The following is a 52,904-nucleotide window of genomic DNA, read 5'->3' on the forward strand; positions in this document are numbered from 1 at the left end:
ATAGGTCGAAACCCATGAGGTTAGTTCACTGGACAAATGCGCTAAGCTGGATTGTCCGAGCATTTAACTAGGCCTCCGACCAAGTAGGTTTATTTGGAGAGATTGGGTGGCATACTAGTTGTGTGATATAGTATCACCTAGTCTGAAGCTACTGATTATGTTGAATATTTGATTAATTGACTCAACAAATAATATTATATCAAGATGATATTGAGAAGAATACTTGTCTCATTGATCGCTCTACTAGAAAGGTTCTTGTTAATTATGTTGATTAGTTGTTACAGCGAAACTTTAAAATTGATTAAATAGTAAGATTGTGTTTATCTTACCGGCTTCATGTACTACTACATGCCAGGAGGACACTCAATTGTGCAATAAAATGCAAGATAGAAATGATGATAAACATAGTTTTATATGAACAATAATGTTAGATGTAAGTAGTTATATAAGAAGTTCGAAATATCAGACATAGATTTCATGACTAGAAGCTCAAAGACGAAAACGCCATTTTTTTTGGGCGTATAATCTGAATTTGCTATCGTAAATGGTTAAGAACTCTCGCCTTTTACGGGATGCACGGGGATATGGTCACTAGTGTAACGCAGGAAGGTGGGCTGCATTTAACACGTAATTCATCAGGCTTCAGCGCATGTTTTCAGTTCAGGCCAATACATCAAGATTATATAGTGATTATTCATTGATATGACTGCCTTGAAGTGAGGGAGGTCTAACATTAAGTAACCCTATTTTGAGATGTGAGGTATCACGTTCTTTCAATGATGGCAGGAATGGAGAGGTCTTTATCTAATAAGATTGCTAAGGCGAACAGCCGCCATGTTTGTTCCCAACTGTCAGGCGCACAGACACAGTCTTCATGGGTATGGCTGAGCTGGCTACACTGTACTGTGCTATTGGCAAGCTCCACTAAGTGGCTCTGGCAAGGTTGGCTAACAGTCCTGCTGCCTGGCGGCTGCACCTATTTCATTGTGGGGCTAGAGAGTTAGAGCCTGTCTTGTTGGTAAGATAGATGAGGCACCTGCCAGCTAGGATTGGAGTCCGTCCTGCTGCAGCAGGTCAGGCTTGGTCTGTTTGTGGTGAGTCCCGATCAGAGGGCCAATTTCTCATTCTTAATGTTTTGGAGGGGCAGAAAACAGTTTTCATCAACCAGGCGATTGAGTGTGAGACTCTGGCTGTAGAGCTCGTCATCCCTAACTGGGAGGGGGCCAGAGACAATTAACTCCGATGCCGACACTCTTTCTAGCTGTTTACTCACGCTGAAGCTATGTTGGCAGCTTGGTGACGCTCTTGACTGTTTTCATCTAACATTCGTTGGTGCGACGTGGATAACAATATCTCTATACTCTCTACTCGCTCAGATTTTAGCTTTAGCCAGCCACCATTCCTTTAGATTGCCTTTACTCGCGGTAGCCCTGCACCTGGTAAACCAGTGTATGATCGGCTGCGGTGATTCGCTTTAAGTTCTAATACTGCGGGTATGGAATCGGCGCCAATGACTTTAGGGTTTTCATTTTGTCAGAGCTAATGGTGGGAGTCCTTCGGGCGTTCAGACCGTAACGGGAGGAGTAGAGTACAAGAGAGACTCAGACTCAGACTCGCGACTCGCTACATTGGGGGGGGAAACCCGCGTTGAAAGTTTCTGTGGCTGAATAAGGCGTACACGGTTGAAGCATTCTACAGCGTTTCGCGCTCCAGAAGCCATGAGAAGTTGTGCCGGTGCGGGGACTGTGCGGGGGATTTATACTACTTCTTGTATCTACTGCGTGGCACAGACCGTCTGTTTCTTCCTTTCCTACACTGAAACTTACGCTTGCTGGTAGCTCTCTAGGAACAGGGTTAGAGTGAACACCTACAGGACGGTAGCTCTCCAGGAAGAAGGCCCTTCAGTAGATAATAAACAAGCCCCATCACTTATTAGGAGTTGTAGTTAATCGCTTATTCTAGGAATCGCAAGAGACAAAAAGTATCGTATAATCTGGTACAAAATCCTAGAATATTTCATGTTGATCTATTCAAGTGCTGAGAGTCAACAATACATGCAAAAATATACAGTCAACACTGATTCAGACTTCTCCATTAAAACATTGCTGTAACGATATTCGTCTTTGGATGAAGAGTAGTCATCGGACCAAAGTGCAGCGTGGTAAGTGTTCATGTTATTTTTATTAGAAAAACAGAACACTAAACAAAATAACAAAGAGAAGGAACGAAAACGAAACAGTCCTGTCTGGTACAGACACAAAGACAGAAAACAACTACCCACAAAACCAACATGGAAAATGGCAACCTAAATAGTCTCCCCAATCAGAGACAACGAGAAACAGCTGTCTCTGATTGGGAACCAATTCAGGCCATCCTAAACCTACATACCCCTAGACCATACAAAATCCCCATAGAAAAACAAAAACCCTAGACAAGACAAACCCCTAGACAATACAAAAACTAAACAAAACACCCTTGTCACACCCTGACCTAACCAAAAAATAAAGAAAACAAATATAACTAAAGTCAGGGCGTGACAGTACCCCCCCCCCAACGGTGCGGACTCCGGCCGCAAAACCTAAAGATATAGGGGAGGGTCTGGGTGGGCATCTATCCGCGGTGGCGGCGCGGGACGTGGACCCCGCTCCACCTTAGTCTTGGCCCACTTAGGTGGAGCCTCTGGAGCGGGGACCCTCGCCGCCGACCCCGGACTGGGGACCCTTGCAGCGGGCCCCGAACAGGAGGGCGACTCTGGCGGCTCCGGGCAGGAGGGCGACTCTGGCGGCTCCGGGCAGGAGGGCGACTCTGGCGGCTCCGGGCAGGAGGGGGCCGAACTAGGGCGCTTCTGGCGGGGGCTCCGGCAGGAGGCGAACTCTGGCGGCTTCGCGGAGCAGGAGGGCGATCCTGCGTCGGCGAGGCTTGGGCGCGGCAGGAGGGCACTCGCGGAGAGGGCGACGGCGGAGGGGGCGACTCTGGCGGCTCCGGACAGGAGGGCGATCTCGGCTCGAAGGTCTGGCGGCTCCGGGCTGGAGGGCGACTCTGGCGCTCCGGGCTGGGAGGGCCGACTCTGGCGGCTCCGGGCTGGAGGGCGACTCTGGCGCGCTCCGGACAGAAGGGCGACTCTGGCGGCTGCTCCGGACAGGAGGGCGACCCTGTTTGCGGCTCCGGACCAGGAGTGGCGACTCTGGCGGCTCCGGACAGGAGGCGAATCTGGCGGCTTTCCACAGGAAGGGCGAACTCTGGCGGCTCGGGCTTGGAGGGCGAACTCTGGGCTGGATGGCGCGACTCTGGCTGGATGGGCTCTGGGCTGGAGGGCGACTCTGGCGGCTCCGGGTTGGAGGGCGAACTTCTGGCGGCTCCGGGCTGGAGGGCCGTCGCTGGAGGTTCCGGAGCTGGAGGAAGACTCTGGAGGGAGGAGACGCAGAGACAGTCCTAGTGCGTGGGGCTGCCACAGGGCCCACCAGGCTGGGGAGACCTACAAGGAGGCCTGGTGCGCAGAGGAGGCACCGGATACCGGGGCTGTGGGGGGGAGCACTGGAAGCTCTGGTGCGTCAGCCTTGGCACCAACTTCTTTCCAGGCTGAAATGCCCACTTTAGCCCGGCCCCATCCAGGAGTGCAGGCCACAGGTCCGAACCGGGCTGTGGGGGAGCACTGGAGATCTGGTGGCTTACCGCTCGCACCTCTCCATTAGGCTCAATGCCCACTTCACCCTAGACAAGGACAAAACCATAGACCATACAAAAACAACAAACCAACCCTTGTCAACAACACCTGACGCTAAACCAAAAATATAGAAAACTAAATATAACTAAAGTCAGGGCGTGACAATTGCACAAACAATAATAGTTGAAACATTAAAACAAAGTCTCTGAAAAGAGCTGCCCATCCAAACACATAATAACGCCTCGGGAAAAAAGTGCACAGGGACAGTACCCGGTACCAGGGTATTATCTGGCCCACATATTGACCAAGTGGTGACATTACACTGACTGAGGTGCCCCTACCTGTACTGTAACAGCAAGACGCACTGCAAGACAACTGCAAGTACACAGTTCAAAAACAACCAATAAGAAAAAAAATACAGTAACTCCCACAAAGCTTATTAGAGTTAGTACTTCTGTCATAATTCAGAATCATGGATTATAAACAATAAATGTGAGTAAGTGGCATAAAGGTTCACCAAACGGAATTTTGAAATAATAAGCATTATAATCGGTATGAGGTAGAAATTTGCATCAGGAACCATCGCCAGCAGTGAACTCTCACACCACAGTGAGAATGAGCTTATAAGCAGAATAATGAGGAGTAAAATCCATGCCAGAAATCCACTCAGAGCGAGTGAGAGAAAGAGGAGGGAGAGAGCAGAGAAGAGTAAGAGAGTAAGAAGAGAGAGAGATGGAGGTGGAAGAGAGAGATGGAAAGAGAGAGGGGTGGAGGAGAGCGAGGGACGCAAGAGAGAGGAAGAGAGTCAGTGGACTAAATAAACATCTCCATGGTCTGTTAAATGCCACTCAGTCTATATTTAGAACGATGCCAAAGGAAAGTCTCGCTGTCCTCTAGTGATCTGGAATCACTGCCTTATGTTCTTACTGGACAAAATAGCTTTGCATTAAATATTAAATTATTTCACACATAACCTTAAATAGTATGTATCTTACAGTATACACAATCGCTATAACTAGGTATCTAATCACATCCTAGGACACAGAGTTTTTTTCTGGTCTGGTCACGTGGTCAAAAAACTCAAGGCCCCAGTCATAAGGTATCACTACCTACCTGATATACCAGTAAGTGATGCTGAGATGATTCAACTGCGTTCGTGGAACTACAATCCACACAATCCACGACATCCACCTTAATTACCTCTGTGTAGTTACTCCCTCGAGTAAAGAGAGGTTATGGTCAGATAATCAAAGCTGTGGTCTGGCTATAGCTCATTGGTAAAGTTTCCCCACTGTGGTAGACCCCAGCCAGATGAACACATGGTCAACGATCCCTCAGATGGATTCCTCATACCAACAATCCCTCAGATGGATGCTGTCACGCCCTGGCCTTAGTATTATTTGTTTCTTTATTATTTTAGTTAGGTCAGGGTGTGACATGGGGTATGTGTGTGTTTTGGGTGATTATATGGTATAGGGGGTGTTGGTTGTAGTGTATGGGTTTGTGTTGAGTGTATGTGTCTAGGTATGTCTATTGTTGAGTGTAGGTGTTTAGGAAAGTCTATGGTTGCCTGATTTGGTTCTCAATCAGAGACAGCTGGTTATTGTTGTCTCTGATTGGGAGCCATATTTAAGGTTTTAGGTTTAAGGTGTTTGTGGGTAATTGTCTATTTGAACGTAAGTAGCTTGTGTGTGCACTTTCGTTTGTAGCTTCACGGTCGTTTTTTTGTTTTGTATAGTTTTGTATAAGTGTTCGTTTCGTGTTCATCTTCGTCGTTCTAATAAAAGAAGATGTATTCATATCCCGCTGCGCCTTGGTCCGTCTCTCCTCCACACGATCGTAGACAGATGCCTCATACCAACCAATCCCATCAGATGGATTCCTCATACCAAACCAATCCATCAGATGGATTCCACATACCAACCAATCCAAGATGGATTCCCATACCAACCAATCCCTCAGATGGATTCCTCATACCAACCAATCCCTCAGATGGATTCCTCATACCAACCAATCCCTCAGATGGATTCATCATACCACCCAATCCCTCAGATGGAATTCCACATACGCAACCCAATCCCTCAGATGGATTCCTCATACCAACCAATCCCTCAGATGGATTCCTCATACCAACCAATCCCTCAGATGGATTCCGCATACCAACCAATCAGATTAAAGACTTTTAATTTCACATGACAGATGCCCATCTCCATCTCTAACTAACTCCCTTCGTAGGGTATGGAAGTAACAGTAATCTCCACACATCTAAAGGAAAAAGTGTACTTGGATTAAGGGTTTAGTGTACTTGGATTAAGAGTTTAGTGAGAGTCTTGTTACTCATTTTCACACACTGACATAAGATAAATTATTAAGCAAGTATTTCTTCATTGAAATGTCTGACAATATGAGTCTTCAGCCATAGTTGCCAGCATTCATTCTGAGTTCAGATGAGGTCACAAAGAAACAAATCTCAAGCAAAAAGGTAGAGACAGTAATGATTACAATACTGGCAGATCCTTGAGCTGATCTCAGACAAAAACAGTGCTAGCAAAATTTGAATACATCAGGTCGAATTTCAAACAGCCACACTAAAACTGGCTTTGCCTTGGTTGAGTTTAACTTCTGATCATCAGTGATTATTGTGAACACCGGCAAATCTTATCTGGCAGGTCTGTCACTAACCCATTTGATTTGGCTCAAGACTAGTCTCCATTTTGGCTCTGAGGCTATGCAGTTTCACTCAAACCCCTACCAGTTTGACCTAACAGGAGGGTCACTGTGGGTTTACCCTGAGCCCTGTCTGCAGCAGATGGCATCCACCTAAAGCACAGTGTGATAATGGTTGACACTAATTAAGACCCCCGTAATCCCTCCACCAGCAAAATGAGCAAAAGGAAAAGCCTGTTTAAACACTCATCACCCATCGCACAATAATCCCCACAGACTATTACTTTTCACTGGGACTCCGAAATGGGGATATTAGAAGGCTGCATCCCACCTGGGTTGTACGAGGATGTCTAAATGGGAATAAGGATTTAATGTACATCTCCGTGGGCCTGAGTGATGTTCAGAAGGGAGTACAGGTGGCAGGCTGCCTCCTCTATCTCAAGAACCTACACTGAACACAGTCTGGATGATACCCAGAGAGCAGAGACTCCGGTACCTAATGTTGCCGATGAGCGTCTGCTGCTCGTCAGTGGTGAGGATGTCTGGGAGGACAGAGGCCAGCCAATCAACCTTCTTCTCCGCAGCATACTGCTTCAGCACCGCAAACAGCCTCTCCTTCACCTCAGGCTCCTCCCCCAAAATCTGGTCAATCTGAAAGATATCAATAACAATTGTTGTTGAAGGGCGCATAGTTACACAGCCTCCCTAAAGAAGGATTGTATACATTTACAAAGAAGCTTCCAATTATCTGACTGAGGAAGTAAGCTCAGTAGGCTTGCATAATGCTTTTTGAACAGCAAAGTGTCTCTTTCAAACTGTTGTTTTCTCTGGACATCAATGTTCCCGTGTATAATCAATAACATCAATGTTCCCCTGTATAACTCATACAACAGTTAGTTTAAAAGAAAGCCTCACCTTCCTGTTGAACTCCAGGGCCTTGTGTTTGCGGTCCTTCCTCATCCCGTCTCCTCCAGGCTGTATCCCATCCATACTCCCACTGCTGCGTACTTTCTGTCTAGGCCCCAGACACAGCACTCCCAGCCTCAGCGTACGCCCCTGGGACGCCTTGATCAGCGCCGCCGCCATCTCGTGCTGCCTCACCGGGATCCCGTTGACCTCCATGACGTAGTCACCGGCCCGCAGGCCACCCCGTCCCGCCGGAGAGCAGGGGGAACAGTCCTCCACCAGGAGGGGGCAGTCTCCCACGATGGTGAAGCCGAAACGACCGTCAGGACCCGGGGTGATGTCCATCTGAGAGGCAGAGATTGAATTCTTATTTCACTTTCACTGTATTATGTCAAGATAGAGAGAAATCATTTTGACTAATGACTTGAAAAGTATGGCCTTGCCAATGAAATTAGCACGGCAAATTCAGCATTGCCACTACAGTTTCTGGGGTTACATGAGGTATCAGAAATACAGCGAGTCAGATTTTCAGTAGGCACAAGCAGTAATACCAAAACATTGACATAAAACCAATTAGAAGTATCAAACGTGCTACTACAGTATGATGGTGCCAGGTGAGTCCCAGTCAGAGCGAGTTCAGACCTGCTGGATGCGAGACACCACTCCGACGCTGGGAGGGATGTTCCTCTGGGTCTGAGCGATAGAGATGACAGCCTGGACTCCCAGTGTGGACACATTCTGGCCCTCGATCTCCAGCACCTGGTCAGAGAAAGACCGTTTAATGAAGACACCCAGAAACAGCTTTTCCAGTATAAATCCCTGATCATACTATTACACTATCATCATAATATTATCGAAGTCTTAACATAATACTATTAACTGCATATTTGTCAATTAACTTGCCTTGTTAAATAATGGTTAAACAAAGGATAAAAATAATTTCGGTTTAGTTTAGGACCTAGAATCTCTCTGACCTGGTCACCTGGCTGCAGCCCCGCCAGGTAGGCACTGCTCCCCTCCTCCACAGACAGGATGTAGCTAGGACCACTTCCTCGTAGATGGAAGCCAAACTCCTCTGGCCAGCCCTGATTGGATGTCGGCATCGCAATGACTACATGAGAGAAGAAGAAGAATGACGAAGAGGAGAGGAAGATGAAGAAACCCACAGGGAGTATAATGAGAAAGATGTTCTGGATTGAGATGCGAATGAGAGAAGCAGCATGGTGCTCTCAGCGGGGGGCTGAACCCCTGTCGAACCCTTGGGGTCGCTGACCTTGTTCACAACTCCAAAGGCTTCTCAGAGTATTTGACCTTGAGGAGCATGAAGTGCTCTCTTCCAAAGTTAATCCATCTTACTGTACATCAAAATTCACTGACTATCTGACGAAGGGCTCTGACGGAGGGCTCTGATGGAGGGCACTCTATTGCCTGCATGAGAGCGACTCAAGCATAAAATATCTGCCATAACCAAACACAGAAAACACATTTAAATCTAGGAGTGCAGGTTATCCTGCTTTTTGTGGTAATACACTCCAATCCCTAACGCTTAATTTGTGAACCTTTATAACATTCTATAAACTATTAAATTTATAGAGCATCAAAACAGGATCAGCATGTATTAACCTCACGAGTTTGCTTCCAAAAACGTCCCTGAAACGACAGGTCACACACAGAATTATACAAATATCTATTGTCTGAATATTTTACTTGAACCTTAAAACAGAGCCAGTGTCTGCTGTTCAACCTCCAAAGCCTTGAAACAGTAATGTGTTTCAATAAGTGAATGACATTCAAACAGACAGACTTACAGTCATCTTTAGATGGATAGCGAGGAACAGCAGGCTTGTTCTGGTTCCTGAAAGAGTATCTGCCTTTCTTGTTGTGTAGAAATTTCTTCATCTTGTATCAAACTGCAGGTGGCCTATCTGTGAGCTAGTATCCAACAAGGCTGTACAGTAAAAAAGCCCCCCTTGGACCATACCAACAGCCCCCATTCAAACAAGAGGGGTTGTCAATTCAAAATACCCCACCTTTAGAGTCCTCCACAGAGTCATCCACAGAGTCCTCCACAGAGTCATCCACACTGCCACCGCAACACAAGAAAAGGGTGACAGTACATGAAGACTTGTCACAGAGTTACTCCAGAATCTCCTCCCAGTGTGCCCTTGCAGTCCTGCAGCCCGTTTGCACAGTGTTAATGATAAAACTGGGACGCCCTCGCTCTACTCCGCTCCTTAATAAAATCTCTCTCCAAAAAGGGCCCCCATTTTCTTCTATAAATACTCCTCTGTCTTTTTTCCTGCTCTCTCTCACGGCTAGGTGACGTCCTCCAAGGGACGGAGACTGGCCCAGAATCACTGTGTGTGTCATACAGAAAGCGGTTGATGAACACTAATTGGAGCGTGTGCCTGGGCACTCTTATGAGTGTGGTAGTCTATGTGTGCTGGTCTATAAGTGTGTGTGTGTGTGTGTGTGTGTGTGTGTGTGTGTGTGTGTGTGTGTGTGTGTGTGTGTGTGTGTGTGTGTGTGTGTGTTGGGGGGTTTTTTGGGTGTTGGTGTGTGTGTGTGTGTGGGTGTGTGTGTGTGTGTGTGTGTGTGTGTGTGTGTGTGTGTGTGTGTGTGTGTGTGTGTGTGTGTGTGTTCCTCAATGCTCAGCCCCATTGAGAAGGAGCAGGGGCAATTTAAGACTTTGCTCTGGATTAGTGGGATTATGGGCTGATTTTTAAATCCCACTCCACCCCCTATCAGGACAGGGACAGAGGCACAGGGACACATGCCCCCCTTTATTAGGTTTAGGGTTGTGGAGATGTCACACAGACTCACTCACAGTGGTGCGTATGAATGCCTCTGATCTGGGTTACTTTAAAACAGTGCTGCAGCAACTTGTCCCTGAGGCAATTTACAGTAAAATAGAGTATTGGGCAACACAGAAGCAATCAGCAGGCTAGTTACTAGTCACATGGCCATCAGTCAATGGTAATTGAGAACTGCCAGTGAGTTGTGGTATATTTGTCAGTGTATGTGCAGAAAAAGGTTAATCACAGGTTAATCACACACACACTATGGATAATGGAATTACAGATCACAGGAGGACATAAAAATAAACCTACTAACAAAAGCAGGTGGTTAATGAGAAGGATTTATTGTAGAGAGAGACTTTTATCGGAGATTATTGAATTTATGGAGCATGGAACAGGACTACTGTGACAGTAGTTTAGCATTTTCTTCTTAAAGGAAATCAGTAATAATATTGTAATAACATAGTCATATCAAATGGATATAGTAACAGTAATAATATATGGTTTATAATGGCCTAAATACTGCAAGACAGCTAAGACATCTAAGACTGCTAAGACATCTAAGACTGCTAAGACATCTAAGACTGCTAAGACATCTAAGACTGCTAAGACATCTAAGACTGCTAAGACAGCTAAGACAGCTAAGACTGCTAAGACAGCTAAGACTGCTAAGACATCTAAGACTGCTAAGACATCTAAGACTGCTAAGACATCTAAGACTGCTAAGACAGCTAAGACAGCTAAGACAGCTAAGACTGCTAAGACAGCTAAGACTGCTAAGACAGCTAAGACTGCTAAGACATCTAAGACTGCTAAGACAGCTAAGACATCTAAGACTGCCAAGACAGCTATGTAAATTACTTATTTTCCAACACAGAAAACAGCAAAGGTGAAAAAAGTACCTCATAGTTGAGTAAAAGTAACAGCTCAGTCCTAGTTATACATACTGGGCCAGGTGAATTATTCAACAGCCATGCTTGTATCTCCAAACAAACACTGTTCCCTTCAATCAAACTCTCATCTTACACCTTGCCCAACCCAAGATGGCCACTTGACTTGTATATGGGAATATGGGAGAGCAAGAGAGACCGAGTGACATTATACAGGTCATTGAGCCTGAGGTAAAATGACTGAGCCTGGTCGGTGGGTACCTGACTGTTTAGGCAAGACATCAACCTGTTTAAAGCAGAGACAGACTAGAACAAAGTCTGAAATGAAAGCAATATTCATTCCCAGAGCCAAAAACAATCAAGTAATTTAGATACTGAAACAAATGACTAGAACTGCTAAAGCTGATAGGACCCATCATCATGTAACTACCGCCTGAATTGAAGCATGTGACTCAATGTGAAAGTGAATATAATGTGGAGTTTCCCAACAGTAAACAAACTGTGGTGTTTACATCTACAGCCAACAAATTCATGAATATTCAGTCTGCTGATGCTGGAAAAACTTCAATGCCATCCTATTGAATGAAGATACTTATTGTAACTGCCCAGAACGGTTTCAAAACGCATTCATTTGAGCTCCCATTATGATTTTATAAATAAGATGCAGTCTTACCTTTCAACACCCTGAGAAGATGAAGAAATACATAGCCTACAGAGCAAGTGCCTCTGAGGAACACTCCTCTCACTAGCTGTATGTGTAACATGAGAGCAGGGCCTGTTTGAAAATGCAGGCAAAACTCAGCAACCAGATCCAACCGTCTGTGTCATGATGCCTTTGGGTTGTGTGCAACTGAGGAGCAGGTGCACAATATTGAAATGGTGTAAAACTGTGAACATTTCTACTTATCCATTAATTTTCAATCTTTGCAAAAAGTTCATGTTAAGTCAAACAAATCTATAGCAATTTAGTCTGACTGACTGAATTTAATTTAGCTTGACTGTGAATGATTAACAACAAACCTTGTCATGCATGAGATAAAACATCAATAATCAATTACTTATAATGTATCCATTTATCCATGTTTACAATTTGTCGGTAACAGTCCATCATGATGTCGCCAAAGGAGCAGTGAAGTGATGCTATATTTTTTTGACGTCACACCAGCAACATCAGTGTTACAAAAACAAACAAAAAACATTTAGCAACAGGCTACGGATTTGTCAATGTGTTTTTTTAAATTGTTTTATTTTGGGTGAATTAAGTTAGTTTTCCCTATCACCTATGGGTTTTATTTTTACCTTGTTTGTTTCAACCCCGTCCACTTGGTGGCGGCAATACACCTTTTTAGGTTGTAGTCTGCCATAAAACACAGAAGAASAACAACAACAAAAAAGAAGAACAAGAACAACAAGAACAAAAAGAAGAACAAAAAGAAGAACAAMAACATGCTAACATCCAAAGAAGAAGAACCAAAAAAAAGAACAACAACAACAAGAACAAAAACAAGAAGAACAAAAACAAGAACAAAAACAACAAAAAGAAGAACAAGAAGAAGATGAACATGCAACAGAAGAGAAGCCACCCACACCATTATATACAGTGGGGCAAAAAAGTATTTAGTCAGCCACCAATTGTGCAAGTTCTCCCACTTAAAAAGATGAGAGAGGCCTGTAATTTTCATTATAGGTACACTTCAACTATGACAGACAAAATGAGAAAAAGAAATCCAGAAAATCACATTATAGGATTTTTTATGAATTTATTTGCAAATTATGGTGGAAAATAAGTATTTGGTCAATAACAAAAGTTTATCTCAATACTTTGTTATATACCCTTTGTTGGCAATGACAGAGGTCAAACGTTTTRTGTAAGTCTTCACAAGGTTTTCACACACTGTTGCTGGTATTTTGGCCKATTCCTCCATGCAGATCTCCTCTAGAGCAGTGATGTTTTGGGGCTGTTMCTGGGCAACACGGACTTTCAACTCCCTCCAAAGATTTTCTATGGGGTTGAGATCTGGAGACTGGCTAGGCCACTCCAGGACCTTGAAATGCTTCTTACGAAGCCACTCCTTCGTTGCCCGGGCGGTGTGTTTGGGATCATTGTCATGCTGAAYSACCCAGCCACGTTTCATCTTCAATGCCCTTGCTGATTGAAGGAGGTTTTCACTCAAAATCTCACGATACATGGCCCCATTCATTCTTTCCTTTACACGGATCAGTCGTCCTGGTCCCTTTGCAGAAAAACAGCCCCAAATTTCAATTGCGACCTGGCCAAGATAAAGCAAAGCAGTTCGACATATACAACAACACAGAGTTACACATGGAGTAAAACAAACATACAGTCAATAATACAGTAGAAAAATAAGTCTATATACAATGTGAGCAAATGAGGTGAGATACGGGAGGTAAAGGCAAAAGAAAAAGGCCATGGTGGTGAAGTAAATACAATATAGCATGAATGAAATCCTTTCTAGTTCCATTAACGTGCCACAGAAACCCCCACACAATTTGGCACAGCTTACAGATGGAATACTATTTATTTTTTATTCAGTTTTATATCCTAAGTTAAATGCACTTCACACATATATACAGTGCATTCGGAACAGTATTCAGATACAGTATTCAGACCCCTTGACTTTTTCCACATTATATTACGTTACAGCCTTATTCTAAAATGGATTAAATACTTTTCCCCCCTCATCAATCTACACACAATACCCCTTAATGACGAAGTGAAAAAAGGTTTTTAGAAATGTTTGCAAATGTATTAAAAATAAAAAACAGAAATACCTTATTTACATAAGTATACAGACCCTTTGCTATGAGACTCGAAATTGAGCTCAGGTGCATCCTGTTTCCATCGATGTTTCTACAACTTGATTGGAGACCTCCTGTGGAAAATGTAATTGTTTGGGCATACACCTGTCTATATAAGGTCTCTCAGTTGACAGTGTAAGTAAGAGCAAAAACCTAGCCATGAGGTTGAGGGAATTGTCTGTAGAGCTCAGAGACAGGATTGTGTCGAAGGCACAGATCTGGGGAAGGGTACCAAAACATGTCTGTAGCATAAGAAGGTCCCCAAGAACACAGTGGCTTCCATCATTCTTAATTAAGTTTTGAACCACCAAGACTCTTCATAGAGCTGGCTGCACGGCCAAACTGAGCAATCGGGGGAGAAGGGCCTTGGTCAGGGGGGTGACCAAGAATCCGATGGTCACTCTGACAGAGCTCCAGAGTTCCTCTGTGGAGATGGGAGAACGTTCCAGAAGAACAACCATCTCTGCAGCACTTCACCAATCAGGCCTTTATGGAAAAGTTGCCAGACGGAAGCAACTCCTCAGTAAAAGGCACATGGCAGCCCACTTGGTGTTTGCCAAAAGGCACCTAAAGGACTCTCAGACCATGAGACCATGCGTGGTAGGAGTAGGATTCATCTGTACCTCTCTCAGTGGTGCTTTAAATGATCTGTGGCAAAATTTGGATTTTTTTATTAGCCTCAACAAGTTTGTTTTTATTACATATTGCTCTTGGAAAGGTCATTTTCATAGAAACACAAAGATGTGATATTATTTGTGCTGTACTCAGAGTATAGGTGAGTCATTTCAACTGTAGAAAATGTGTTGTTGAAGTCAACAATATTGTTGAATCCATAAACAGACGCCCACCCAGACAAGAATGACTATGTAGATTGTGATAAGCTGTCGTTGTGAATGGTCTCATCCTCAGGACAACGGGCCAGCAGTGTCCTACTGGTTCCCACACAAGACATTCTGGGTGACCCTCAGTGCCACTCTCCTCCCTGTCATCATCGCCCTCAGCGTCACGGGGCATCTATGGCTCAGACAGCCGGACGAAGAGGTAGGAGAGACAACTCACATCTGATTCACCTGTCGGAACGCAGTGCTTTGTATCTGGCATTTAAACTATGAGTTGCTGTAGCCCAATCAAGCATAGAAGCACACATGACTGTAGTTGATGGACAAAATATTCACTCACACTTGTACAATCACAATGTTGATAGTGAGTTTACACTGAGTAAACCTATCCCTCTACTGTAGTCTTTACAGGTTGTTAGAATCACAGTTCCGGATCAGACTGGAACCCTGATCAATCGATCAGCATTGGTGGACAAGCACAACAACCTGGTGACCTATTCTGTGACCTCACAGGCCAACCACACGTCCACCGTGCTCTTTGATGTCAAACATGTAGGAAGASTTTTCTGAGTTGAAAGTATATTGAACTGAGACAAGCTCCGACCTTTCTATTGGTGTGGCTGTTTCTCAGTATTCAACAACACTTCACTGAACTGACTCATGTTTGTGCAGGGTTTGATATGTTACAAGCCTGAGAACCGGGATACTTGCTTCCTGCGTAAGATGGAGAGATCTGATTATGAAAATGTGCACTCCCTCCTCCAGCAATCAACACAACAGGTAAAGATGGTCACTCTTTCAATTTATAACAGCGTATGAAACATACTACTTTGGATTTCACATCATATGAGTCTCAGAGGAACTATGCCGTTTTGGGACTTAAATTGGCATGGCAACAACTAAAGGGTATGCAGAAACAGCTTACTGTACTTACAGCCACTCTCCAAACCAACCTTTGTTTTATTGGAGCTGAGGTGAGTCACACTGTTGCTGCTAATGTGTAAAGTGGCAGTAGGGGTGGATCATAGGAAGGGACTCATAGCTTAGTGCCACTTCTGCCTCCCTCTCCATACCCAGCCAGACCCTATTGGATTTAGGGGTGTTGATTTTGTAATCCCTTTCCTCTCCCAGTCCAGAGAGAAAGATGTAAGGCCTTGTTTGGTCTATAGAAAAATAGACCAAACAAGGCCTTACATGCTTATAGTGTAGTGAGTCTCTCCAGGACTGAATTCCTCAGGGCATCTGATCCTCCTAGCCCCCTCTCTCCCCTGGATCCCCTTACAGGTTGGGACAGCAGTGAGGCTCAGACCTGCACAATGGCCACTCTGTTTGGGGAGTACTGTGCTTGTTAAGGCTTCGCTGTACTGGAGAAAGAGGAGAAACTATGGTTGGTTAGCGAGGGAAGGGCCAGTCTGGCAGAGGACAACTTTTAATGAGGTATGCTTTTTGGTTATGTGTGGTCAATGTCAATGGTCATTACAGAATGGATGGGTTGCTTTTCTGCTGTGGAACTGTGAATCTACAGGGCCATGATGACATCCAGCTGTGTCCTTGCTGCCTATTCATTAGGTATTTTACTTCATGAGATGATTACTTGCTCATATCAAATTGAATAATGGTTATCTCATTTAGGCCTAGGCTAATTCATCTATTCACAAGAGCTCGGGTATGATGAAGCTACTCATGTCATTACCTCATAGTGAAGGGCCACTGTGCAGCTGGACTAAATCATTCATTGGTTGTATAGACTTTAGTTACTTACATAGAATAGCTCTCTCAAAAGATAAATATGCCAAAATCCTAAGTGTTTCATGCTTTTCTCATGCTATCTGAGTCGTTTGAGATGTGACTCGCATGGTATCAAGTATCTCATAAAACTAGACTTTAGCATCAGACCCACCGATTGTGGTCATTCAGTGTCTGATTTACTGGATAGACTTAATCTTTATAGAAATGCTGGGCCTTTCTGGGGTCAATCTCTCCGTTCTGCAGCACAATGCTCTTCAGAGTGGAGGGAAACAGATTGTTAGAAGGTTTGCTCAGGCGTAACAGCATGTTAAGTGGTCCCTATCGGACTCATCAATAGTGTACATGGTGCAATTACTAAATGGTCTTTGTGCCAAATGAGAGACACCAGAGCTGAGACAATAACCTGGCAGACCACTGAAGTGATCCAATAAAGACACTGCACTATAATTACAACTTGAGTTTGTCTGCAACAGCTATTTTGAACCATTCTGTTATACGTTAATTTACACCATTTTTATTTGTCGTTTGAAAAACCACTGAGTGCAATCATAACTCCTCTGGTGTACATGTTGCTTATTCTCATCATTCCTAATAATCCTGAAATAATGTGCTCCAACAATTACAAATGTGATCATCTCCTGCCAGGAGAGCCAGTTGGTGTTGTTGGGGAATGAGACCCAGAGACAGACAGAGTTTCTGGGGGTGATGGGGGGCAGTCAGGTGGACGTGCCCACCCTGGAGGATCCTCTACAGGCCCTGTGTCAAAAATGCTAAATACACATTCACTTGCCTTGACATTTACAATGACATAAGCATTAGAGATGAAACTGTGAAGCATTTTATTTTAAAGCGTGTCAAATGTTATATTCAATTCTGAGAAGTCAATAGTCATACAAAGCAAAGACCTGAGCCCTTTTGTTAAACAAGTTCCTTGCTCCCCGTCTGTGTGCTGGCAGATGTTTCCAGAATAGAGTAGCTCCCTGTCTGTGTGCTGGCAGATGTTTCCAGAATAGAGCAGCTCCCTGTCTGTGTGCTGGCAGATGTTTCCAGAATAGAGCAGCTCCACTGTCGTGTGTGCTGGCAGATCTTTCCAGAATAGAGCAGCTCCCTGTCTGTGTGCGGCAGATTTTCCAGATAGAGCAGCTCCTTGCTCCCTGTCTGTGTGCTGGCAGATGTTCCAGAATATAGAGCAGCTCCCTGTCTGTGTGCTGGCAGATCTTTCCAGAATAGAGCAGCTCCTTGCTCCCTGTCTGTGTGCTGGCAGATGTTTCCAGAATAGAGCAGCTCCTTGCTCCCTGTCTGTGTGCTGGCAGATCTTTCCAGAACAGCGTGAGAAACATAATCGTGAAAAACAGTGCTGTGTGACCTTTACAAAGTCACAGCAGTAAATAAGAAGAACAACCTTTAGGCTAAACTCACTGCTACCTAACTACAGCAGGTAGATGACCAATACAGTATCTAACTCTCTCTGTAGCAGAGAGCATTGATAGCCAACTATTTTAGAGGATGAATTTGCTACTCAATCACCAAGTGAGTAAAACTCAATGGAGATACGGTTCCATTAGCAGGCAGTAGTTATGACTTGCATACTTTGAGGTTTTGTTGGTCTTTTCTACCAAACTGCCTGTTAAGTAACAGACCTTCTCTCTCTCACTCTGTGACGGTCCAGGTAAACAGCATTTAGTCTACTTCTGCATAGACATCTGCTTCCCTAGTAACATCTGTGTGTCTGTCTGCTTCTACTCCCTGCCGGAGTGACCTGCCATCATCCAGTCTCAGGCAGCACATACCAGCGCTTATCAGGGAAACAAAGTGCTACTTCTCATCCCRGCTAAGAAACCGGAGTGTCGCCAGCTCCAAAAAACACTGAATACAACCGGGGAACAGGAGCTGGCTTTCACTCTCAATACTGCAGCCCCTGCCACCTTAGTCCCTCCTATGCCTCCGCTCCAGTCCTTTCCCTTCTGAGAGATAAGCGACGGTAACAAGCTGTGAAGTTTATCTGCAGACTACCCTCGTCACCTTTCCTTAATGTTTAATACGTTCCCTTGTGGCAGAGTTGTCCGTTATTTTTGTTCTTGTTATTTCCTGTACTGTAACCCACAGCAGATGAGTCATCATGTGTGTAACCATTCCTGTTTGCAGGAATCTCTTAAAATGACTTGATCCCTTCAATAAACCAAGTTGTGTATAGATTCTCTTTTTTAGGGTACTAAAAAGAAAGAAAATGGAAAGATGCTAACACTTCACACTAAAAAGTGTGTGTCAAGTGTGAGTGTCAAGACAAAAGCACCACAGAGTAAATGTTGCACACCAGTTAGTCTTGTTACTGGAATTCATCATATCCCGTACGATCACACATGGGATACAGCCCTCTTATATCCTGAACAGTCACTGGTGGGATGCAGCCCTCTTATATCCTGAACAGTCACTGGTGGGATGCAGCCCTGTTATATCCTGGACAGTCACTGGTGGGATGNACAGTCACTGGTGGGATGCAGCCCTGTTATATCCTGGACAGTCACTGGTGGGATGCAGCCCTGTTATATCCTGTACAGTCACTGGTGGGATGCAGTCCTCTTTCCAGATATCCATCAGATTTTTTAAAGACTTAACTTTTGAGACCTTTCACCTTTGATTAAGTTAGTGAATTTAAATACATTCATCTAGCTGTGGCCCATCACAATACTCCTTGCCCAAGCTATAAGACAAACAAGGCCATGACACACTCTCCCTGTATCCCCAGGCTGTTTCAATGTAGTCCTTTGGACAAATATAAAAAGAGCCTCTCCCCTCATAAATAAACTATTGTGCAAGCAGAAGCTGTGAGAGACATAGACAGGTGGATATTTATCTACAGTCAAAGAGCTTCGCTGTGAGACAAACAGCTGTGTGGATATTTATCTACAGTCACAGAGGTTCGCTATAGAGTAGCTCCTCATCAGCCAAGACACACCACAGCCTTCTGATGGCCGCTGTACTCCCTCTTAATCTCCCCGGTCTCCACACACCACTGCCATGCCAGGTTGTCAGAAGAGGCTGTAACACATACATCACACATTTATTGATCGTTACGTCAGAACTGCCCAAAGTCAGTTAAGTCAATCTAGCCACACTAGGATGGAAGTCAGTCACTTTCAACCGCAAAACAATCATTTACTCTAGTTCAGGTCTCTCCAACCCTGTCCCTAGTGAGCTACCCTGTAGGTTTTCACTTCAACCCTGTCCCTAGTGAGCTACCCTGTAAGTTTTCACTTCAACCCTGTCCCTAGTGAGCTACCCTGTAGGTTTACATTATAAACATTTACATTTAAAGGTCATTAGCAACCGTTCTTGGTATGTAGGAAGGAGAGTGTGGAGCTACTATTTGAAGGGACTGATATAGTTATTCACGCGGTGAATACGGGAGCGGGTCGATGCTAGGTTATGATATCGCATGGAGCAACCACTTTAACAATAGTGCATCTAACTTTTAAGGGGGGGGGGTTAGAAGGATTACTTTATCCTATCCTAGGTATTCCTTAAAGATGGTGGGGTTTCAGGTGCTCTCCGGAAGGTGGTGATTGACTCCGCTGACCTGGCGTCGTGCAGGGAGTTTGTTCCAACCATTTGGGGGTGCCAGAGCAGCGAACAGTTTTGACTGGGCTGGAGCGGGAACTGTACTTCCTCAGAGGTAGGGAGGCGAGCAGGCCAGAGGTGGATGAACGCAGTGCCTTGTTTGGGTGTAGGGGCGCTGATCAGAGCCTGAAGGTACGCGAGGTGCCGTTCCCCTCACAGCTCCGTTAGGAAAGCACCATGGTCTTGCTAGCGGATGCGAGCTTCAACTGGAGAGCCAGTGGAGAGAAGCGGAGGAGCCGCGGTGGACGTGGACGAGGAACTTGGAAGTTGACACCAGACGGGCTGCGGCGTTCTGGATGAGTTGTAGGATGCAGGGTTTAATGGCACGCAGGAGCCCAGCCAACAGCGAGTTGCAGTATCCAGAAGCCGGGAGATGCAAGTTGCCTGGATTAGACCTGCGCCGCTTCCCCTGCGTGAGGCAGGTCGTACTCTGCGAATGTTGTAGAGCATGACCTACAGGAACGGTCCAACGGCCGCTGATCGTTAGTTGAGAACGACAGCGGTGTTGTCAGGATCACCGCCAAGGTTCTTCAGCACTCTGGGAAGGAGGACACATGGAGTTGTCAGACCGTTGAGGCGAGATCATGAGCGGGCAGTCTTCCCGGGAAAGACAGCTCCGTCTTGGCGAGGTTCAGCTTTGAGGATTGATCCGTCATCCGCAACTGATACATGGTCTGCCAGACATGAGAGATGCGATTCCACCTGATTATCAGAGGGGGGGAACGGAGAAGAATTAATCTGTGTGTCGTCTGCATTAGCATGATAGGAAACCATGTGGAGATAGACAGACCAAGTGAACTTGGTGTATGCGAGAATAGGAGGGGCCTAGAACAGAGCCCTGGGGACACAAGTGGTGAGAGCACGTGGTCGGAGACCATATTCTCACCACGCCACCTGGTAGGAGCGACGCTGTCAAGGTAGGACGCAATCCAAGCGTGGCCGCGCCGGAGATCGGCCCAGCTCGGAGAGGGTGTGAGAGGGGATCTGATGGTTCACCAGTATCAAAAGGCAGCCGAATAGGTCTAGAGGCATGAAGAGCAGAGACGAGAGAGAGTTAGCATTTAGCGTGCGGAGCGCCTCCGTGACACAGGAGAGCAGTTCTCAGTGATGACTAGTCTTGAAACCTGACTGATTTGGATCAAGAAGGTCATCTGAGAGAATGCGGTAGAGGGCTGGCCAAGGACGGCACGTTCAAAAAAAAAAGTGAAAAGAAGTTTTCATACTGCTTCAACCCTGTCCCTAAAGAGCCTACCGCTCCTGTATGTTTTCACTTCAAACCCTGTCCCTGCAGAGAGCTGACCTCGCTGTAAGTTTCACTTCAACCCTGGTCCTGGAGAGCTACCCTCCTGTAATTTTCACTTCAACCTGTCCCTGAAGAGCTACCTCCTGTAAGTTTCAACTTCAACCCTGTCCCTGAAGAGCCTACCCTCCTGTAGTTTTCACTTCAACCCTGTCCCTGGAGGCTACCTCTGTAAGTTCACTTAAACCTGTCCTGAAGAGCCTACCCTCCTGTAAGTTTTCACTTCAAACCTGTTTCCCTGGAGAGCTACCCTCCTGTAAGTGTTTTGCATTCAACTGTCCCTGAAAGAGATACCCTCCTGTAAGTTTTTCACTTTCAACCCTGTCCCTGGAGAGCTACCCTGCCTGTAAAGTTTTCAACTTCAACCCTGTCCCTAGTGAGTTCCCTCTGTAAGTTCACTTCAACCCTGTCCCTGAAGAGCTACCGCTCCCTGTAAGTTTTCACTTCAACCCTGTCCCTGAAGAAGCTACCTCTCCTGTAAGTATTTTCATTCAAACGCCTAGTCCTGGAGAGCTACCCTCCTGTAGTTTCACTATCAACCCTTCCGTAGTGGAGCTTCCTCTCTGTAAGTTCTATTTCTTCAACACTGTCCTGAAGAGCTGACTCCTGTAAGTTTTTTCACTTCAACCTGTCCTGAAGAGCTACCTCCTGTACATTTTCACTTCAACCCTGTCCTGAGTGGAGCTTTCCCTCCTGTAGGTTCACCTAACTCTCCTGTCCCCTGGAGAGCTACCTCCTGTAAGTTTTCACTGTCAACCCTGTCCTGCAGGCTACTCCTGTAATTTTCACTTCAACCGTCCCTGAGAGTACCCTCTGGTAAGTTTTCAACTTCAACCCTGCCCTATGAGCAATACCCTCCTGTAGGTGTGCACCTTCAACCTGTTCCCTGAAGAGCCTACCTCCTGTACTTTTCACTTCAACCCTGTCCCTGAAGAGCTACCTCTCCTGTGACATTTTTCTACTTCAAACTCGCTGTTCCTGAAGAGGCTACCCTCCTGTACGTTCTCTATTTCAAAAAACAACCTTGTCCTGGATGAGCTAACCTTCTGTACATTTTTCACTTAACCCATGTCTGTAACTAATCTGATTAAGTTTATCAACTAGCTAATAATTAGAATCAGATGCGCTAGATTAGGGTTGGAGTGAAAACCTCCAGGATGGTAGCTTTCCAGGAACAGAGCTAGATGAAGTGTCAATACACAACTCATATTAGTAATGATCGTAGTATTACCATCATACAACTTAGCACTGACCTGTCACAAACGTACTGGTGATGTCTCCAGAGAGGCACAGTCGCCCACATCCCAGCCTCGAGAGACGTCTTCTCGCCAGGGTTGTTACTCCATGCTCAACTCGTCATCAGAGAGTAGTTAGACATCCTCCTCTTACACGTCTGGTCTGCCGAGCAGGTTGCCAGCAGCCTGTTGGGAAAACACAGTTAAGTCACATAAAAACTTACTATACAAGACGTGCAATCAAATCTGACTACTAAGATTCGTATAGGCTGCATTATGCACACATTCCTTAAAATATGTGTGGTGTTGTGTTGTACTCACGTAGAATCAGGGCTGAATTTGCAGCGGACTAGGTGCTTATTAGCGGGATCTTGGTTTTTGGGTGAGCTGTGTCACCTCGTCACCCATCCCTCCTGCCAGGTTCCACACGTAACAGTTTCCCTGTGAGGTGGAGCGAGATCACAATTACTACACTGAACAAAATAGAAACATGGAACAATTCAAAGATTTTACTGACTTACACAGTTCATATAAGGAAATAGTCAATTTAAATAAATTCCTTAGGCCCTAATCTATGGATTTCACTGATTGGGGGAATATGACATGCATCTGTTGGTCAGATATACCTTTAAGAAAAACAGTAGGGGCGTGATCAAAACCAGTCAGTATCCCTCTGTCGCACCACGCCCATTTGCCTCATGCAGCGTGACACATCTCCTTCACATAGAGTTGATCAGGCTGTTGATTGTGGCCTGTGGAATGTTGTTCCACTCATCTTCAATGGCTGTGTGAAGTTGCTGGATATTGGCGGGAACTGGAACCCGCTGTCGTACACGTCGATCCAGAGAATCCCAAACATGCTCATTGGGTGACATGTCTAGTGAGTATGCAGGCCATGGAAGAACTGGGACATTTTCAGCTTCCAGGAATTGTGTACAGATCCTTGCAACATGGGGCTGTGCATTATCATGCTGAAACATGAGGTGATGGAGGCAGACGAATGTCATGAATAGGGCCTCAGGATCTCGTCACGGTATCTCTGAATTTAAATTGCCTGTGATAAAATGCAATTGAGTTCTTGTCCGTAGTTTATGCCTGCCCATACTGTAACCCCACTGCCAAAATGGTGCACTCTTTTCACAACATTGACATCAGCAAACCGCTTTCCCACACAACGCCATACACGCTTTCTGCCATCTGCCCGATACCGTTGAAACCGGGATTCATCCATGAAGAGCACACTTCTCTAGCGTGCCAGTGGCCATCGAAGGTGAGCATTTTCTCACCGAAGTTGGTTACGACGCCAAACTGCAGTCAGGTCAAGACACTGGTAAGGACGATGAGCATGCAGATGAGACGGTTTCTGACAGTTTGTGCAAACCTACAGTTTCATCAGCTGTCTGGGTGGCTGGTCTCAGATGATCCATCAGGTAAAGAAGCCGGATGTGGAGGTCCTGAGCTGGTGTGGTTACACGTGGTCTGCGGTTGTGAGGCTGGTTGGATGTACTGCCAAATTCTCTACAACGATGTTGGAAGCGGCTTATGGTAGAGGAATGAATATTAAATTCTCTGGCAACAGCTCTGGTGGATATTCCTGCAGTCAGAATGCCAATTGCATGCTCCCTCAACTTGAGACATTTGTAGCATTGTGTTGTGTGACAAAACTGCACATTTTAGAGTGGCCTTTTATTGTTCCCAGCACAGGGTGCACCTGTGTAATGATCATGCTGTTTAATCAGCTTCTTGATATGCCACAACAGGGATGTAAACAAAATTGGGCACAACATTTGAGAGAAATAAGCTTTTTGTGCATATGGAACATTTCTGGGATATTTTATTTCAGCTCATGAAACCAACACCTTTCACATATATTTTTGTTCAGTGTAAATTATGTATTAGAGTGTACAGTCCAGTATAACATAATTCATTTGTTAAGCATACTGACCGAGCCATTGACTGCTGCCATGTAGGTGGCGTCAGGGTCGATGTGGACTGAGTTGATGGACACTTCTGGTTCAGGAATAAGCTGCTCATTGTGATCGGTCTTCAGATCCCAGATATGGATCACACCGCTCTGGTCCCCCACGATCAAGTCAGCCTGGAAAATGCACAAGCCCGATTGAGAATCAATTAGATACAATAGACAGAGTTTAAAGAAAGTTAGGATTAGCCTAGGTGTTTATCAACAGTACAATGCTGACAGTCCAGTAACAGTGCTCCCTCTAGTGGTGGCATATATCAAATCACTTTTGAGACACTGGTTGCAGTCTAAAAGACACACCCAGGCTAACGTTAGTTAGCTAATTAATTTGCTAGCTATCATACAGTAGGCAAATATTAATAATTATATATTTAATATAAGTAGACATGCACTAATAATTTAATGTAGTGCATATAAAGCACCCACAAGCCACCGGTGGCTGAAAACACAATCATTGCAGGCTGAACGAGTGACATGATAGGGTGTGTCTTTTAAGCGTTTGGACCGCAGCCACTGACTTACRTGGTTGGGATGAAGACACACACACAGTTTATGGGAGCATTGACCTGAAAGATCCTCTGGCATTGCAGGTTCCTTGACCTTGGACCAGAGCAATGTTCAGCTTGGTGAGAATGCCATAACATGCCCCACAGGCAGGCAGGCAGACAGTATTATCAACAGTACCCCAGGTCCCAGATGCGAGCCATGCAGTCCTCTCCTCCTGTGTAGATCCAGCGATCGTCCTCATGGAAGTCCACTGACGCCGTCATAGTTTATGACCGGGGTTGGGTTATTGGAGTTTAGATCACACATACGGATGTGTTGATAACCTTTGGAAAAGAACAAAAGACACACAGTCAAGCCCACATTAATTATGATGATAATTATATGTATGGTTTTGCCTATTTTATTTCTCAACAAACCTGCAATCATACTTCTGTTGGGAGTAACTTCGAGGGAGTTCACTTGGTGAAAGTACTGGTTAAGAATATAATTAAAGGTTGCTAGCTATAATCATTGTGCAACAACATACATATTAAAAGGTAGCTAGCTATAGTCATTGTGAAACAACATCCCTATGAGCAAAATACATATTTTAAAAGGATTGTGCTCACTGGGATGTTCACAAAAATATCTCCAATTGAAGGAGTTGGAGACTTGGAGCAATTTCTAAGTTGTTACAACAAACAACAACTGGTGGTCTAGAAACGAAATGAAAGCTAAATCTGCAAGAAAGGTCTTGATGAATTCGTGTGAAGCAAGTGGACGTAAGGATACAGAGTCCAGAATCAACGGGTCGCTACCCACTGTCCCTGGTTCACATTCATGCTTGAGTGCAGGTATGTTGTCACTGTAAACAGCATAAAATATTAGAGGCATTCAAGAGCAATAATGCTAGCGAACAATAACTTTTTATCACTGTTACTTAACGTTAGCTAACAGGTATTTATAATGTCAACAACTCGCCAGACGTTAGCCTAGCTAGCTTTTTTAAACTCTGGTCCATGCGCACGCGTTGGATATTGCGCGTCAACGAGAGCTACATTTTGTTTTTCTACAGCACAGTAGTAAAATCTTTACCTTGATGAGTTTCTAAAGTATATTAAAGGAAATAATTTACAATTTAACGTACAAGAGCGCAGAGACAACTCGTAATGCTGTCGCGCGATGGACCACAGAAAAGTTAGCTATGCTAGCTAGTCTCCTTGTCTATTTAGTTTGTTAAACCATTTGGTGGCATGGTCCAGATGACAGTCACATAAATCGTGTACAAATAGCACCAATAAAAATATATTATCTTACCTCCAATATGTGTAGAATTTTAATGACAAAGGTTATGTAAAGATTACCCTTGCATGTGTTATTTACAGAAATACTTAACGGCGTCAAATAGCTCCCCACTACAACAAGTACTGTACAATAAGTTCCGGATTCAAATCTTTTTTTTGGTACCGGCTAGGTTCTGCAGTCACTTGGTGGTGGCAAATATGTTCTACTGGGGTGGCGGTTGTTTTTTTTGTTTTAGTTTCTTCTTCTTCTACTACTTCTATGGTATTATGGCAGTCCGCAAACATACGTTATAGGTGCATGCAGCCACCTTCCATGTGGGGTGAAAACTGAGGAACTTTAAGGCAGAAAAACAGGAAAAAAAACAAAAACATTTGCACGCAGTGGTTGAAAAAGTACCCAATTGTCATAATTGAGTAAAAGTAAAGATACCTTTATAGAAAATGACTCAAGTAAAAGTGAAAATCACCCAGTAAAATACTACTTGAGTAACTGTGTAAAAGTATTTGGTTTGAAATATACTTCAGTATCAAAAGTATAAATAATTTCACATGCCTTCTTGATTTTTTTGACATTTTACGAATAGCCAGGGCACACTCCAACACTCAGACATAATTTACAAACGAAACATTTGTATTTAGTGAGTCCAGCAGATCAGAAGCAGTAGGGATGTTCTCTCGATAAGTGTGTGAATTGGCCAATTGCCCTGTTCTACTAAGCATTTGAAGTACTTTTGGGTGTCAGGGAAAATGTATGGAGTAAAAAGTACATTATTTTCTTTAGGAAGTAGTGGACTAAAACTAAAATTTGTCAGAAATATAAATAGTAAAGTACAGACACCCGAAAAAACTACTTAAGCAGTATTTTAAAGTATTTTTACTTAAATACTTTACACCACTGTTTGCACTTGCTTCCACAATTTACACTGCCTATGTATAGGAGACCTGGTGGACAGCCCGGATTCTTGCTACTTCGACTACCTTCACCCTTACAGGGCACTCCTGGAACTCGGGAACTTTGTCTGTGCTTTGTCTGACAGCGAAACAGTTTATTCAGCCTCATTTACTGCCTTTAAAAAAAACATAGCTAATATGGCTGACTTGCTTAAACAAATGTGGTTTCTACTGACAATTGAGATGTACAAATTATGGCATAAGGGAACGATGAGCACATTAGAGGCAATCCGTAATTTTGAATAAGACACTAATGAGCGAGCTAAGACGGACGTAGTCAATATAACTATTTGTTCAGCACTTTTGAAATGTACAGCGACATAATTCAGAACATGAACCGTTCTTACAGTATTCTCCCTGTACACCAAGTCAGAACTGTAGGATAAATAAAGTGGGCAGATAAGCAGACAATGAAAGCTCTTACAATATTCGATGATGACATTTCTCWAAAAAAAGGCTACATGTGCACCACCAAGTCAGAACAGTAGGCTAAGTTATGAGGGGGAAAGGGACCAAATTATTAGGGTGAGACACATGGCCTACTAAAAGCTTACTACACAACATACACTTAGTATTACTTTCTTAGCTACAGTATACATATCTCCCTTGCACATTACATCATTTATGCAGCAGCATAAAATACATTTTTGGACTCACCATTGTGCTGTGCTCACTTGAACAGGAAGTTGGCGCAGCATTCCTTCTTATGGGAAAATGTTGTCATGAAACATTGTCATCAAAGTTTGTCATTCTCTGGATTTATGGTGCTTTCAAGACAACTGTGAACTCTGAAAAAAACAAGGTCAAATCATGACGTCAGTGATCTTCAGGTCGGAGTTCTAGAAAGAGGCCCGTGTTCCCGACTTGGAATTCCGAGTTGGATGACTGTTGAAAATGTATTTTCCCAGTCAGAGCTAGTTTTTTTATGAGTTCCCAGTTGTCTTGTACTCACTGAAGTCTGAGATTTCCTAGTTCTGAGTTTCCAGTTGTTTTGAACGCGGCAGAAGTCATACTGGATTGACAGCATGGCCAATGTATTCAACCTTTTCTGGCCCACAGTGTTGAGTGTGAATGTTTATCCTTTTAAGCTTGGAAAAGAGACCCTTAAACCCAGACTTGGACTACACACCCTCTCCACCAAATAACAGGGGAAGCAAAATAGTGATTGCTTTGCAATGTTTGCAGTTAGCCAATGATTCCTTCCAAACCACTCATTGTTCAATTTGCGATTTCCAACTTGTTGTGTAATGTTTAGATCCAATGGCCAATGAGCACCGATTCGTTTGGTCTATCATTTCTCTTTATATGACAAGGATTAAAAAGGATTTGCTAGTAGATTGTCAACGTGATTCATGATGATGACTGCTTGTCTAGCTTGCTAGCTAAGATTTTGAAAGTATAATGTTGACATGATCAGTCCAATCAAAGCTACAGTAGATATAATGTGATTTGAAGTAATTTTTATCTGTGGCCAATGACCTTGAGCCTTCTTGGATGGGCACTTCTAATGTAAATAAAATCAGCAACAAAAAAAAACATCCTCAAACTGTCAACTGTGTTTATTTTCAGCAAACTTGACATGTGTAAATATTTGTATGAACATAACAAGATTCAACTGAGACATAAACTGAACAAGTTCCACAGACATGTGACTAACAGAAATGGAATACTATGTCCCTGAACAYAAAGGGGGTCAAAATCAAAAGTTACAGTCAGTATCTGGTGTAACCACCAGCTGCATTAAGTACTGCAGTGCATCTCCTCCTCATGGACTGCACCAGATTTGCCAGTTCTTGCTGTAAGATGTTACCCCACTCTTCTACCAAGGCACCTGCAAGTTCCCGGACATTTCTGGGGGGTATGGCCCTAGCCCTCACCCTCCGATCCAACAGGTCCCAGGCGTGCTCAATGGGATTGAGATCCGGGCTCTTCGCTGGCCATGGCAGAGCACTGACATTCCTGTCTTGCAGGAAATCACGCACAGAACAAGCAATATGGCTGGTGGCATTGTCATGCTGGAGGGTCATGTCAGGGTGAGCCTGCAGGAAGGGTACCACATGACGGAGGAGGATGTCTTCCCTGTAACGCACAGTGTTGAGATTGCCTGCAATGACAACAAGCTCAGTCCGATGATGCTGTAACACACCGCCCCAGACCATGACGGACCCTCCACCTCCAAATCGATCCCGCTCCAGAGTACAGGCCTCGGTGTAACGCTCATTCCTTCGACAATAAACGTGAATCCGACTATCACCTCTGGTGAGACAAAACCGCGACTCATCAGTGAAGAGCACTTTTTGCCAGTCCTGTCTGGTCCAGCAACGGTGGGTTTGTGCCCATAGGCGAATTTATTGCACTGGCCACATCTGCAGTCCTCATGCCTCCTTGCAGCATGCCTAAGGCACGTTCACACAGATGAGCAGGAACTCTGGGCATCTTTCTTTTGGTGTTTTTCAGAGTCAGTAGAAAGGCCTCTTTAGTGTCCTAAATGTTCATAACTGTGACCTTAATTGCCTACCGTCTGTAAGCTGTTAGTATCTTAACAACCATTCCACAGGTGCATGTTCATTAATTGTTTATGGTTCATTGAACAAGCATGGGAAACAGTGTTTAAACCCTTTACAATGAAGATCTGTGAAGTTATTTGGATTTTTACAAATTATCTTTGAAAGACAGGGTCCTGAAAAAGGGATGTTTCTTTTTTGCTGAGTTTATATGGCAGCACCCAAGGGGGCTTGAACTTTCTAGCTCTCCCTGTAGATGTTGCGATGACATAGTGTCCCCATGAGTGACAGAACACTAAGCCAATCACGGCGCAACTAGAGAAGATTACCAACACCTACACTCTGTATTTTCCGCTGGCTGCCTCTCGACCACAGAGAGCACTGAGCTAGGCTGAAACATCTGTATTTTGGAGCTGCCTTAAGAAAGCAAAAAAAGACCATGCTTGTATGCGGCTTTATTAACTCAATATATGTATTTTACATTGTTTGCAAAATMATATGTGACACGTATTAATGCCAAAATAACATGCAAAACAGGCCAAAAATTACAGGTCGCCACTGTTTCTTCCATTCACCATAAGGTTCAATGGACTTGCATCTACTACTCCTGGTACGTGAAACGTGGTGCTTTAGATTTCCAGCCTTAATTTCCACCACGACGCCAGAGATGACACCTTTTACCAGTGCCCTGTTCAGAAAATCAAAGCTTTCTACATCATACTCTGATAACTCCCAGAGACACAGTTTATTTTTGTTCTTGTGATATACAATACATCAACACCATACCACTCCTGGTCACTTTGACTCCACCTTTCCCAGTACACCCTCCACCCTCTCCTTGACCGCAAATGGATCTCTCAAAATTACATTTTTATCTATGAAAAATTACTCCAAAAAGAACGAGGCATTATCAAACCGAGTCCTATCTTCATTAACAACTTTAACCCGTTTTGCGCCATTCTTCAATGCTACAGTTTTACACTAATTTCCATAAACTTTACTCAACGCGCCATCCGACCTCTGCCTTCTTCTTCTTTGGAATTATGGTGGTCCACAAACAAATGTTATAGATGCATGCAGCAACCTATTGTATTGGCTGTGCATCAGCCTACTATTCTGTAGTATGAATTCAATACACTTTGTGAAAAAAATTGTCCTACCAACTAACCCTACACCACTACTTTGGCTGATCCGACACAAGGCCAGCAGCCTGGAAGGATGGGACACTATCGTTCAAAACACCTTGTAAGTCTTCTTCAGTAAAATCTCATACACCCAAGTACATCTCTGCAACTGCCACCACAACATCTATCCTCTGTGATCTATGATCCATTCCTGCGGTAAAGTTGACAGCAATGGCAATGAACGCTAAAAAAAACAACCTTACAGAAGCACGTTATTCCTATCACTCTCTATTGGCCTACTCACAGGGATCCTCTTAGGATCCCTCACCTTGGACCCATCTTCCTCTACTACTCTCTTCACTGCCTCAGCATATGACACCTTCTACACTACTGTACTCTGATCCTGGCAACCTCAACCTGCCTTTCTCTCACCAGACACCTCTGATCTCCAGCACCATGGTTACCCCTACAGTTTATACACAACTTTTTCCACAGAAACTACACATTCCTGTCTCATGTCCTCCTGCACACTTCTCACATCTAGGAATCTCCCTCCTACAACATGACTATAAGCTTGACACCTAAAACACTGTAATGGGTTTGGGACAAAAGCTCTCATGGGATAACGGACATCATTACTTCACTTTATTTGGTAAAAACTCTGCATAAAAACTCAGTAGTGCAGACAGTGTCTTCTCAGTTTCACCACTCTCCACCGGGTCTGCGTSACACCAAACGGCGGGCGTCACAGACACTGAGAATCTTTAACTTCATTTGATCCTCCTCAACACTTAACGGCACTCCAGTTATCACTCCTTTCAGCGGCACCTTGCTCCAGAGAGGAAAGCAAGTCACAGTTCTTGTCCTCAGTCGTGTGATGCGGAGTGCATACTCCCTCTGGATGACAGAAACACAAAAAATAAAAATGATTCCACTTCGAGTCACCTTCACCGACCTAACATTCCCAAACCTCTTCTCCACCCAACCTGACATCACATACGGATCTGCCAGAAGGCAAGGATCCATTCTCTCCAAAAATCTCATTCCCACTGGGCTAGAACCATCTTTATCATCATGATGAGGCTCAAACTCTGCGGTCTTCACCGCACCTGCCACCACAGTTAATTCATCCCCACTCTGGTCACGTTCAATTTGCTTCTGTAGCTCTTCCAAAAGTTCTGTGTGATCCACCACTCCATATTCACTCAAAACATGTTGCAATTTTCTCATTTTTTTCCAGTCCACCATCTTACACACCGGCACACATCATTAGGTCATGGTGGTTCCCCTCCGTGGTATTACAGTCATCTACTGGTTTTATACACAAAAGATTGTTTGATAGGTAGCCCAAGATGTTTGTTTTTTAAATGAACAATAAAATATAGAAACAATCCGGCAAGATCACATACAAAACATCACCATATACAAAAAATAAACATGTAGAGAAATACAAGAAAGGTGTATACTACCTGTATACTGCTTTTACAAAGACACTACGGTATTCAAAATGTATTGTAACCTGAACATAAAAATCTGGTGCATTTTGGTCAATTAAAAGGGGCAATCTGCAGTTGCTACATCCACTTTTGGACTTATAATTGAATGATATTAACCCCTTGATTTTTGACGAATATAACTTATAAATGCCTCACGAGTTTAGTTCAATAGTTAAAATGTCGTACCCCATTAGAACCCAACATATAAGCTTGTTTTACTCCAATGTGTGTAAACAAAGTAAATGTAAACAAACACTATTTAGCCTAAAAAACATAGTTAAAACTATAATTTAATATCATGGATGGTCAGTCGCTGCATCCAGATTCTTTTTTACCTAAACAGGGGCTTGATAATGCTTTGTTATTGTTTCAACTGCTGATTGCGGCTTTAAGGTCTGTGGCATATTAAACATAGCATAAGAGGTGATGGTCCATGACAATGATATAATGCAAAAGCCATCCAGGAGAAAGCATTTCGCTCAATGGCCGCACCACAAGCCAATATGGATCACATGATCCAAAATAATTAAAGCATCTGAATTTCCTGTGTGCACTTGTGAGTTCTAGTCCTTATTTTTGTCCTTGACCTCCTCGTCATCAGTGTACTCAGAGGGTTCCTCTCCAGGTTTCAGAAGTTTGCCAACATAGTCATACTTTTCTGTGAAAGGCAGGAAGAAGTAGAAAAGAACATTGAGTTCCTGAGAGACATTCGCTACACACGACACCACAGCTGAGCTCTAGGACATTGTAATCACTAGCCTTAGCCTACAAAGACTGCCTCCCTTGTCTGGGTTTCAATTCACAGCACTACCCAATGTAATTGATTGAAAGTGTTCATTTGATGCGAAGTAGTGTTTACGACATTATGCCCAGGTATGGTGCCATACTGAATGTGCTGTAGCTAACTCTTCTATCGTAGTCAAGTAAAACAACAGACCAAAGAGGTGTTGGCTGAAGCAGAAACGGACTGCAGAAACAGACACCCCACGAGGTGCATCAACAGTTTGCACTACATTCTGTTGAGTGGAGTGTGTGCATGTGATGTTGACTGCAAGAGGTACATTTCGCTTGAGGTAGAAGTTGAAAATACTGTATCTAAAGTGTTTTGTACCAACTTCTACCAACTCGTCCATTAACTCACGGGTGAACTGGGTCTCCCATTCATTGAGGCTCTCCTGTTGCATGGCATTGAGGTCCGAGAGGTCATCGTGTGTGTCTTTCAGGGCCTCCTTCTCCAGACAGAAAGTGGCCAGGCCCCTGGAGGCATCTTTACCAGCCAACAATCCATATGGACCCACTGGAGAACAACACACACAGACAAAGAGATTCATTTAAAATGTGATTGTGAATACACAAACTATTTGTCAAGGTTTATACATTTGCTGATGACTACCATTTAAAGCGGCAATCAGCCGTTGAAAACAAAAGCATACGCCCGCCCAGCCCGTTTTGGTAAAAATTAGAAGAATGAGGCTGGAGAAATGTAACCCCACTCAAATTCATAGACAGAGCTATGGATGCAAATACTGACCATCCATATTAAAACTATATAAAACTGTTTTAACCATGTTTACTTACTTTGTCTACAAACATTGGAGTAAAACAAGCTTCTATTTGTGGTTCTGATGGGTACAACGAAGCACATGAGGCATTTATCAGTTATATTCTTCAAGAACCAAACTTGGATTTATATAATGCATTTAAAAGTCCAAAAATTGAGGTAGCAATTGCAAATTGCCCCTTAAATGAAACAAGTATGCACTGTTTCTTAAATTTTGTGAAAATAAAGTTAAATTTCCACCCTCCAGACATACCTTGCTCTATTCTAAGATCAGATGGCTTCAAAGATAGCCCAACAACAAGCCCTCTATTCTCGAAGTTGAGACTGAAAGATAAGATAGCCTGAATTCTTGGAATGAGAGTCAGCCAGTAGGCCTATTATTGCTCTTCAATAGGCCTCAACAAGCCTTACTTTGTGCAACTATCTGGTCTGGCTGAATTGAACATTAAACCTCAAGCTATTTGTTCTGAATTGACATGAAAAGAACTGAGGCACAACTCAAAAGTGAGGAACATCAATAAGATAAATAGTTTACCCTATTATACAGACTGAGAATATATGCAACTTCTACATATTTTCAGTGAGGGTGTTCCTCAGAAGGGCTTGCTTAATAGCGTAGGACATGATTAATCATCTCCGTGAGTTTACAACATGCCAACTCCGTTGAACACTCCAGTTGCAGCTTGTGTAGCCGCATCTCCGCCAGAGGGCTCTGTTGTTCCGTTTCTGATTACCCGGAATAACGACGTCAGGAAGAACTACACCCGTCAGCGGTCTCTCGAGGCTACAGCTCGCGTGTTGTGAAATTCGATCACSGGCAATGATTTATGAAGAAGGGGGTGTGGCGTTTTAGAATGGTCGTACTAGTTATACACATACTCAATAGACACAAAGTAAGACACGTATGTATTAAGTTTACTGGGCAAGCCACTTGGCTACAGTTGCGCCAACCATTCCTTTGAGCGGAAATAACAAATGTAAATAGCCTACAACTTATTTTACCTGGCCCGTATAATTTCTTTCCTGTGGTTACATCAAACACCTTTGAATTGACAGCCATGAGAATTCTTCGATTTTGAAGCCCATCGTACGGTTGCAGCTCCGCTAAAGTGAAATCTCTGTTCTTGAGTTTAGGCAGAGGTTCCTCAACCTCGCCCTTGTCTGCAGGCTTGTCTCCGCAGAAGATTCTGAGTAAAATAAATATGCATAGGCCAAGCAGACTCAAATTCAACGGGGACGTGAACATTTCTTGCAAAATTCCTGAAGAAGATTCCTCGGCTGTCTCTGTATCAGCCATGTTTGTTTCTCTATGCTTGGGTGGGACTGTAGGCTACGTACCAACGATGCCTTATTATAAGGTTTCCCCTTTCATCTGTGGCTGACTGGTGACTGTACTGGGACATGAGGCTTATCGAGGGTGTGTGTCAATGCACCAATCACAGAGACCAAAAATGAACTCTTATGCAGTTTTGACCAATGGGCTTTATGTTTTAAAAAATGTATTACATCAATTTGATGCCTTTAACAATCATATCTATTTTATCAATATAAAATGTTCTGCGTATACATTAATTCAGATCAGAWTTTTGGTAGCAAATATGACCTTATAATTAATTGAATACTGACAATCTTGTCTTGCATGGTGGGTAGGGCATGCATTTTATTTTTTATTAACAAACAATTAAACTGTTATTAAATTATTTGAATCAAAAGACGAAAAAAATGGGACCTTGATAACGACGTCGTCGTCATTCTGAATAATGATATCACATCCTGTAGCTAGCTACTCCTTTAATATCCTTATCCAATACAGTACAGTWCAGGATCAAGATAGGCAGAAACTGCTTCTCCAGTAGAAATCCCCGATCACACGTGTAGGCGATTTCATGGCGACGTTGTCTAGCTAAACTCGTGCCAGAAACATGTCATCGGGTTTAACGGGCGTCTCGCGCCAAAACTGCGCATGTGCGGCCGTCAAATCAAAGTCACTCATTCGATATAGTTATTTGACGAACATGAAAACGTGTCAGTTTGTCACTTTCACGGGGTTGGAGTAATAACATATTCAAATACATAAGATATTGGCTCGAATTTAGGTTGTGCCTTTAGAATTTGAGAAAATTAACTACAGAATATTTTTTCCCGGCTGTTTAAAGGCACTGTCAATTTAGTGTATGTAAACTTCTGACCCACTGGAATTGTGATACAGTGAATTATAAGTGAAATAATCTGTCTGTAAACAATTGTTGGAAAAATTACTTGTGTCATGCACAAAGTAGATGTCCTAACCGACTTGCCAAAACTATAGTTTGTTAACAAGAACATTATGGAGTGGTTGAAAAACAAGTTTTAATGACTCCAACCAAAGTGTATGTAAACTTCTGACCCCAACGGTATCTGCACAGTAAACTGGATAGGCCTCCAAGCTCATTAGAGAATAATGCAATGGTTTCAAAAATATTTTTATACTATATATATATATATATATATATATATATATATATATATCACTATACACATAAATACAGTACATTACAGCACATATACAATACCAAATAAATAAAGGGAAATAAATATGAAAAATGTGTACATTCTATCTAGGCCTAGCTACAGAACCCACAAGCCATGTCAAAAGTGCATCTCAACCATTATTCACCTAATATGAGAAAGCTACTGAAGGACTCGCCACACTTGGACCCAACCACACAACTGGTGAACGAGATTACTGCAGGGCAGACATGTTCTGCTTCACTTCTCCTGGATCAGCGAGGGAACACTGCAGGACATTGCCTCTCATTCCACTTCTGCTTTTGGGAGAGGGAGTGATCTGAAGATACAGTAGAATTAAAAAATGTTATGTTCCTCAGCTCAAAATTCTGAGAAAAATACTTGACAAGGCTGCCACTGACAGGTTCATTCAAAACCTTTTCAAAGCTAATCAGTACCAATGACATATGGATTTTACACACCTTGATATATACTTTGCATCTTTCTAAGAGAATCTTCCATTTCATCGCCGTTCGCTCATCCTCTGTTAAACTCACAAACTCCTCGGGCTGCAACAAAAGAGGGCAGAGCTGTCAACCATGGTTGCACATTAGGGCAGTTGCACAAATCCAGGATAAGCCCACTTATWATATATTGTATTTCCACTCACATTGCATCCCAGAGTCTTCTCTGCGACAGTGCCATTCAGGGAGCAGGACTGCAGGGTTCCTGTGTGGTCTGTCACATCCACCAGAAGATCAAACCCTGTGGTCACAGTCAGAGGCTGGTCTCCCCCAGGGCAGGCTGTGTTGGAGCAGCTCTGAATCTCCTCATTCACCTGGTACCTGCACTTGGAACTGAGCAGGGAGGAGACCAGCACCAATATGTAAATCAGGAAAAAGAAAGGGTGCTAATGTAGTTAAGTTTCAATGAGATGAAATGTGTAGTCAGAAAATGTGGGATTTGCTGAGAAATGATGAATTCAATAATCATGTGTCAAAGTGTATCCACTGTTTAAACTTACCACCTGCTTCTGATGACTTTGGAGACAGAGGTGTCTAGATCTAGTTTGGAGATGAAGCTGTAGGTGATTCCACAGAATACCTCCGGGTTCTCCTGGGCTTTGAGTTTGAGCTGGCTCACTGTGTACACATCACTGATAGAATCCACTGGAGAGAGAACAGTGGCGTCAATAACAGAGAATCATACATGTAGGCCTAACCAAAGATGATCTAGAATTGAGACTCTTGTCCCTTGCCCATTTTAAATATTTATTGAAGGATTTTTATTTTTGTATTGCTTGTAACTGTTTCGGGTAATGCAAGTTCTTGTGCTGTTAGGGGAATAACCTATGTGTAAATGAAATCTGTTGCTGTATTTTTTTGTGTTATCTGTGATCGATTTGTTTGTCTTGTATAGTTTCTTAATCATCTTACCTAAACTGTATTTGTAAACATGTATACGCAGGGCCCAGCTGTGAAAGAGACCTTGGTCTCAGTCTGTGTTAGTGTTGAAATAAAGGTATAATAATAATAATAATAATTATATTGACATGATAGTGAGTGACTACTCTATATGGAAAATTCGGGGAACTTTCAATAAATTCCATGGTTTTCCAGAAATCCTGGTTGGAGGATACCGGCCCTCCTGCTTTTTCCCTCCTGATATCTGTGATTGATCCAACCGGGATTTTGGGAAAACCAGGGAATTTATTGGATGTTCCTGGAATTTTGCAACCCTACCGCTCTAACAATGGAAACACATGTCCTCAAAGATGGAAGGCAGGTGGTAGGAAGTGAGATCAGGTGGGGCCATTCTAGCCAATGAGAGGGCAGATACGTGTGTGAACAACAGGCAACACTCCGATATAAAGTCGTTTTTTTCAGAAGTTGCCGAAATTCCACGTGCGTCCACCTATATCAGTGTGCATTCGTACCGACCTAACCATTACCAAACTTCTATTAGATCAAATAAACCTTACGTAGCAAATTAGCAATTCCATTTTTGTTGACCAAACTTGACATTCTTTCATTGAAAATTCCTCACTTCACGGTCTTATTTTCATTAACAGATTTTGGGTGGAGTAAACCTTCTTGCTTTGCCTCTTCCTCTCTGGCCTAACTCATTAGGGCTCCTGAGTGGCGCAGCGGTCTAAGGCACTGCATCTCAGTGCTAGAGGCATCTCTACAGTCCCTGGTTCAATTCCAGGCTGTATCACATCCGGATGTGATTGGGAGTCCCATAGGGCAGTGCACAATTGGTCCAGGTTTGGCTGGGTTAGGCCGTCATTGTAAATAAGATTCTGTTCTTAACTGACTTGCCTAGTTAAATAAATAAAAATGTGCAAAGTCTCAATTGTATAATAATACTACAGTCATGGTTGTTACCTACCAGGCACATCTCCAGGCCTGTCATCCTCATCCAACACACCAGACTCAGAGACCTCTTTGGCATAGCTGAACAGAAGGCTGGCTTCCTTTGTATCTTATGTATCTCAAAACAGAATCACATTAATTACAGCATAAGGTACTGTATTAATAATGTGAAAATTAAAATATTCTATTTAAAAAACAATTGTCTACTGTGTCTCAATGGAGAATGTGTTGTAAACAGATGTGATCAATCCAAATAAAGTGATATCCTTACCCGGGTTGACAGTGATTATGGTTTTAGAATTGACTGTAGCTGTCATGCAGTTCCGGAAGCTGTCAAAACCAATCCTGGCATCCGAGATAAAGAGCACTTAAAGTACACAGAAAAGTCTTATTCAGTCAATGACATTTTAAAACAAACACAAAATCTCACATTTCCATTTCACAAAGAATTAGAGCCCACTGTATACCAACCTGTTTCTCTTGGTATCAGAGTCTGAACTAGCTGAATGGCCTCTCTGTCCCAGCTGTGTGATACAGAAGTTATGTTAACTCAGGGGAGAGGATGGGGATATTGAAGACATGTGGGGTACAGTGGTACAATTCCTACCATACTAAGGGAAAAGATGTGACAGAATCATCAAAGAGCTTCACTTCTAGCCTCTGCCCTTTGCGTCCGTCCYCCGTGGTGAAAAACTTTGGCTCTGCAATCTGGAGGGCAGAAATAGTGGTTTGGAAACGCTTTTAGCTTTTCCAATACATATGGTACTTATGCCACTGGACATGTGAAAATAGGGCCTAGTTTGTGGCTCCTATATTAATAGATACAACTATATAATGATAGTCCAAAGTCACACTAGTGTACCGGATACTACCCTCCTCAAGACCTACTTTACTCTATGCACTCTCAGATCTTACCGACCGAACGGCGGCGAGTATGTTAATGACGGTCCTGTCCAGGCTCTGTCCGTTGGCCACAATGTCTCCCAAAGAGTAGAAGTCCCTGGAGTCCTTCACAGGCAGGTGGAGCAGAGGCAGCAGCCTGTTCATCGTCTCTATGTCAGAGCCTATTGATAGCTGGGAGTGAGCTTCACTCACCAGCAACCTGTATAAGCTGAAACAGAGAAATTGGTTTTGTTACTTGTATTACTAGAGTATAGTCATGTTTAAAAAGAGAACTAACCACTCAGTACTCAGTACACCGTACCTGGGAGTTGAGGGGCAGAATCTATCCTCTTTCTCAGGATCTTTGGTAGCAACTAAAGGATTTTCTATAATAACTGAAGGGGGGAAAATACAGATAAATTAGTGTAATTATCAAAAAGACGGACACATTGTTTCTACATGATGTATTATTTTACATCTTCATAGAATTGAAATAAATGCATAATCTTACCACAGTCTCCTATGCGGAAGCTGTTAGAGAGCCCATTGATGTATCCATCGTTGCCCCACGAGGATACATTAATGAAATAGTCTGGCGAGTCCTTGATTGTGAAGCCGAAAGTGAATCTGTCAAAACCAATACCTGAAATGCCAGAGATCAGTTCAGAAAACTGCCAGTAGAGCGTTCTAGTGAGCAAGCCATAAACTTGAGCACAGTAGGCTACAGCGTAGGCATGCCTTGGGGATAAGTCTATGTTTTGGGAGGACAGAGGCAGGAGGCCTCAGTGGACAGCAGGCTATCACTGAATTTGATACCAGTGATACTACATGAATACTTGGAAGTTGTATTTAGACTATTTGATGCCAGTATGCACCAATATTAAATGATGGGGGAAATATAATGAAATTGAATCCTCAACTTTTCCTGTCTGGAAAGCTTTTGACATCAGTTTTTCCAATGATGACTCCAGCCACTCTCTGAAAAACAGAATAGATATTTCAACATTTTGTATGCTTCAAACCAATTTAGCCTAATCAATACAACAGTCACGATTCAAAATGATTGTTGTAGTCTTGACAGTTTATTTCACTTCAAGATATCAAATTGGTTGAATAATTTTTTTCAAGACGGTGTATCCAGCCACAAGTTAGGTTACTGTAACAATTGTATCATATCACATGACTCACCGGATGTGTTGTATTTGGGTGTAAATCAGAAATGGCAACAAAGTCCTTAGCTTGCCTGCTGTATGCCATTTTCCAAGTGTTTATCCAGTTCTGAGGTCTAAGTTGCTGAAATAAAATGAATAGAAAACACACGTGTCAGATATTCTACCTGTGTGAGTTAGTAAATGGATCGTTCCACCAATTCACTGCCTTTTGAGAAGTGTAACTTGGGCAAAACAAACTTTTGATTTGACCTAATTTTAACATTGTCATAAATAGAAAATGTTCTTCATAAAAAACATGTTTTCCCATCTCAAGAGGATAAATACAAAAATAGTAAAACTACAGTAAGTGCCAAATAAAGTAACACGGTTGACCATAACACAGTTGACCGTAACAGGGTTGACCGTAACAGGTTTGATCATAACAGGATTGTCAATTGAATGCAAGCTTAAAAAATGATAATTGTTAAAACATTTCTAGCCTGTCTATGGGTAACAGGGTTGATTGCTATGCTCAACCCGCTCAGTTTTCCACCACAAACCACCCAACATTTGACATAGAATAGAACCAGCACACCTGCTTTTACTCTATGATTTAACTATTAGATATTCAATGTTTCTTTTAAAAAATGCTTTAAAAGTACTAGTTTCATGAGAGTTCAGTTCATGAAACAGAGTTGACCTTAAAATGAGGGACTGACATAAATTAATCACTAATCACATTAAATAAATAATAATCTTCAGAAATGACTTTGTCAAAGCAACAAAATAACTAGGGCTTTACAATGATGGTGTAATTTGGGAGAAATGTTGGGATTAAATGGGTTAAAATCTTTCTAGAAGAGACAGTGTTGACAGAGGGCATGTCAAAATGCAGAATTTGGGCATTTTAACAAGCCCTTATTCATATAAAAATCAAATTGATTGAATTGTACATGTGGTCTATTTTAAATGGCACTTCAATTCATATAACAGGCTTTTAAAATTCAATATTGGTGCACAATTTCGAATTAAAATATCACCAGACGCAAGAGGTACTCTTTTAGTGGAAGAATAAACATTGGCAACGTTACATTTTTGAGCTAGCTAGCTAACTAACTTACTCTGGCGACCCTCTGCTTCCTGACAGACTATCTGCCACGACCTACCTTGCAAGCTAAAAGCCAGGTAAGGCAAACCTATTTTCTCTAAGGTCAGAATAACAAACGATGTCAAATAAAATGCCGGTAATATATACAAAGCAAGTGGGGCCTACTGTTAGTATTTGTTAGAAAAACCATTGAGATTACCTGGTTCCGTTTGCCTCATGAGTTAGTTCAGTGAATTTCGCGGGGGAGAAGCCCGCGATGCTGTGGTTCACCCGTCCACCGCACGCGGCCCTTGTGGATGGATGATAGACTAGAAGCAGTTTGAAATGATACAGTAGCCTTGTTGTTTTTGCAGCGCTGTTTACGGTTAAAGTGTCAGTTTTGGTGGTGGGGGGTGAATAATACTGTATGGTCTAAGAGGCTAATATTCTTGTCTCATCTGCATTGAGAGAGCCTCGTTTTGGATTTACACTCGTTTGTTAAGACAGGCAGCCTAACGGTAAGAGCGTTGGGCCAGTAACCGAAAGGGCACTGGTTCGAATACCGAGCCGACACGTAAAAAATATGTTGATGTACCCTTGAGCAAGGCTCTTAACCCAAATTTGCTCCAGGCACCTTATTACAATGGCTGACCCCGTAAAACACCTATCCGGTGTGTATGTGACAATAAAACATATGTATATTTTTGGGGGGGCCTCTAGTGCATAATTCTGGTGGGGTGCGTAATTCTGTATGGTCTATGCTGATATTCTTGTCCCATCTGCATTGAGAGAGCCTCGTTTTGCAAAGCTTTTTCAATTCTACATCATCTGCTTTTTCTTTTATTGCAAGGCTAATATGATGACTGTTCCTGGCACACACCTTCCTGTATTGTTCTTCTCCACCTCCCCCCTTTCTTGGCAATAATTWAAAAAATAGATAAATATTTATCAACAGCGCCTGAGGATTTCTCACCTGTCATTGGGAGGTTTTATGACGTGTGGTTGAGGATGATTAAATTCCCTCTGCTATTGACGATTTACAGACCTAGTCCTAGACATGGATAATAGGTCTACGGCAGTAGCCTGTTACTTCCAGACCCTCTTGAGTCATGACCTTTAATGAACTGTCATGATGTAAACCAGCCCCTTTCCACATGTAGACTTTAGGCTACCTCAGTAGTAAATACACTAGTACAGTGTACTCAGTAATAGCCCAACATTACACAACACTATCATAGAGGAGGCCAATGAAGACTTATCCAAAGCATATTTTTTACAAGGTAAATATACTGTATCTTAATCACTGACCTGTCTTTTGCATGTAAAGACAAAGAGGTGTGATTTACAAGCAGGCAAATCCGTATGGACTATGGGCAAACAAAATATGTAAAGGCTATGCCTCTCCACCTCTGAGTCACTCAGTTTGACATTTTACTCTAACTTTTATACTGTAGATCTATCCACCCTAATATTTTGGCTAGACTTAACCTTTACCTTTCAGATACAACAACGTTCAATACACCTTCCAAAGAACAGTCAAGTCAGGCAGCTGTGCAAACACATAGAACCGGCAGGAACAATGACGAACTGCCAATGATGCACAGGTGCATTCTACAAGTAGAATATCAAAGCCTTATTTGGCATGGCCTGTCTGTTCTGTTCCGTAGCGCTGACGTTCTAGATGTTTCCATTACAAAGAGGGGATAGCCGCAGTGCCTCAGGCTACGTATTGTCCCTATTCTGAGGACCAAAATTATCCAACCTGCCTGTCAGTCGTTGGTGTGTGTATTTGATGAGACAGCTATGACAGCTCCACCCTTCACCAGATGCTGGGAGCTGCTTTGATACACTAAGCCGGAGCTGGAACACGATACAGTGTGTTACACAGCTGAATGGTTATCAAAAGGTGGAACTGGAAAGCGCATTCAGATTATCGTCAGTCAAGTTCCTTACTGTAATCCTTTTGGCTGTGTGTTGTGTTTTTGGATCAGATCCTGACTGGTGTTGGTTTTCATAGGTTGGACTATGTTTTCTGTTTTTAGCTTAGCCTTACACTGAATGTTAGAAATGGTAAATATAGTTATTCTTTGACAACTTTAAAGTAATGATCAACATTAAAATTCCATACAAAGGTGGGTAGGCTGACATTCGAGAGTAAAGTACAGATTTGTCATTTAGGTAGGCCTATTCAATTATCACATTACAAATTCAAATTTCATCAGGCATTTCCTAACAGGGTTTGTGATTCCATTGATCGCACCGAAAATGTATCATGTGAAATCTACTTTTTTTATTGCATGGTTTATTCATAATGAATACAGTATGCTAATTTACTTGGATTTTATATTCAACATAATGGAAAATCAATGTTTACTCGACCCATGTATACTAGCCCCTACAATTGATCATTTGTGTTAATTTAGAAATCGCATTTTTCACCTATTGGATGTTTTGGAATGCCACTTGTGACATTTGCTTTCATTACTCATTCTGAGTGGAGCAGGAAAGGCACAAGTTTCCAAACAGAGTCACTGATGGACTGCTCTGTGATTGGCCGGCCCTTCGTCCGAGTGTCGGCTTCCATGAGTCCACACCAGGGAGGGCCGGAGGGGTCTGCTGACCCCTGACCCTTGACCCTCCTGAACTATTAATCAAACCAGTTTACTATTTCAGTTGTCTAGAGGGCAGCCATGTTACACCTGACTCTGACTCGCCCAAAGCCAGGTCCATGTTGTAACTGGGACTGTAACACTCTCTATGGTAACACTATTATCAGAGTTGTTCTCACCCGACCCTCCAGTGAAAGGATTTTACGGTAAGTATAATCTGATACTGTATTATATCACTTGATTTTTGAACAATTGTTTAAGGCAGTTTGTATCTTGGTTATATGAGTAATACCGTTATCTGTCACTCCATATTCCCAAACAGAGGAGAGAGAAGCAAAGTTGTTTTACAGTTATGTGCCATTTGGAAACTGGAGGGAGAGCAGGACTTCTTAACATTCTCAGGTGTTGGGTTACAGGTGGAACAAAGAGTTAGAATCCACATACCAACAATGGAACTATTGTCACGAGTCAAATCAGTTGTGCAAAATGGTAATACAGTGATGCTGAAGAGATCAAATCGAAGCAATCATGATAGTTTTTTTTTATATGAGAAAAACATACATTTGCCGAATGCATAGCCTAAAGAACGAATGATGACAAAACGTAACAAGCAGAAAATAGAGCATTTTACAAGCATTGGCCAAGGAGCATGGTGGTGCATGAATGGGTGTGTGTTTCCAAAGTGGAACAAGTTTAAAGTACTGTAGAGGTAGGCTACTATGTGTGCACTTCTCTCGAATATTCCTACCACCTGTCCAACTGCTGTTCTTTAGGCCTAGTCCAGCTGGGAGCTTTAGTAGAACAATGCTCTCTGTCTGTTGTCCATCAGGTCCAATAGACCTGGTATTACTCTGGCTGAGGTCTGAAACAGTCTTAATAAGGTGCTGATGAAAACCAGTGTGGAGGGAGAGAGCAGTTACATTACACTGCATGATGTCAGCAGTCAGCACATCAATGCTGAGACTTTAGCTGGTGTAATTATAGGTTTCAGTGTGTGTGTGTGTGTGTGTGTGTGTGTGTGTGTGTGTGTGTGTGTGTGTGTATGTGCGCGCGAGCAGATGAGCGTGTGTGCTTGTGACCATGTGAGCGTGTGTGTTAGCGAGCATGCCTGTGTGTGTGTGCTTGCTTGCATGATGCATTGTTTTATATCTGTATAAACGGCCTCAACTTTACTAAATTCTCACTTTTTATCCACTCAAAATAAAACTCCATCTTGAAATGCAGTGACTGTCTGTTAGTATGACATTGCCCAGAGAGCTTTCTTTCCATTTGTCATCTTTACTGTGGAAAGAACAGTGCAGTATTTCAGGAACATCAAAGGACCAGCCTGTTTCTATCTGAGATGCATTCAGAATCCGAACAAAGAATGTGTAGGTTTGTTCTCCACAGATCGGCCTTGACAGACAGAAACATCTCTCTCCGAGTTTGACCCCACAGTTTTTCATTTTCTCAATAAAACAAGCCATTGAAGTTCCAAAAAGGAGGGAACACACATTTGTTCAATTATATTTGGGAGAACATATGAAACAGAAGCTGTCATTTCTCTTTGCTGCTTGTGTTCTGCTGAACAATGAGTCCATTTAGTTCTGGAACACAAGAAGGAGGGAATGAAATGGGACAAGGTGAGTTAGTGTACTTACAATAATGTCATTCAATAACAGGATGTGGAATTATACACTGTTTATGAGCAGATTTGATATGGTAGCTTAACTATGTAACATGTTTGAAAATATTATTTTTAACATTAATCACCAATTATATTTGTGTTTTCAGTGCATTAAGTTGCATATGAAAAATTGTGCTTAGCTATAAAGCCACTAAGCTGAGGCAAGCATAGACGCAAGTGAGGTGGTGCCTGGACCAAAACACAGTGTTGATGCTGACAAAGGGTTAAATACATAATGCTCTGACGATCCCTTAACCTATCGATATTCAGTATTTCTAGCATAATCCGTCATTCACTTGAGCAATGCTATGGAGGGTTTTTCTCAGTATTTACTGTAGATCTCCTCTGCCTGTCACCCCCAGTAGCTCCTCAGGGAGTTGGTTAGGGGAGTCATTAAGTTTCACTGTAGCTCATGTTGACGTATCACACCAGCCCAAACATCATTCATCTCCTGCCCTGTGGACATCACCTCAGGTTATCCATCCAGGTGGCTCATTAAAGGTGGACCGTATAAGTGTCTGTGTTAAAATTGAAATAATATTGAGAGGGCATCTGTGAGTCTCTTATTGGTGAGGTTGTGAAAATGATGTTAAAATATGGAAACCTGTAGTAGCATCGACATGTCAGTCCTCCAAGAACTAAATGTCTTAATAATTTCCCCTTTTCAATGACACATTGGCTTCTTTCAAATCAAACTCTGCTATTAGAAGGAAAGGGTCGGTCTCAACTGTCTCTTCCAGTTCCTCTCCTGCTGGATGGTATGCTGAGACTGGTCGTTATGCCCCATATGGTAGCGATCACATTCTGTTATAGGCAACCCTTCATGAAGCATTAATACCAATGTGGCTTGGGTTTTAATAAAAAAGCATGGAACAAATTATGGACTTATCCCAGTCATGTAGAGCAGAAGTGTGGCCAAAAGCCATTCCAGGGATTGGAGAGATGACAGAGTGCAGGAATTTGACTGGTGAGGCTTCCCAGTAATTACCGACCAGGCCCTTGGGATTGATACAGTGGTTACGGAGGAGAACACACAGCAAGCCTACAGACATCACAGACACAGACCCTTGGCAGGCTCATCAGAATATAGATAGTGTAAGTGAAAGCAGTGCCAGTGAAACCGTCTTAGTGGGTGGGCAGAGAAGCCTTACCTCTGCCACTAGAGGGAGTGACATCTCTGTCTTTCATTCAGCCCCTACCCACACACAAACCCTACTCACTGTGCCAGTGAAAATGTTGCTCTTAGTGGGTGGGCAGAGAAGCCCTCACCCCTGCCCCTACAGGGAGTGACATCTCTGTCGTTAAATCAGCATCCATTCTGTGAGGTGACAGGTTAGACCTACAGCATGGTAGGGAGGGGCCCTTGCTCCACTCTCCCTCATAGATTGTCTGTGTCACGTTATAATAAGTTCCTAAATGTAGTCTATGTCTTGCTGAGTGTCACATTATATTTGGTCTCCAAATTGGGCTTAATGCCACCCTGGCTGAATGGCCAGTCTCTTTCTTCTTTAGACAACTTCTAGTTTCCTTTCCAAATAAGGCAAACATATGTTGCTCATGTTATTGTCATGTTATTAGATGTCATGTTATGAAATGTAGTAACTCATCACCAGGCTTGTAATTACATTAAAATCTATTGTAGTAAAGGTCCACAGTAGAGAATCTATTGTGAGTCATGTACTGTGATTGTTGACTTACATCATATGCATTGTAATGACTGTATTCAGCAATCCTGATGAGCTATTCCATTAATCAGATGGGGGTGTGGCTACTGTTCAGTCTGGTTTAGCTTGAGTAAGTGGAAATGCAATGCTCTTATTAACAGCACGCTCTCTGTCTCATTGATTTCCATTAGTCTGAACACACCAATACGTCAGCTTGATCAACTCAGGCAAGATGGAACTGAGCAAGTAGCAGTTAGAAATGCATTGGAATGTCATCCTGTGTGAAGATACATTTATATTGTTAAAAGACACATTAAGTTAAACACACACACATACACACAAACACACATCAACCCTTCTCCTTATCCCTTTATCATCGGGAGCCCATCAATATCATATTACCTGTTCTTTTAGTTGTGTATTGATCACAGCAGGCCTGGTAATGTGTGGAACGACGTGCGCTAATACCGAAGCCTGACTGTCACTATGTCAGATAATGGCCTGGACACTGCACAGCATTATGGTCATCAGGCCGTCCTGACTAGCTGCTGATCGATCCCTGGGAGTGTGAAAGGTCTCTGATTACAGTGTGTCTTGTCTCCATGGTATAGATGGTTACCTATTGTCTCTGGAGGAGTTCTTTCTGTTTAACCCATTGGTACTAGGGTCATTTCCATGTAAAAGGACCCATGAGCACCAACATGTGAAGGTCATAGGAGCATGTCAAATTGGGCGTCAAATGAAAGCTAAGAGTCTATATGTTTGAGAAATTAAGGCATATCATTTTTGTTTTTTACATTTTCCATCCTACAAATTAGGCATGAGCAAAGGCTTTGATTTCTGGTCAAGCAGATGGAAAAGGGGTCTTAGACAACATCTAGAAGAAAAAGTCTTACAAGGTATTAGAAATACATCAAAACACATTAATGTTGAAGTAAAGACCCCTGCCAACTGATATCAACACTTAGATGTAGTTTTGAAGCCTTCTGTAAGTTTAAGAAACATTGCCMTGTGCTTTGAAATGACCAAATCGGTAACAGAATTTCTGAAAAATCTAATTGGCTACAATGGGAAATCATAGTAGTCACACACCACAGTTGGGTTCACAAGTATGGACAGTACAGTTCAAAATAATTCAGTACAGTAGTGTTCAGTACAGTACACAGTAGAGCACACTAGAGTTGAGTACACTATAATGTATTGTATTGTAATGATCTYTGCTCTACTATACTCTACTGTACTGAACTATACTCTACTATGTTTTACTGTACTGTGCTCTACTGTACTGTACTGAACTATACTCTACTATACTGTACTGTACTGAACTATACTCTACTGTACTCTACTGAACTCTACTGTACTATTCAAAATTATAGCATACTTTACTCTACTGGTATGTGTTGTGCTGTACTGTACTCTGTTGTACTCTACTGTACTCTACTGTACTGTACTGTACTCTACTGAACTGAACTGTACTAAATTATAATGTACTGTACTCTACTGTTATGTGTTGTGCTGTACCTTACTGAACTCTACTGTACTCTACTGTGCTGTACTGTACTGTACTCTACTGTGCTGCACTGTACTGTACTCTATTGTGCTGTACTGTACTCTACTGTGCTGCACTGTACTGTACTCTATTGTGCTGTACTGTACTGTACTATACTCTACTGTACTGTACTGTACTATACTCTATTGTGCTGTACTGTACTGTACTCTACTGTACTCTATTGTACTGTACTGTACTATACTCTACTGTACTGTACTATACTCTATTGTGCTGTACTGTACTGTACTATACTCTACTGTACTATACTGAGCTCTACTGTGCTGTACTTTGATGTCCAAACTTGTGAAACATAGACATCTATGATTGGTTCAGATTTGGTCTGGTCCTGACCAACCAAATTTGGTCTTGTTTGGGGGCAGAGCTTATTAAAATAATAGCCAGTGTGTAGAATAATAACCAAATATGCAAAGGAGGATATTACCTATTTAGGATACATCCCCATGAAGAGAATGACATTTACAGTATATCTATAATTATGTATTTATGTATAGTACAGATCAGGAACCTATGATAATATTCTGTTACCGTAATACCGTTACCAGTTGTAAATCCACTTCACTTACTGTAGTTCAATAATCCCCCCAAGAATGTCAATGTCAATGTGTCATGTCATGCAGACATCTTTGAATCTCGGAGCAGATATATAACAGAGTTTGGGAAAACGTGGACGCATAAAACACAGTGACATTTAACCGAAATTCTGTTAACAAACTTTGGGTCTGTACAGTTCTTCCAGTAAATGTGTTTTAGTAAAATGTTCAGTGTAAATTGTTAAAAGTAGTCCTTGTGAATAGAGTTGTCGCTCATCCATATTTATATGTACATATTCTCATTCACCCCTTTAGATTTGTGTGTATTAGGTAGTTGTTGTGGAATTGTTAGATTACTTGTTAGATATTACTGCACTGTCAGAAATAGAAGCACAAGCATTTCGCTACACTCGAATTAACATCTGCTAACCATGTGTATGTGACCAATAAGATTTGATTTGATTTGATGTATGGTTTGTTAAGCTTTGTAAACTGGTTTTGTTTGGCATACATTTTAAGTGAACAATCTGAGTATCCGTGAAATTCCATTACTGTGGAATTACCCATAGTCAGAGTGTTACAGTGGACTGATGTAGTTTTAAGATACTTCATAAGGGGCCTAGGTTCACTATATATACAAAAGTATGTGGACACCCCTTCAAATGAGTGGATTCGGCTATTTCAGCCACACCCGTTGCGATGCAATATCCATTGACAAACATTGGCAGTAGAATGTCCTTATTGAAGAGCTCAGTGACTTTCAACATGGCACCATTATAGTTAGTTCATCAAATTTTTGCCCTGCTAGAGCTGCCCTGGTCAACTGTAAGTGCTGTTATTGTGAAGTGGAAATGTCTAGGAGCAACTATGACTTAGCCACGAAGTGGTAGGCCACACAAGCTCACAGAACGGGACCGCAGAGTGCTGAAGCAGGTAGCGCATAAAAATCGTCTGTCCTCGGTTGCAACACTCACTACCGAGTTCCAAACTGCCTCTGGAAGCAACGTCAGCACAATACTTMTTCGTCGGGAGCTTCATGAAATGGGTTTCCATGGCCGAGCAGCTGCACACAAGCCTAAGATCACCATGTGCAATGCCAAGCGTCGGCTGGAGGGGTGTAAAGCTAACCGCCATTGTACTCTGGAGCAGTGGAAACGCTCTCTGAAAAATCTGGGTTTGGCGGATGCCAGGAGAACGCTACCTGCCCCAATGCATAATGCCAACTGTAAAGTTTGGTGGATGAGGTATAATGGTCTGGGGCTGTTTTTCATGGTTCGTGCATGGCCCCTTAGTTCCATTGAATGGAAATCTTAATGCTACAGCATACAATGACATTCTAGACAATTCTGTGCTTCCAACTTTGTGGCAACAGTTTGGGGAAGGCCATTTCCTGTTTCAGCATGACAATGTCCCAGTGCACAAAGTGAGGTCCATACAGAAATGACTGGCTTGCACAGAGCCCTGAGCTCAACTCCACCGAACACTTTTGGGATGAATTGGAACACCGACTGCGAGCCAGGCCTAATTGCCCAACATCAGTGCCCAACCTCACTAATGCTCTTGTGGCTGAATGGAAGCAAGTCCCCGCTGCAAATTTTCTGAACATGATGGTCCTGTATATGAACATCATCATTAGGCTTCGATATGTGAGTGTGTGTGTGTGTGTGTGTGTGTGTGTGTGTGTGTGTGTGTGTGTGTGTGTGTGTGTTGTGTGTGTGTGTGTGTGGTAGAGCAGGAGAGAGAGAGAGAGAGAGAGAGAGAGAGAGAGAGAGAGAGAGAGAGAGAGAGAGAGAGAGAAAGACTTTGATAGAGAGAATATGAATAAGATCAGTGTGTGTGGTACAAATCCATTTCGTCTATTTTTCTCAATCCAGTGTTCCCTCTCTAGAGATGATGATCTCCACACACACACACACACACACACACACACACACACACACACACACACAACACACACACACACACACACACCACACACACACACACACACCACACACACACACACACACAGCAAATTCACATGAAATCCAGTGCTCCAAGGCTGTATGTGACACGGGTCTTATTGAATATCATCTAAATCTCTGAACCCCAAACAGCCTCTAAGAGAATATTAAATATATGAGAGTTGGGGAGGTGATCTCTGCTATATTTCAGGCCTCTGGGGGCTAGATGTGAGATATTTTGCCTGTCTTTTTCTTGACCTAGAGATGTGGGAATAAACCGAAGTCTAGTCTCCCACCAGTTCACAGGAGTGGACATTGTCTCAGATTTGGTCACTAATCACTGGATAAATCTTATTCAATGTAAGCAGTGTCAGCATTTTGAATGGGTGCTGGTGATGTGAGGATGAATCTTTAATACCTCAAAATACATGATCAAATAAACACACAAAGAAAGTCGTTTTGAATGAATAATCTAGTCAATTGAAATTGCTCATGTTTATATAACCGGCACTAGAAGTGACTGTGTTTTGAATTACTTGAAACAAGCCCCTGTGTCAGGTCCCCTGTGTCAGTCCCCTGTGCCATGTCCCCTGTGTCAGTCCCCTCTGTCAGTCCCCTGTGTCAGTCCCCGGTGTCATGTCCCTTGTGTCAGGTCCCTGTGCCAGTCACACTGTGTCAGGTCCACAGTGTCAGGTCCACAGTGTCAGGTCCACAGTGTCAGGTCTTCTGTGTTCGGCTTCATCCACTGGCTGACATAGGTTCCCTCTCTCCTTTCTCCCTTTCCTCCTTTCCTCCTCTTTCTTCTCCTTTCCTCTTTCTCCATTCCTCCTCTCTCCTTTGTCCTCTCTCCTCTCTTAGATGGAAATGAATAGGCTGGAAGCTGATCAGGCACCATGTCTCCTCCTCAGAGAGAAATAGTCCCCCATCTCATCTAAACATAGAAACGTTATCAGTCTGAGACATCCATCCACCAGACCAGAGGAGACATGGCCTTCCATCCACCAAGACCAGAGGAGACATGGCCTTCCATTCACCAAGATGCCAAGA

General features: G+C 42.9%; 3 protein-coding genes and 2 pseudogenes across 4 annotated transcripts in view; 1 reads left to right on the forward strand and 4 right to left on the reverse strand.

The window, feature by feature from the left end:
- LOC111977982 (delphilin-like) overlaps window positions 1–9,257 on the reverse strand; it is a 67,635-nt gene extending 58,378 nt beyond the window's left edge. The window contains exons 1-5 of the mRNA XM_070448718.1: window positions 9,046–9,257; window positions 8,212–8,348; window positions 7,880–7,996; window positions 7,247–7,582; window positions 6,828–6,982 (exon numbers count right to left, since the gene is read on the reverse strand). Of these exons, the coding sequence (XP_070304819.1) occupies window positions 6,828–6,982; window positions 7,247–7,582; window positions 7,880–7,996; window positions 8,212–8,348; window positions 9,046–9,136 (836 nt within the window). The 5' untranslated portion in view covers window positions 9,137–9,257. The remainder of the gene's footprint in view (window positions 1–6,827; window positions 6,983–7,246; window positions 7,583–7,879; window positions 7,997–8,211; window positions 8,349–9,045) is intronic.
- Window positions 9,258–14,279: 5,022 nt separating this feature from the next.
- Window positions 14,280–18,132, forward strand: LOC111977985 (BRICHOS domain-containing protein 5-like; annotated as a pseudogene).
- A 2,021-nt stretch (window positions 18,133–20,153) lies between these two features.
- On the reverse strand, window positions 20,154–26,567 carry LOC111977986 (target of rapamycin complex subunit lst8-like; annotated as a pseudogene).
- Window positions 26,568–31,466: 4,899 nt separating this feature from the next.
- Window positions 31,467–35,269, reverse strand: LOC111978715 (membrane-associated progesterone receptor component 1). 2 transcript variants are annotated; one of them, XM_024008930.2, is made up of 3 exons: window positions 34,896–35,269; window positions 33,474–33,629; window positions 31,467–31,733 (listed from the first exon to the last, which is right to left on the reverse strand). In XM_024008930.2, the coding sequence occupies exons 1-3, from the start codon at window positions 35,188–35,190 to the stop codon at window positions 31,621–31,623; spliced, it is 564 nt and encodes a 187-aa protein (XP_023864698.1). In that variant the 5' UTR covers window positions 35,191–35,269; the 3' UTR covers window positions 31,467–31,620. The 2 variants fall into 2 exon arrangements, with proteins under 2 accessions (XP_023864698.1, XP_023864699.1); XM_024008931.2 differs by having other exon boundaries at window positions 31,467–32,990; window positions 34,896–35,264.
- Window positions 35,270–36,549: 1,280 nt separating this feature from the next.
- Window positions 36,550–42,272, reverse strand: meiob (meiosis specific with OB-fold). The gene is given in 14 exon segments (XM_024008754.2): window positions 36,550–36,720; window positions 36,863–36,949; window positions 37,051–37,237; window positions 37,405–37,549; window positions 38,772–38,864; window positions 39,027–39,122; window positions 39,227–39,279; window positions 39,363–39,463; window positions 39,671–39,866; window positions 39,960–40,032; window positions 40,149–40,280; window positions 40,558–40,615; window positions 40,826–40,930; window positions 42,096–42,272. Coding segments are annotated over 13 exon segments (1,461 nt in total). The 5' UTR covers window positions 40,895–40,930; window positions 42,096–42,272.
- Window positions 42,273–52,904: the final 10,632 nt, after the last annotated feature.

The sequence above is a fragment of the Salvelinus sp. IW2-2015 genome, linkage group LG18, assembly GCF_002910315.2.
Source record: "Salvelinus sp. IW2-2015 linkage group LG18, ASM291031v2, whole genome shotgun sequence".
Taxonomy (NCBI): domain Eukaryota; kingdom Metazoa; phylum Chordata; class Actinopteri; order Salmoniformes; family Salmonidae; genus Salvelinus; species Salvelinus sp. IW2-2015.

Coding starts and splice junctions, on each gene's coding strand:
- LOC111978715 (XM_024008930.2), bottom strand. CDS start 35,190: ATGGCTGATACAGAGACAGCCGAGGAATCTTCTTCAGGAATTTTGCAA. Junction 33,630..34,895: donor AAAGAAATTATACGGGCCAG/GTAAAATAAGTT, acceptor GTTGTTCTCCAG/TGGGTCCATATGGATTGTTG. Junction 31,734..33,473: donor ATGGGAGACCCAGTTCACCC/GTGAGTTAATGG, acceptor TCTGTCATCCAG/AGGGAGTATGCACTCCGCAT.